This window comes from Tursiops truncatus, chromosome 16 (assembly GCF_011762595.2).
Source record: "Tursiops truncatus isolate mTurTru1 chromosome 16, mTurTru1.mat.Y, whole genome shotgun sequence".
NCBI lineage: Eukaryota > Metazoa > Chordata > Mammalia > Artiodactyla > Delphinidae > Tursiops > Tursiops truncatus.
In genome coordinates, this window is record NC_047049.1 from 57,427,729 (window position 1) to 57,491,739 (window position 64,011).

At 48.2% G+C, this 64,011-nt stretch overlaps 2 protein-coding genes and 1 long non-coding RNA gene across 7 annotated transcripts in view; all 3 read left to right on the forward strand.

Moving 5' to 3' along the window:
• Positions 1–8,249, forward strand: part of DUSP13B (dual specificity phosphatase 13B) — a 17,912-nt gene extending 9,663 nt beyond the window's left edge. For 3 of the 5 annotated variants that reach the window (XM_073793418.1, XM_073793416.1, XM_033842435.2), the window contains 3 exons: positions 1,798–1,971; positions 3,379–3,599; positions 4,255–8,249. In XM_073793418.1, the coding sequence (XP_073649519.1) occupies positions 1,799–1,971; positions 3,379–3,599; positions 4,255–4,457 (597 nt within the window). In that variant the 5' untranslated portion in view covers position 1,798 and the 3' untranslated portion in view covers positions 4,458–8,249. Of the gene's footprint in view, positions 926–1,797; positions 1,972–3,378; positions 3,600–4,254 lie in introns of all 5 variants that reach the window. The other 2 variants (XM_073793417.1, XM_033842437.2) reach the window with 2 other exon arrangements.
• Positions 8,250–24,633: 16,384 nt separating this feature from the next.
• LOC141276672 (uncharacterized) lies at positions 24,634–27,767 on the forward strand. The gene is made up of 3 exons (XR_012326587.1): positions 24,634–24,672; positions 26,163–26,336; positions 27,662–27,767. It is a non-coding gene; the product is annotated as an uncharacterized lncRNA (long non-coding RNA).
• A 6,513-nt stretch (positions 27,768–34,280) lies between these two features.
• On the forward strand, positions 34,281–59,759 carry DUSP29 (dual specificity phosphatase 29). Its single transcript, XM_073793419.1, has 3 exons — positions 34,281–36,037; positions 49,842–50,062; positions 59,052–59,759. Exons 1-3 carry the CDS (start codon positions 35,796–35,798, stop codon positions 59,279–59,281), a joined length of 693 nt encoding a protein of 230 aa, XP_073649520.1. The 5' UTR covers positions 34,281–35,795; the 3' UTR covers positions 59,282–59,759.
• Positions 59,760–64,011: the final 4,252 nt, after the last annotated feature.

The following is a 64,011-nucleotide window of genomic DNA, read 5'->3' on the forward strand; positions in this document are numbered from 1 at the left end:
TCCCCACTCCAACACAATACATTGTGCTGTACCCTGTAGTTTTTGCAAACCCAGGCTCTCCTCTCTCATTCTCAGGTCAGACCCTCCAGAGATTCCTTAAAGTCAGGCAAGGCCAGCATCTTTAAGTTGAGAAAGAGAAACCGCGGCCCAGACAGGAGCAAAGACTTGCTCTTGACCTCGGAATTAGCTGTGGCCAGGCTCTCCCCGCTCCCTCTAAAGTTCTCTTCCCACCAGTTCACATAGCCTCCCATCTCCATGGGGAGTCCCAGGGCCAAGAGCCTTTAATCGCAAAGAGACACCAAGCAGAGAGGGGTCTGGGCGTTTGGAAGGTCTGCACTTCAGTCAGCAGTGGCCTAGGTCTGCTCTCAGGCCCCACCCCCATGGGCTCCAAGGGGAGGACCTGGAATTCTAGCTGCTTCATAGCGTTTGTGTTCCGGGCGGAACCTGCCCCGGCCCCGTTCCGCTCTTGTGCTGAGTCCTGTCCCTGCACCCACACCCCGACTCCCAGGCCCAGACCATGCCCTAGGTAGGTGGCAGGCAGTTCAGCCTGCCCTGAGAGGTCACAGTGGGGGATGGAAGGGAAAGCCGGGCCTTCGCTTCCGCCCTGCCCTCCCACTGCTCACTGGGTGAGCTTGGCCAAACCGGTGGCCTTCCGGGTTCCTGTTTCTCTTCCTGGCCCTGGCACTGCCTACCAAAGAGCAAAGAAGTTCTTCCCAGTTTGTACCTTCCCTAGTTACTGGTTGAGGGGACCAGGGACAGTTAGCCAAGAGAGGCACTCCTTCCAAGCCCAGCACCAGACCCAGGTTCTGGTGCCACTGACATTCCAGCTCTGCAGGGTCTCGGACCCCCTCAGCCAGCTGACTCCTGACACAAGCCACCCCACCTGGGTGAGGCCTGACCTGCAGCACTGGCCTGAGTCATGCGGGTAAGGAAGGAAATCCCAGGGCCTATAGGCAGATATGGAACAGCTGCACTAGGCTCCCCTGTAGAGCCAGATGAGTTAGCGACCATTCTCTGGAGTCCCTGAAGGTGGTAACTCGAACGCTTGGGGACGGAACTGAAGGAGAACAGAACTGGACTGAAACCCCGGCCTTGCTCCTTAACAGCCGTAAGACTGAGCATTACTTAAAAATTATTCTCTGTAACCTTCACGTTCCTGCTTCAGCTTCCTCCTATGTATGATAGGGACCTACCATGCGTGAGGCACCAGGCCCCTAAGAGGCATTAGCTCATTCAGTACGGAAGTGTTAACAAATGTCAGTTCATAGCCCAGGTCCCTCCCTCCAGAGATGGGCTCTGACCTTCAAGCTACCTGTTACAGGGATGGGAGTCTGAGGACCAGCCCTGGAAGTAGCGGAGAAGGGGGCTTGAGATGAGCTGCCCAGTTGGCAGGGGTCTTCCTAGGTGCCCTCTGAGGGCCACAGCCATCTGGAGTCCCCACCCCTACGAAGTCCCAAGTAACCACAGACTTAAGGGGTGGGGTCTGCACTGACTAGTTGTTACAAACAGGGAACTCCAAGAACCCCTTGAAAAAAGCTTCCAACATCAGGGGCCTCTGGAGAGGGCAGGAGAGGGCTTCCCAGCTCCACAGCGGTGACGAGGGGTTGATTCCCTTGTTCCCTGGGGAAAGGCCTCAGCCCCAGCTGAGCTGGTTAATAACCTCATGTGAAATAACTGAGGCCCTTCTGAAGCATCCTAGTGGCACCTGGGCACTGCACCATGCCTGGGCCTCCCTGTCAGCTGGACCCACCTGCGGGGAGCCTGCCCCTCGCCACCACAGTTTCCACTCTGTTCCAGGATGGACTCGCTGAAGAAACAGGACCTCCGGAGGCCCAAGATCCACGGGGCAGTCCGGGTGCCCCCCTATCAGCCACCCACGCTGGCCTCACTGCAGCGCTTGCTGTGGGTCCGTCGGGCTGCCGTGCTGAGCCACATTAACGAAGTCTGGCCCAACCTCTTCCTGGGAGATGCGTAAGTACGATCCACAGTGGGTGTTGGGGAGAACAGAAGGGGAGCCTCTTCCAGAGCCAAGGGGCAGAGTTGGCACCCTCTTTGCCTCCAACCATCTCTTTCCACATGTTTATTTCCTTTTACACTATTATTACTTTGTGGAAATAGAACACACCTAAGAAAAGTACACAGAGCATAAACGAACAGTTTCACCCCCCAGGTCAAGAAATAGGACATTAGTTGTGCCTCAGAAGCCCCTGTGGAACCCTTCTCATCATAACCCTTTTCCCTGTAGATAATCATTGAGTATTGAAACAATAATTTCCTTGCTCTTCCTTTTAGTTTCGCCATTTGTGTTAGTTTTGCCTATGTTTTAAAGTGATAGGAATAGAATCATATTGTGTATTTTGTGCCTGGCGTCATTTGCTCAAAATTGCGAGATTCGCCGACATTACGTGTAGCTATAGTTCATTCATTTTTGGTTGCTATATATTATTCGTTTGTATGAATACACCATAGTTTATTTATTCTATTTGAGTTGTTTCCACTTTGGGGCTATTATAAACGGTGATTCTAGAAGCTAGTACATGTGCCTTGGGAACACACACGTTTCTCTAGGATGTATATATAGAGTGGAATGTGAGTCATTTTCCCCAAAAGTTTTCTTAAAATTTAGAACATATGGATGAATATATGTGGATTTTATGTTTTCCTTAATATTTAGAAAATATAGATCAATATCCTATTAACAATAGGGCAAATATGTATCCCCCCTACACACACAGATAACCAGTAATAAAATCCTTGTTGACTTTTTAAAAATGCATACAAAAATGGTATCGCTTTATAATCCCATCTTGTAATCTGCTTTATATAGAAAACTTTTTAAATGGAATTGCACAGCATACTTTTAAAACACTTTAAAACAATGTTCTGTTTTGTTATCCTCCGTTTTTCTCAATATAGCACCAACACCTTTCTTGGTTCACCAGCATCTATCTACCACATTTTAGTGGTTGTGTAGTATTTCATTTAGCTATACCATAGTCAATCTTCTTTTATAGGCTATTTAGTGATTTTTTCCCCACTTTTTCTCTATCTTAAACATTAGATCCAGTTTACATTTGTCTGTGAGCACACTTGGGATTCTTTAAGTTCCTAGGAGACCTGCTGGGGCAAAGTAAGTGTACATTTTCGAGGCTTCTGATGCCATGTGGCCGACCTGCCTTCCAGAAAAGTTGGGCTGAGTGAAAGGGAGTCTTGAACTCCTACTAGAGGAGCCCCTTCACCCAAGCCAGTTCACTGGTTCCAGTCTACCCTTGGAGGAGGATGGCAGAGGAGGCAAGGGGGCAAGTTCCAGGCCAGCCAGAGCTGACCCAGTGAGCTCTACCCCACCTCCCAACTCCCCCCGTGCCCCTCCCCCCCCAGGTACGCAGCCCGGGACAAGAACAAGCTGACCCAGCTGGGCATCACCCACATCGTGAATGTTGCCGCAGGAAAGTTTCAGGTGGACACAGGTGCCAACTTCTACCGTGGAATGCCCTTGGAGTACTATGGCATTGAGGCTGATGACAACCCCTTCTTCGACCTCAGTGTCTACTTTCTGCCCGTTGCTCGATACATACAAAGTGCCCTCATCATTCCCCAAGGTCAGCTGCTGGGGAAGGCACTGGGGTGGAGGTGGGGTGCAGGCAGGGTCTGGGGCTATCTACTTTTCCAGGAGCATGGATGGTGGGGTCCTTCAGCAACCTCCCACCTCATGGGGCTCACTACTACCATTTAGTGAGCATCCCCTTCAGGGACACCCTGGAAACCAACAATCATAGATATAACTAAGGTCCAGTGTGGTCGTCGCTTGGTAAGAGGCCAGGTGCTGGGCAAAAGGTACAGGACCTAGAGAAAACTGCTCAAGAGCGTTTGCTAAGATGAGGCCTCAGTGTAGAGCTGCAGGGGCTGGGGAGAGGGCAGAACTGGGGGGAAAGGGAGGGAGGTGGACACCCCCTGCAAACCCAGGGGACTCCAGGAGTACTGACTCCCCACCGTGCTAGAGTGGCAAGGGATGCCAGAGGAGGCACCTTGCACCAGGAGAAGGGAGTCCCGCTGCTAACCTTCGCCCTGCCACTAACTTGCTTTGTGACCTTGAGCGAGTCCCTTTCCTCTCTGGGCCTCAGTTGCCCCATATGACAATGAGGACAGTGTCAGTACTCCAGGATGCTGTGATAGGTGGGCAGAAGCATCCCTGATTCCCTAAGGGGCAAGCGGTGTGAGAACAGGTAGCTGATGCTAGGTTGGGTCTCCCCGCAGGCCGCGTGCTGGTACACTGTGCCATGGGGGTGAGCCGCTCTGCCACGGTTGTCCTGGCCTTCCTCATGATCTGCGAGAACATGACGCTGGTGGAGGCCATCCAGACAGTGCAGGCGCACCGGGATATCTGCCCCAACTCAGGCTTCCTCCGGCAGCTCCAGGTTCTGGACAACCGACTGGGGCAGGAGACGGGGCGGCTGTGACCTGGTGGGCAACCAGGAACCCTGACCCTCCAGCCAGCATGGCCCACCCAACCAGCCTGACCCTGGGGACCTTGCTTCCAGTCACCTTGAGATGTAAATAGCAAGTGGGGGCTTAGCTGAGGCAGAGGCAGGGAGAGCTGGGTGGTGACCTTTAGCAGGTGGATCTCCCTGACCCAATGCAAAGATTCTTTATGCAGAAAAGAGTTCAGTCTGTCTCTATAATAAAAGGTTCATCATAATAAAGACAGGAGACCTTCTGGTGGTTTGTGGGGCAGTGGTCATGAGGCTCCAGAAGGCTTGCCAGCCCATGATGGCAGCCTAGAGGTGGAGTCTGAGTCAACTGTCTGAGTAAAGACCAAAGTTCAATGCATCACCATCCTTTCCATGCCCGCCCTGTATCAAACACCGACTATCAAAACTCGCTGTGCACAAACAGCATCTCCTGAATCCGGTCAGTTTTTTCACTTTCGTTCTTCTTTCAAAAAGGACTGACTAAAGTCACAGAAACCTAACAGAAGCATTAAACTAGAGCACAGGGGTTTGGGAGGAGACATGCCAGAATTCCTGGTGAGGGACGGTTATATGATGGGGCAACATTTGGCTTGAGTTTCTTACTGTTTGTACCCTAATAAAATAAAACAATGTAAAAAGCCCATAGGTTCCTCACCTGTACGTGAGGTATTTATGAGGATTAGATGGGCTGGCATTCTTCCTCCCTCTCTGGCTGTTTCCATGCAGCCCTGGCCTCCTCCAGCTGACCTTTAAACATCAAGGTGTCCGAGGACGCTGGCCTCTGCCTCTTCTCTCCTTCAGTGTTCTCGCTCTCCTGGGGGTCCTCTTGTCCCCACAGCCTCAGTTCACATCTCTAGGCTGATGACTCTCAGACCCCTATGGCGGCCCAATTCTCTCTTCTGAGTTCAGAACCTCTGTATCCTACTGGCCACCTTCATTTGAATATTGAACCTGAGCTTCAAACTGAACTTTTCATCACCTCCCACCCAGACCCACTCCTTTTCCTAGTTCCCATTTTAGTGAAGGGCTCTGATAGGCCTTGTCATCCAAGTCAGTGGTGGACTTCTGCCACTCTTCCAATTGGCCTACCAACTCCACCTCTTAAACAGGGCTCAGACCTGCTCACTTAGCTTCATCTTTGCTGACTACCCAAGTTCAAGCCACCTTACCTCTCACCTGGATTCTTGCTCAGGCCCCTGATGGTCTCTCTGCTTCTAGCCTTGCCCCCTCCAATCTCCATGCGGGCCCCAGACAGCTTACTAAAAGGAAAATCGCATCACATCACCCCAACACTTACAACCCCTGAAGGACAAACACCTTGACAAAGCATAAAGATTCTTCATTTTCTGAGACCGTCTCATGTCTCCAGACATCTCTCTTCTAATTCTGTTCCCATACATGCCATGTAATTAAGAAATGCTAAATACACTTGCAGTTTCCAGAATGTACCACCTGCTCACCTCTTGGTGCTTTGCACATGCTTCAGGTTGCAGCACCTGAATGCACATCCTCACTCATTTTTGTTGGGGTCTCTTTGAGGTCTCAGTTTAGGTGTCACTTCTGGGGATGCCCCTGGACCCAGCAAACCTGAGTGGAGTATTTTTCCTCATGCTACCAAAATGTCCATCCACCCCTTGTGGGACCACCTGTCACACTGAACTATGATTGCCTGGTGCCTTGTCATTCTCTTCCAGCTGGCTGTCTCTCACCAGGCTTTCCCTGGGCTCAAGGTCCCCATGACTCCCGCACTCTCTGGCTATGACCCTGCCATCAGGTAGAGTTCCGTGTTACTGGGCCCTCTCTACAGGGGCCACCAGGGGGAGTGGACTTGCCCCTGGGACTGGGCCAGCCTCCGGAAGGCACCTCCTCTCCCCCCAGCTCCACGTGCACACAGCATCTCACCATTTGGTCACCCTGACACCCTCTTCCCAGCTCATCTTGTCCCCTTGGGTCACCTTTGACTTCCCTCTTTGCTCCCCTGCCAAGGCTCTCGGGGAACAGCCCTGCCTTCTCCTGGGAACTTAAGGGCCCTTTGCCCTTCTCCACCATCTGCTCTATTTCCAGAGGGCAAGTGCTTTTCCTTCGTGCAAATCCAAAAAGGGGCACCCTCTGACCAAACCAGCCTTTTAGGCAGGAGCACTCCTGGGCAAACAGTTTGGTCAAGAAAAAGGTGTCCCTTCCTCCCAAGTAGACGTAGTTCCAAGTCATGGTGCCCAACTCAGTGAGCTGAGCATAGGCTGGGTTTTAGGCCCCATTTACTCCTCCTTCAATTTATAAACTGCACAAATGTAGACAGCCCTCTCTGGGCCATAGGGATTAATATCCCCATTTTACAGATGAACAAACTGATGCTCAGAGAAGCTAAAATGAGGCTGGATGTTGCCTCCTGGATCCAGGATCTCCAGGCTCTGGCCTCAAAGGGCAGGTACTGCCCAGCAGATCCCCTGCTCTGCTGCCTGCAGTGCTTGGTCCTAATCCCAGCTGGCTGTTGGCTACCTAAGGTGCTCTCTGGGCCTTTTCCAAAGGGTAAACACATGTCCTAGCTGGAGTTTGGCAGGAGGGCTGGTGCTGCTGTGCCCAACCAGGCAGGATGGAAAACTTCTCAGTTCATCCTCAGGTTGGTGGGGCCTATAATTTTCCAGAGCAGACAAAGCTAGTCCCGTCAGTAGTCTGCGCACCCCCAATTCCCTTGGGTCCCCCCACTCAGCCTGACAACTCAGCCCTTGTTGCTATCTCTTGCTTATGCATGGTCAGCAGGATCCAAAATAGTGGCTCCAGAAGCCAGTCTCTAAATCAACATCCGGGTCTATGATTGTGGGCAGCCTGCCCTTGCTGGCTGGGGTAGAGTGCCCTGAACCTGGGACAGAGCCACACCCTGGGCCTGCGGCTTGAGTTTCAGCAGGTTACCTTCTTCGGGCTCCGAGGGTTGGGCTCAGATTCTGGGGCTATGGGGAGAAGAGGCAGGGAAAGCCACACATTCCCCAGAGCACACAAGGAAACAGAGGTTGAGCTCCAGACTGACACCTCCACCGGGAACCCTTCCTGCCTGCCACACTTGGCCCAGGAAGTCTGCGATGGTGCATCTACTCTTCCTGTTCTATAGAGCAGCCTCGTGAAAGGAGTGAGGTATTGTTAAGACTGTGAATTTGGAGCCAGATTGCCTAGGTTCAACTTCTACCTCTGCCCTTTACCAGGTGTGTAAACTCAGTTGACCTCTCCATACCTCAGTTTCCCCCATCTGTAACATGGGAGTAATAATAGCCAACATACAGGATTGTTGTAAGGATAAAGTGGGGCATATAGAAAATGTGTTGTACAACATGTGGCAAGCTCTCAAAAATGAGAGCTCTGACTATTGTCATGGTACGTAGTACGGGGGCCCCTGGCATCACCTGCTGCACAGGAACTCCCAGTCTTGGACTAAAAGCTGGCAGCACTCTCAGTGAATTGAATGAATAAATGATTAAAAATCAGCTGACCTAAATGCAACATGGTACCCCGGATTGGATTTGAGCACAGCAAAAGACTTAAGCAGAAAAACTGGTGAAATCTGAAAAAATTCTGTGGTTTAGTTAATAGTGTTACACCAATTTTAATGTCTTTGATAAATGGACCATGGTTATATAAGAAGTTAACATTAAAGGAAGCTGGGTGAAGAGCATCTAAGAAATGTCTCTGCTATCTTTATAACTCTTCTGTAAATCTAAAATTAGTTCAAAGTAAAACGTTTTAAAAATTTGTTGACAATTACTGACTGCTTTGCATATGCCAGGTACTATGCTAAATGGTTTAGATACGTCATATATATATATATATATATATATATATATATATATATATATTTATTTTGAGTTTCATTCGTGATGTTTTATTTCTTTAGAAAAAACACAAATCAAATACAGCAAAATGTTAAGATTTGACCATATTGAGCTTTGGGAATATAGGTGTCTGTTATTTTTTTTTGTATTCTTAAAATATTTCCTAATTTAAAAAGTCAAAAATAAATTGACTGACTTTTAAAATTAGAAACATTCTATTCTCTATATTTAGGTTTTGAAAGCCATCAGCAAATGGGTTTTAGGAACTATTCTGAATTAAAATGGTGCCATTATTATTGGCTTTAGGCCTAAAATACTGCAAATTCATGTTATCCTTTTAAAACCTTCAAGAGGCTTGATTATGGATAATCTTGCTTCAAGAAAAAGGTAATGATGACCAGTTTATAGAGTTTAGATGAAATAACTGTGATCAAAGGGAAGCTAGGCCAGTAAGTCAAACTATACAGTTGACCCTTGAACAATGAAGGTTCAAGGTTCAGTTAAACCTGTGCAGGTCTATTTATACACAGATTGTTTGCAATAGTAAATATTGTAGGGCTTCCCTGGTGGCGCCATGGTTGAGAGTCCGCCTGCCGATGCAGGGGACACAGGTTTGTGCCCCAGTCCGGGAAGATCCCACATGCCGCGGAGCGGCTGGGCCCATGAGCCATGGCCGCTGAGCCTGCGCATCCGGAGCCTGTGCTCTGCAACGGGAGAGGCCACAACAGTGAGAGGCCCGCGTACCGCAAAAAAAAAAAAAAAAAAAAAAAAAAAAGGAAATATTGTTGTACTACACGATATATAGTTGGTTGAATCCACCAATGTGAATCACTGATACAATCCAGAGGCACCGTGGATATGGAGGAACCATGTGTAAGGAGAGCCAACTATAAGTTATACACATGAATTTTCAACTCTGTAGAAGGGTCTGTGCCCCGAACCCCCTCGTTGTTCAAAGGTCAACTGTACATTTCATTTAATCCTCACAACCCTATGGGATAGGTCCCATTATCACCCCATTTTACAGACAAGAACACAGGTGGAGAGAGGTTAAGCCAGATAGCAGCTAACTTTGAGAGCTTATGTACCTGAGGGTTAGTCAGGCTTGTGGCTCTGACAAAGCTTTATTTCTCTTTCACAACACAAGTTGATGGGTGCAAGGGGGAGCAAGCATGGAGGATGTAGAGGCCAGATATATTACTTCGCCTCTAGTTTCCAGGGCGAGAACTCAGTCACATGGTCATACCTAACTGCAGAGGCAGCTGGGAAATGTTGTATAGCAGGGCGCCCGGGAAGAAGAGGAAACTGCAGATATTGGTGATCTTGAGCTCTTGAGCAGGTGTTTCCAGAGCAGGCATTGTTAAGATATATATATATATATATATATATATATATAATCGTTTAATTCTCATAAGCCATAGCAGTAGATACTATTATTAATATTCCCATCTTATAGATGTGAAAACTGAGGTTCAAAGAGAGCTTAAGTAAACTTTCTCAAGGTCACTTAGCTAGCACTTGTAGAACCATATTACAAACTCAGTCAACAAGCCTATTTTCTTAAACACTTCCTGAGCCTTCATTCTGGGTTGGCCTTTAGTAACTTGCTTGCCAATAGAATTTGGGGAAGGAGTAACATTCTGGGACGGGTCATAAAATGCCTTGCAAACTTCTGCCTGGGGCAGAACACACTCTCTGGGAGCCCTGAGCCACCTTGCAAGAAGTCTGACTCCCCGAAGGCCACCAGGTTGGAGAAGCCCTGTGTAGGTGAACTGGTGTAGGCCCTGCTGAGTCCAGCCTTCTAGCCTCCCTGCCAAGACCCTAGACATTACAGTGACCTCAGCACACCTGCCAGCTGAATACCACTTGCAATAGGTGTCAATGCCACGTAGAACAGAAGAACAGTCCACTTGAACCTGCCTGAATTAAGGGCCCACAAAATCACGAGCTAAAACAAAATGCTCTTGTTCTAAGTCACTAATATTTGGGGTAGTTTGTTATGTATCAGTAGATAACAACAGTGGAGCCGGGTCTGAACTAAAGTCCCAGTTTTTAATCACTGAATCAGCCTCTGGAGGAATATGTGAATGAGAAAAGGACAGAGCAGCCACATCAATCCACCCCCATGCCAAGTGCATGAAGATGATGTCACAGCTACAGAGGAGTACAGATGACAATAGAGCCCTGGCTTTTATCTGCCCAGAGCCCCAATGGAAACCAAAGATGGTTAGAGGCCCAAGGGGAATGGTGGTGGCACAGGCTGTGGGGTGGGCAAGGTGGGGAGGTTGCCAGGAATGGAACATCGCCCTGCTCTCCCAAGCTCTGTCGTAAGCTCTGGCCGCCCTACCTTCCAGGCCAACAGACTCCTGCTGAGTGGTCCAAGACTCCTGGTCCCCAGGAGGCCCCTGTGGGTCTGCTGACCTCTAGCTCACAGTCTGGCCTTGACACCTGCCTCCTCCATTTCTTCTCCCACTGGGGTTGGGGAAGGCAGCTGCAGTATGAACTCTGCAGCCACTGGGGCCTTGGGGAAACCTGGCTGGAGGAAAACTCAAATACCCCACCCCACCCCTACCTACCCAGGTCCCGCCTTCCTTAGTAAGCAGGAGGAATGGGCTACCGGTGTTCTCCCTTTCCCCGATCACTCAGCTCTTTTTAGGTTACGCTCCCAGGTTTCTGCACTAATCTCTTCATCTGTGCTTCCTGAGCCATTTGATGTCTGGTCAGCCTGGCCTTCTCTCCTTGGGACCTGCTAGAATTTCCCCTCCTCTGAGATTTCCTGCACCCCAGCTCCTACTTCAGAGCCTTCCATAAGCCCATCCCTCGAAACACTTTCCCTTTCACAGTCCTGCACAGGTATTCAGACTTGGTCTCCTGTACCCTCCGGGCCCACAATGGGACTCCTGGGACCCCATCAGACTAGTTTTCAAGCCTCTCAGGGCTTAGTGCTGTTGACTGCTCAGGCCCTCCTGGTCCTGGTAGCAACTGGGGCGGAGGTTTACTCATTAAGCAGACACGAGAAAATATACATGCAAGTATAAAGAATTGAGGACAGGTTAATTTCCCCAGGATCACATGCACACTTTAAAAGGGGTGCCGGAAAGACGACATGCAGATGGCCAGTAGGCACATGAAAAGATGCACAACATCGCTAATTATTAGAGAAACGCAAATCGAAACTACAGTGAGGTACCACCTCATACCAGTCAGAATGGCCGTCATTAAAAAGTCTACAAATAGCAAATGCCGGAGAGGATGTGGAGAAAAGGGAACCCTCTTACACTGTTGATGGGAATGTAAGTTGGGACAGCCACTACGGAAAACAGTATGGAGGTTCCTCAGAAAACTAAAAATAGAATTACCATATGATCCAGCAATTCCACTCCTGCGCATATATACCCAGACAAAACTATAATTCAAAAGGATACATGCACCCCCTATGTTCATAGGAGCACTGTTCACAATAGCCAAAACATGGAAACAATCTAAATGTCCATCCGCAGATGAATGGATAAAGAAGATGTGGCACATATATACAATGGAATACGACTCAGCCATTAAAAAGAATGAAATAATGCCATTTGCAGCAACATGGATGCAACTAGAGATTATCATACTAAGTGAAGTAAGTCAGAAAGAGAAAGACAAATACCATATGATATCACTTATATGTGGAATCTAAAATATGGCACAAATGAACCTATCTACAAACAGAAACAGACTCATAGACAAAGATAACAGAGTTGTGGTTTCCAAGGGTGGGGGAGGGGGAGGGATGGACCGGAAATTTGGGGTTGGTAGATGCAAACTATTGTGTTTAGAATGGATAAACAACAAGGTCCTAATATATAGCACAGGGAACTATATTCAATATCCTGTGATAAACCGTAATGGAAAAGAATACAAAAAAAGAATGTCTCTATGTGTATAACTGAGTCACCTTGCTGTACAGCAGAGATGGGCACAACACTGTAAATCCACTGTACTTCAGTAAAAAACAAAAAATAAAAAATAAAAAGGGTGCAGGTAAGGCACTGCTTCACTTGAATGTTGAACTTGCCGGCAGGACTACAACGGGGAAACTTGCGAGTGGGTGAAGGGGCTCTCATGGTCCCTTAGAGACCATACCACACAGATAGCACTCTGTACAGCCCATGCAAGGCCCCCATCATGCCAGCACCCCTTTCTGAGGGATTCCTGGTGTCACACACTCTGTCATATGACTCTGCTGCTCTACTGTCCTAGCCATAGATGGCTGCCTCAGGATGGGTCCCAGGGCATGGACTTCTATTTGCTCTCCATATCCATCCTCCCCTTTTACTTTGGTGAAGAACCTCAATTGTTAGCTGGGTGGCAATGCAACCAGCCAAAGTAGAACCTCTCTCAACCTCCCTTGTAGGTAAGTTTGGCCAAGTGACTATGTTCCAGCCAATTGGATGTAGTGGAATTATTGTGTGGAACTTCTGATAAGTCTCCTTAAAGGGCAAAGTGTGTGTCCTTTGACCCCCACCCCCACCCCCCTCCATGGTGCCACTTAGAGTGTGAATGGCATTGGCCGGGCTCCCTGCTAGCCCTGGACTGCTCTGCCTCCACACTTCTTTTACATGAGAGGGAAAAAAATGTCTGTCTTGTTTAAACCATTGTTTTCCAAGTCTCTGTTACTTGCAGCCAAACTGGTCTGATGTAAGAGGCTGTCACTGATGGGTGTTCTGTCCTGGGCAAGGCTACAGACCCAATGAGGTCCTCTCTCCTGCGGAGTCTAAGTGGGAGGCAATTAGAGATAGCAGGATGGGTGGTGGGTACCTGAAATCAGGAAGCAGGAGCCATGGGCAGCAGAAATCACAAAGTGGAGAAGCAGAAGGAGTCAGCTGGTGGTGACAGCAATACTAGAAGCCTAACAGAGGGGCCAGGTCCCCGTAAAGCCAGAGCCCTGGAGTGAGGAGCAGCCCACACCTGATGAGACCCCACCTGAACCTGGTCACTGGAGCCGTGCTGTATCCTGGGAGATATTCCCATCCTCCAGGAGATTCATTGCTTTCCAGTGTGTTCTTACAATGAATCCCTGGGGTCACTGGAGAGTGAGTTTATCTTTGGGCACCCGAAAGAAGCTCATCTATTCACTTCCTGAACTTCTGTAAGACTACAGGCATCCCCTGACGAGAAAGTGTCCCTTGGGCAGGACAATGGGTCAGTGGAGGCAGTCCTGTCTCAGAAACGGCCACCACACAGAAGGGGCTGGCCTGAGACCCCTCTCACTCTCAGTCTGGCTTTGTGGCTCCTGAGAAGCGGCACTATGTCTCTAGGCAAGGAGATCACAACAGACACCGCCACCGCTGAGCTGAGTGGCCTGGGGTGGGAAAGGGGAGGTAGGAAGGACAGGAGCCCTGGACACACATGGACTCCAGTTTTCTTTCAGACTCCATCCTTTAACCAGCTATGTGAGCCTGGGCAGGTTAGCTCCTCTGAGCCTCACATCCCTCAAGTGTAAAAATGAGATGGATCCCAGCATTGCACAGGGCTGTTGTAAGCATGGAAACAAGAGAAGCAGCCCCAGTGCCTGGCTCATAGCAGGCCCTCGAAAAAAGCTTGCGCTTCTTTCCTTCCTGCTGAGAAAGCCAGGGACTTGGGAAGGAAGGTCTGGATCTCCATCCTTCCTGGGTGAGGGAGGGGAGGGCTGGTCACACAGACCCCAAGAAAGACGCAATTTTTTTCTGCAGCTTCTCAGATCAGCAATGGGGCACAATGGGGTGGCCACGATCAGCCTGTTTCTCAAAGGCCGTCATCTGGATTTACTTTCACATTCTTTTAAATAGATGTATATGATTTATAAACTTTTGCCAAGCAGTTTTACACATATAAGAGGCTCTGCATTCTATCACAGGTTTCTTAGATATGGTTGTAAACTTACATTAGGATATTAGACTGTAATGACAAATGTAGCCCTCTTACATAAAGCCCTGGTTCTCCAAACACTAGAATATTTGCTTAATGAAAAGAGTTTTACAGGCTCTCCAGACTGCCAGTTCATCTTTATTCTGGTCCTTAACTTAGGGAAGAAGAGAGAAAAGTTAAATGTCACACACACACACACACAGACACACACACACACACACACACACACACACACACATGCCTGAAGCAGGCTTATGAGAAAAATCTGGAATGTCTTGGAGTTTTTTTTTTTTTTCTTTTCAATTACAGTTCAATAAAAATGCCCTCATAAAAGTTCTAGGTAAGCAATAGCTTTGCCAGCAGGATGGGTCTACCCACATCGCAGGGAGGCCTGCCTGGTGTGATGGGTGGGGCGTGGGGGGGAGGGCAGGAAGCCAAAGCTGGCTCCTTTACCATCTGCCCCTCTCCATACAACACACACACAATGGACTCCTCGGAGGAACTGGGAACAGCCCATGCTAGGGAGGGGGTGGCGGGGGGCAGCCTCCTTCTTTCGGAAAGCCTCTAAATCTGTCCAGCCAAGAGGCCAGCAGGAGCGAAGCCTTATATTAGGCATAACATTTTGAAAATACTAAATGGCTGTGTTTTTCATCCCTCTCCCCCATAATCAAGTTCCCTAGAAGCAGGATTGCCAGACAAAATACAGGATACCAGTTAAATTTGAATTTCAGATAAGCAACAAATAATTTTTTAGTATAAATATGCCCCAAATATGGCAGAGGACATACTTATACTAAAAATGTATTTGTAAATCAGTCAACCCTACCTGAAAGTCACTTCACTATTATAGCCCCTGACAAATGGGAAAAAGAGGCCAAATCCAGAGGATGTTCAGGTAAGAAAGTAAAAGAAAGTGAATGACTGAAGAGAACAAGGCATAGAGGAGGGGGCAGGTGGCAGTGAGGCCTAGAGGTGGTGACCTCTGTTCTCTAAGACAGCGTCCCAGGGACAGAGTGAAACGTGCAGGGAGTGCTTTGCTCTTTACCTATTTAGTCTTCTGGAAGGAGACCATTTTGCCCAAGGCGAGCAGCAGCCAGGCTCAAGGGGTCCCCCAGCATCAAGGCTCCCTCCCCACCTTGGTTCTTGCAATAAACCCTGATGTACATCCACAATCCATCTTGTGCAACAGAAGAGGATTCTGAGAGTTTGAGCTTTTAAATGGGAAGAGGCTGGGATATTATTACTTAGCAAATTTAAGTGTCTGCCATTCCCAGCAGATAGGGAGGGGCTTGTGGGAAAGATTAGAAGAGCTAAAGAAAAATAAAGACACCTCACTTTCTTTGTACATCCCAGTGAAAAGAATCACAGCAACATGAGGGCAGTGACATAGCATAGCTTGTTGTTGTCTTTCCCTCCGTTTCTAGAACACTGCCCAGCACATGACAGGTGCTCTACTGGGAAATGGGCAGAATGAGTGAATTTTCCACCCATTCCAAGCCAGACTGACTGCAGCAGTGAGGGTCTCCCCGGGTCCTGGGCACACCTGACCTCCCTCCCTGAGAAGTGACCTCAGGGACAGTCTGAGACCATGTGCACAGACACCAAAGTGGTGAGTCACTTAATAAAACATGAGTTTCTTCCCTAAGATCCATCAGCATCTTGTGCAGGAAAAAGTTACCTCATCAGAGTCATAGAACCTTTATTAAAACAACAATAATACTGTGTGCTAAGGTCTGTGTTAAGCACTTTATTTCATTTATACCTGAACATACAACAAATACCTCAAAGTCACCAGCTAATTCTTTATAATCTGCCATCAAAACATATCTGGAACGTGACTCCCTTCTCACAAATTCTGTTGCTGCCATCCTTGACCAAGGCCCCAGCATCTCTTCCCTGGACAACCAGAGCAGTCCCCTCCTTAGTTCACTTTTTGTTCACCACATTCCATTCCCCACATACCAGTCAAGATGTTCTTCTTAAAATGCAAATCAAATCATGTAAGCATCCTCCCTAGAAGAAAATCCAAACTCCTTACCATGGCCACAAGGCCCCACGATTACAGGCCCTCACCTGCCAACATTTTCTCCCTCCTTCACCCTGTTGCAACCACACTAGCCTTTGACTGCATTAGGGTCCAGGCTAGGTTACTGTAACCGAGACTCCAAAACACAGTGGCTTAAACAGACAGCTGCTTATTTCTCTCTCATGTCACTGTACAGAGGTAGGAGGGCAGTCCAGACGGGTGAGGGGACTCAGCTCCAGGAGGTCATGCAGGGACCCAGGTGCCTTCCACCTCACTGCTCTACCATCCCCTAGAGTGTTGACCTCGTCTGCCTGGTCGAAGCTGGGTCACAGCCACATCGGTAGCCCCTGGCTTTCCACTGTTGCTACTTCCTGGGTGCTTCGGTATCCCGGGTTTGTTCCCTTAACCCTGCTCACACTCTGTACGTAGGCCATCAATATCTTTTCATTTAAACCATCCCTGGTGAATTCTGTCCCTTTTTGACCCTGACTGATAAAGGGTTCACTGCACACAATGTCAAAGTCAACCCCTTCCTAAAATTGAGCTCAGTCCAGCCCATATATATATGTGTGTGTATATATATTTCTATATATATGGGTGTATCTATACATATGGGTATGTGTATATATATTTGTATATATGTGGGTGTGTGTATATACATGGGTGTGTGGGGTGTGTGTATGGGTGTGTGTATATATGCGTGTGAGTGTATATGTGTATATGTGTGTGTTTTTCCCCATCCCAGACGATGCCCCCAGATCTAACTAGAATTGGCTCAAGGTACCTGTCATGACTAAACTATCATGGGTTGGCTAATGCCAATGATTGAACTAAAAATGTCCATGACAGTTTGTGGAGTGCCTACTGGGTTCATGGATGACCAGCACATTACCACGGGATACTCCCATCAAGCCTTCTTCCCACTTTGCTAAAGTTAGCCTTCTCAGACTTTTTTTTTTTTTTTTTTTTTTTTGCGGTTCGCGGGCCTCTCACTGCTGTGGCCTCTCCCGTTGCAGAGCACAGGCTCCGGAAGTATAGCCTCAGCGGCCATGGCTCACGGGCCCAGCCGCTCCGCGGCATGTGGGATCTTCCCGGACCGGGGCATGAACCCGCATCCCCTGCATCAGCAGGCGGACTCTCAACCACTGCGCCACCAGGGAAGCCCCTTCTCAGACATTTTTGAGTTTCCGGGCTCTTCTGGGCAACCCTGGCCCCTTATGCACCCCCAACACAGCCCTTGCTCACTGAGCTGCCGGTGGGTGCTTAGACGTCTGTTTCCCCACTGCACGGTGAGTTCACCCAACGCAGGCCCTGACTTCCTGCCTCTGGTACCACCACCTGCTTCTACAACAGGGCCTGGACACAGAGTAGGACATCACTTCAATAAACATCTGCTGTGCTTCCCTGGTGGCGCAGTGGTTGAGAATCTGCCTGCCAATGCAGGGGACACGGGTTCGAGCCCTGGTCTGGGAAGATCCCACATGCCGCGGAGCAACTAGGCCCGTGAGCCACAACTACTGAGCCTGCGCATCTGGAGCTTGTGCTCCACAACAAGAGAGGCCGCGATAGTGAGAGGCCCGCGCACCGCGATGAAGAGTGGCCCCCGCTTGCCACAACTAGAGAAAGCCCTCGCACAGAAACGAAGACCCAACACAGCCAAAAATAAATAAATAAAATAAAAATAGATCTCCTTAAAGTGGAAAGAATCACCCTATGAATAATGTTATCATGAATATCATGCTAACAATTGAATAATTATTCCAATAAAATATTTAAAAAAATAAAAAAATAAACATCTGCTGAAACCACAGGGGGATTTCAGCTCCTAACCTAATGGTTTATTAATTTAATCCTCTTTAGGGATTTCTTAATCCGTCCAATGGGAGATAAAACAATTAACCAGAGTTGAGGGAGAATGAGAAGAACATCAATGCTTCTTCCAAGCCAAGAGCTTCACGTGCATGATATTGTTTAATCTGCATGGTAACCCCATAGGTAGATCCTGTTATTAGTCCCAATGTACAGGCTCAGGGAAGGTAAGGGACTTGTACCAGCCCAGAGCTAAGTGGCAGGGGCAGAATTTGAACCCAAGTCTTGATGTTTTGAAAGCACATGCCCGTCCCTCCCCTGCTCTCCTGCCTCCCACACACGAATAATCACACTGTCAAGCCTCATCAATGTCACTTTGATGCACTAACAGGCCGTGAAAAGGAAACAGCCATCTATCTGTAAAATAAATAAGTCCTGGCGTGCAGAGAGAGGTGCTAATAGAGATGCAATTTACCCATTTGCTGAGATCACTGACAGACTTGAGCAGGGCTCAAACGGCAATCTCCTGGGAAAGGGGGGAGTTTGGGAGGACCACGACGCACAGCCCATGCCCTGGGTCCTAAGGGCTCCGGAGCCCTCCAGCAGGAGGTTGGCAGGAGGCACTCCAGTGTTTTGACAGCCAGGGAGATAAACAGAGGTACTGATTTCAGAGAAACATCCTCGGCCCTAGGCTTTCTTTCCAAACATGAAGTCCTGACATCGCTAGGCCATCAAAATCAAGAGTGACAGCTCCACAACAGACGTGCCCCTGCCGGCTGCCAGCAAACTCCCTGGAGAGCCACAGAAACCTCCAAGGCACCCACATGGTGGGCTTCAGGAACGGGGGACAACCCAGGCTGGAAGGAGGTAGGTCAGGTCTGGGCAAGAGGACAAACAGAAATCCCCATCCTGACGCCCATTAGCACAATGACTTGTCTCACTCTCAGCGATCTAGACCTTGGCTGTCCAGTATGGGAGCCCCCAGCCCCGTGGGGCTATTGAGCACTTCAGATGTGGCTGGTCCAAGTTGAGATGTGCTTCAAGTGTAGGATACTCGGATTTCACATGGAAAAAAGAACATCAAGTATCTCAATAATTTTCATATTGAGTATTGAGTACATGTTGACATGATAATATTTGGGGCATAGTTAAATAAAATATATTATTAACATTAATTTCAGCTGGGGGACTCCCCTGGTGGTCCAGTGGTTATGCGCTTCCACTGCAGGGAAAGGGGTTCAATCCCTGGTTGGGGAACTAAGATCCCACATGCAGTGAGGCACGACCAAAAATAAATAAATAAATAGATAGATAAATAAATAAAATTCTGCCTAGAAAATTAATTTCACCTGTTTTTCACTATGTGGCTACTAGAAAACTTTAAATTGCATACATGGCTTGCATTATCTATTGGACAGTGCTGATCTGAAGGATCAAAAATTAAATGTAATTGAGGTCTTTCCTGGTGGCACAGTCGTTAAGAATCCGGCTGCCAATGCAGGAGACACAGGTTCGATCCCTGGTCCAGGAAGATCCCACATGCCGTGAAGCAACTAAGCCCGTGCACCACAACTACTGAGCCTGCACTCTAGAGCCCATGAGCCACAACTACTGAGCCCACGTGCCTAGAGCCCGTGCTCCGCAACAAGAGAAGCCACCTCAATGAGAAGCCCATGCACTGCAACAAAGAGTAGCCCCTGCTCGCTGCAACTAAAGAAAGCCCGCACGCAGCAACGAAGACCCAATGCAGCCAAAAATAAAATTAAAAAATGTAATTGAATTCAAAGTGAACAAAGGTAAATTTTTTATCAAAATGTAAGTTAAATGAAAACAATAAAACATGAAAAACATTTCCATGTACATTTTCAAAAGTTCTTTTTCTAAAATATTCAAAGTTTCTATTAAAGGTAAAAAGGAATATGTAATTATTGAATATCAAAGTTTTAAATCAAAATGATCTAAGTAAACCTCAAAATCTTAACTCACGTCTTTGAAACCTTTGTTAAATCTTATAAACGACTGTTACAAAAATAAAATGATTGACAATTCTAGTAGTCAATGTAAAGAACTGGCATTTTGCTTCACAGTTATTACATCTAGACCTACATATATATGCTTTAGAGAAGCCTATGAGTTGTTTAATGCACCAAAATATCCCTCAGCTGTTGTGTGACTGTTGTGAATACCACAATAACGCCAGGTCACCTTCAGAGCCCTGGAGCAGAACACAGACGCACAGTGGATGCTTGGCGCTACCAGGTTCGGCCGGATAAGCTGTCTGTTCTATCAGCCATGGGCTTCCACAGCTCCAATCCTCCCTGGACCCCAGATTAGCAGCAACACAACCCACCGACCTTCACCTTCAAGGAATTCAGACCGGTCACCTTTTGTTTTGAGGACACAGAGTAAGGGAAGGGGAAACACACTCTCTGCGGCCTACGTGGTGTTCGTCACCAAAGTGGATAGAGTTACAGGTCACTCTTTGCCTGTGCCGAAAGCCAAATCGCAGGTGAATGAGGCACCCATATCCTTTTTATTTTTAAATTTAACACAGCAAAGTTCACTCTTCTTAGTTTTACTGACAAACGCGTATAGTTGTGTGACCACCGCTATGACCAAGATACAGAACATTTCCCCACCCCCAAAAAATCTTACCCAGGTTTGGTATTGCTGAGTTCTTGTTTGGTTTTAGCTATTCTAATGAGTGCTTAGCAGCATCTCAGTATGTGTGTGTGTGCGAGAGAGAGAGAGAGAGAGACAGACAGACAGACAGACAGACAGACAGACAGATGCATGGACCTCTAAAGGGCTCCTGTTTCCAGGGTCTGTGGATGATATTGTCTAAGGGAGTCAAAAAATTCCCCTCTTGGATTGGTGATGGTAACTCTTCTAGGAAAATGCCATGGTGGGCTTTTTGATGAGAAAGGGAGGCCCCTAGCTTAGCCTGCTTGGGAGGTTGAGACTAAAGGAGCTGACGTGTTCGGCATAGTCATCAGAGAGGAGGAATCGAGCCTTTTGAAGGAGCTCTAGAGAAGAGGGGAAGAGGCCCAGAATGGAGAAAAAGGAAAGCTGCGACAATTGTATACACGGAGGGGAGCCTCGTGAACATGACAGGTACAAGGACGGTCGTCTCTAGAGGGAGAAATCCCCTGGGGAGGGGGCCCAGACAACAATTTTCTAAGAATAAGGAGCTCAGACATTGAATTTGGAGTTGTCTCCTGTTCTGGGCTGTGGTCCCCTCTGCCGCATACAATGGCGCTGAGTGGGTGGTGCTTTGGAGGAAGAACAGAAGAGGGTGGTGTCGCACTTGGGGTGAGGTTGAAGGAGGGCGAGGCTGGCGGATGCCAGTGAGGTGGAGAGGCAAGAAGGCTACAGGGAAACTGACTCAGGAGAAATGAGAGCCATCCTACCTGTACTTCTCCCAGAGGAAAGCAGTCCTTCAAGATGCTGTGGAGGGTCCTGGGTGGCCTGCGGAACATGGGCCTCAGTCTGTTTGCTTTTCTTCCTAATATGAAAGAAGAAAGACACTTCTTGGAGGGCAGAGGACGTATAGCCATCAGACTACACACACCTGCAGCCGAGGTGGGAGGGCACCCTCGCCCCGGGGCTCTAGCTAGATTCAGCCTCCACATAAAGTCAGGTGTCCACAGCGCACTAGAAGCCTCTGGAATTTTTAAACCCAGAAAAGTCATGTATTATTAAATCTCACGTATTCGTTTCCTGCTGCAGCTGTAACAAACCACCTCAAACTTTGTGGCTTAAAGCAGCACTTATCTTCTTACAGTTATGTAGGTCAGAAGCCTGACGTGGGTCTCACTGGGCTAAATCAAGGTGTTGGCAGGACTGTAGTCCTTCTGCAGGTTCTGGGGGAGAATCCGTTTCCTTGCCTTCTCGAGGCTTTTCTTTGGCTTAGGGCCCCTTCCTCCATCTTCAAAGCCGGCAACAGGGAGTTCAGTCCTTCTCATGTGGCATCGCTCCACCCTCTTCTTCGGTCTCTCTCTTTCACTTTTAAGAGCCTTTCTAATCGCATTGGGCCCACCTGGGTGATCCAGGCTACTCTCCGTATTTTAAGGTCAGATGATTAGCAATCTTAATTCCACCTGCAACCTTCATTCCCCTTTGCCTTGTACCATAACCTATTCACAGGTCCCAGGCATTAGGATGTGGACATCTTTGGGGGTGGGGTGGGGGTGGCTGTATTCTGCCTATCACACCTTGCCACTGGGCCTAAGTGGGATTCTGATCCAGAGAAGCTGGGACAAAGAGCAATGTCTACCTACACGTGAAAATGGAGAAAGTAGAGGGAGATTCTGGGGGAAGGGCGTTTGTTAATGAAAATCAATGGGTCAGAGAAAGCGGTGGTGTTGGGGAGAAACCTATGTCAAATGTTGCCGTATGTAAGTTCCTAAGAAGCTACCATGAAAATAACAGCTGTTTCTACAGATCACAGTTTATCTGCACTAGGGCAGCTTGCTGTTGCACAGAATCCTGGTGGACTATGCCTGGAGTCCTGAACAGTTGGAGACATCTCTGAGTCCAGTTGATGGTTACCTGGCTTGCTCCCATCCTTGCATAATGGTGTGTTTGCTGCGTCCACACAAGGCAGCTCTTGGGGTATCTACCCACGGCCTGAGCTCTGCCCTGAGAGCTGCGCAGAGAAGGCTGTTGTTTCTCACAGGTCAGCCCTTCAGCTGCTAGAAGACGGACCAGGTGTCTGTTGCTGCTAGCACCACTCTTTTCTAAAAACCTCTTCCCAGGGCTTCCTATAGTTCCTCATAAATAATGATGTTTCCACCCTTCCCCACCCTGGTCACTCTCTTTTGGGCATCCTTTAATGTGTGAAGGATTGGGGGCATGCGGGGTATGGGGAGAGGGGCACCAGTCTTCTGGTCACAGCATTTAGGGGCTACTCTAATGGAGGTGATAATCCAGCAACCCACCTCATTCGTTTCTTGGCCTTATTTACTTGGCCACCCTTCTAGACAGTGTGGAGTATTATCCCCCTCTCTTACAGGTTATCTATCAACCTATCTATCTGTCTATCTCAGATGTCTTTAGATATTTGATTTTTTGCCCCCTCTCAACTTATATCTTCAGCAGCTCCTCTTGCCTCCTGAGCCCTTACCTTGGGCTGGGGTTGGGGCTAGGGCTGGGACCGGCCCCCCAGGCTCCCAGCTAGATGGAAATCTTTCTTCAGTCTTTGTCAGATCCAGCATCTCTGGCTCCTCTCGTTCTTGGGGATTGCAGAAGGGCCTTTGACCCTGCTGCTCTCACTCCAGCACTTGACAGCAAGGACATTTGGACCCTGACATTTTGACCTCCTTGTACACTTAGATCCTGAGAACTCTGCCTTGTGAATATTCTCTGCACCAAGAAATCAATAGAAGCAGAGTCTTTTCAGAAGTTTCGCAATGAAAAATACCAGAAGAAATAATCACCCTAAATAAAACCGCCAGTAGCTAAACATGCAACTTGTGAGGAAGATCTTTGGTTTGCTGAATACAAAGTTGCAGAGGCCAATATAATGACTCCAACATAAAAAGACCCTATTAAGTGAAGGATGTGGAGAGACTGGGGACCCCCTTCCCACTCCCCCTAATCCTTCACACATTGAAGGATGCCCAAAGAGAGTGAAAGGATGGGGAAGGATGGAAAACCACGTCATTCATTAACAGGACCTATAGGAAGCGCTGGAAAGATTTTACTAGAAAAATAGAGAGGCCTGGACAGGACCACCCCCCTTCAGCCCTAAAACGGAGGACCACAGTGGTAGGGGTGGTGGTGGGGATTCTGGAGCAAAGAAGGCTAGAGCCAAAGAGGAAGGAGGTTGAGAGAAGGAACCGCCAAGAAGAGAGACCTGGGAATGTCTGTTGAATTGGGAATATTTTTGGCACCCTAATACCATCCAGCATTTTTTAAATGTTTAGCATGTGCCAGGCATTGTGCTAAGTACTTTCCAAACTTTATCTCATTTAACCCTCATAACAACATAAGAGGGCAACATTATGATTATTTTCCCCACTGAAGTCCAGACAGATTGGACACTTGCTGGAGGTCCCACAGGAAGTGACACAATGCAAATGAACCCAAGCTTCCAGAGTTTCTCTGGAAGGCGGAGGTGTTTCACTGATCGCCCTGCACGATGTGGCATTCATTCCAACCACTCTCCAGAGACGGCTCCACAAACTCCCAGAAAAGACTGGAGTGGAGATTTCTCCAGGCTGGGTGCCCCCCGACCCTCCCACAGGCTCTGTGCCAGTGGGCAAACCTCCCCCGTTCCAGCTGTTCCAGGACAGAGCCCTGGGCAGGGCTGAGCAGCCACCTGGCCTCGTCCATCCCAAGAAAGCAAAGCTGGGAAATTCCCCCTGCCTGTCCCCGCCCTGGTGCCTGCATGTCCTGCCTCTGTAGCCGGGCCGGGGACAAGCGTGTGGGCTCCAGGTACAGAACTCCCGAAGTCAAGGGTTTCAGGTCACACTGGCAAATCATTTTGCGAGCAGATGCCACGGGTCTCTTCTCGGACTGGGCAGCACACAAGGTCAGCGTCAGCAGATCTGACCCTAAAAATAGGCTCTTGGATGCCAGTCGGGGTGGCTGGGTGCGCTGCTGCCACACGCCCCACGGACCAGCACCTACCGACCTGGCCAGGACCTGGTGCGCAAAGGTGAGCCCCTTCGGTGGGAGGCCGGCACCTGTTGGGTCCAATCAAATGTTCTTTGGGGGCCTGGGTGTGGGGATTAGAAGACCCCTTTCCACCCTGTTTCTGGAGCGGCAGAGAACAGCTGACATCTTTTCTGTTTGACAGGCTTCTTCTTGCCCCGTCTTTCCCTAGAGACTCCAAGAAATTTTCTCCACTTCCCTTCCTCTAAATCTAGGCTTCCAGTTCAATGACCATTTCTAAAGGATAATAGGGCAGGTTAAAGCTCATTGGGCCCTTCTGAGGCCCTGGATGCATTGTATCGCATATCATATTCCAGCAAGGTTCTCCATTTATCCATTTAGCCAGTAGAGGGGAAAAAAATCTCAGCGGGAGGTGGGGGCGGAATGGAGACACCCGTAGTGACTCACATCAAGCATAGGGCAGCACAAATTACAACTAAGTACTCCAAACCCCGGGGATGAGAACTCTTCCTGTGTCCTGGGTAACGCTGAGCATCCTTTGGACAGAGTGACTATTTTTGAAGCTTTTCCCAGTCCTGGTGGGAGGATGGGGTTGGGGATGACTGCTCTGGTAGAGACGGGGAGACTGGGTCACTGAGGGACTTGGCCTCTGGACCAAGACAGCAGCGCGTGTAAGCAGGATGGTGGGAAGATGTCTTGTGTCTCAGACCAGGGCTCTCCCATTAGATCCTGGGCCCTTGTCCTGAGGCCCCAGTGGCCCCTCACGGGCCTGGAACCCAAGGAGTGGGGGGCTCTGACTGTTCAGAAAAGCTGAAAACATTCCAAAGGGAAAAACTGCTGAGTAAGATGGGACAGGGCATGGGGTGTATGTGGGGTGGGGTCTCCTCGCTTCCGATCCCAGCATCTGAGGGGCTCTGGTACTCAGTGTTTGTTCTGTTGCCCTTCCTTGTTCTCTTCATGGCACAAGCAGATTGTTCCCACCAAATGACATTTGCAAACAACACCTGAAGGGCTTCTGACTGAGTCCCGTACAAGGGAAGAGCCTTGGGTATTGTCGGGGCGGGGGGGCAGTGGGACGTGGGAGAGGGTCTGAGGAGTGACGGGGAGGTCGGAGGCTCTTCGGGGGCAAAAGCAGATCTGGGCTGAGGGTGAGGGGGGGACATTGGTCCTCTACCATCTGATAAGCTGAAGCCCTCACGGTGGACCTTTCGGTCCTGGGGTGGCACTGGGTTGGAGGGAACTGAGTCCTGACGGAGGGTGGAGTTCCTGTGGCTGTTGACAAACTCGAGGGGTACAAGGACCAGAGAAGGGCCCTGAGGCCGGGGGCTTGGCTGTTAGTGTTCCCTGCAACCCTGGTGATGCCCAGCTGGGTCCACTTGGGGAGGGGGCAGCCTGACCTCCACGGAGCCAGGGTTGGCCTTCCCCCGACGCCGTGCAACCCCATGAATCGTTAAGGGGCCCTGGCTGACCGTGTGCCAGGCATGGTTCCGAGAGCTTCCCTTCTGAGTAGCAGCTCATGTACTTACTCCTCAGAACTGCGGCAGCCCTGGGCGGGGTGTACCTTGTCGACGTCGCTTCAGATGAGGAAACTGAGACACAAGGCCGTGGAGTGCTTTGCCCGACATCACACAGCCCAGACCGCAGTGAGGCCAGTGCGCCTCAGGGCCTGACGGCAGAGCCACTGAGCTTGGGTGTCCCTCCCGTGGGGTGAGCTGGGAGCGGGGGCACGCCTCTCTCTCTCGCTTCCCCCCGCTGCCTGAACTCCCACCTGGGCCTGGGGGCGGCCTCTCCAGGTCCCGGTGCCTGGGAAGCCGGGCTGGGGCCGCGCGGGGGGTAGCTGCGTTAGTCCTCTTCAGCCTGACTCCAGGGCACGCACGTGGTGCTTGACTTTTCGCTTCAGGTGAGCCTTGATGGTTCTGGGCCTACCACTTGCGCAGTAAACAGGGGATCAAGTCTCATCACAGCCTGGCATGGCCACCAGGTATCAACAGGCTGGAGAGAGACCGTACTCCCCCTCCCAAAAGCCTTGCCTGTACTTCACCCATGAGCAAAGGCGCCCCATCACTCAGAGGAGGATGCTCAGACTCATTAGCGCCCTGACCCATTTGCCACAAGTACAAAAACCCTTGGTCCCTGCCAAACTGCTTTACCCCGCTCCCTTACTCTCCCTTAGCTAAGTGCTAAGCTCAGCACTTAGCTCCCAACACAGCTGGGAATTCCCCACCCGCCCCCGCCGCTCCTGTCCCCCTACATGACATGCTCTCCGAGTCCACGTCCATGTGTTAAGGACTCATGTTATCCCCTTTAACCAACAAGCAGGGAGGCGCCGATGTTATCCCCATTCTGCAGATGAGGAAGCTGAAGCCTGGGTACGTGAGCCCCCAAGGCCGGTGAGGGCTCTTCCACAACTTCCCACTGCTCTGGGGTTCACGTGGGGAGGGAGGTCTAGGCCCAGGCCCGCCCTCAGGAACGTATACCTTGTGACTAAGATACAATGACCTATCTAGTGGCCTGGGTGCGGATGCTTGGCTGCCTGGGTTGAGGCCCAGTCATACCACTTACTAGCTTGGTATCATGTGACTAAACTCTCTGACCCTCATTTTTCTCATCTGTAAAGTGGGGGCAGCTATTCCCTATCGAGGATGTTTTGAGAGTAGATAATCACCAGGCACACGTTAAGAGTCACCGAGTATACTGGTCATTTCGCTGGGTCCTGCCAGGGCCTGGGTTTCTCAGTGAGCTTTTGTGGCATCTTTAAGAGGTGGGAGCATGGCCTACAGCCTTCCCAAGGTCCAGAGCCTGCCCCGTGCAGCACTGAGACACCGGCCTAGTGAGTAACAGTGGTGGGGACAGGAAGTGAGAGGTGGTGAGACCATGGTGAGGGCTGCACCCCGCCAGTCTACTCCCCCATCTTTCTCCCACACAAGGAAGCCTAATGTTCTGAGGTGACACAGAGTGGGCAGTGATTCTCAAAAGAGCGGGGCTAAAAGGCCATCTGTTCCTGAATTCATGAGCTGTGTAATCGCCTGCAGTGTTTCCACCACAGCTGGCCTGGTCAGACATCATGGCCTCTTGTCTCCTGACCCAGAGCTTCCTCAGCCCCACTGGGCCGACCACAGAGATCAAGTCCATCCCGGCCGGCCGCCTTGTCTAAGAAGGAAGCCACATATGAGCATTCAGCCCCCTCACAGTTTCCAGGAGGCCCAACTCTGCCAGACTGAGATTGGAAAAATCAATTAGGAGTTCATAAATTACCACCCCGAAGCATTTTGAAACCATCTGAAGAGTTAATCAAACAAGTTAATGACATCAACACCATCTTAGAAGAAATATTAAATTACCTCTTTAAATGAAGTCATTTCTGTTTTTTAAATAAAAGGGTTTTCTATTAATTCACATAATTGCCTCCTATTAACATACTTGCCAGAATCCAAAAGAAAAAAGTATCTGTTAAACTTGGATTGTGTCTGATACATTAGGAATTAAACTATAGCAACAAAAAATTCCTAGGGTTTTTACGGCCAGGTTTTAACTTTTTAAAAATCCCACAACTTTTATTTCCTAGTTGGGATCGTTTTTGTAGATTTAAGATGAGTAAGGACAAGCATGACTTGCAGTAAATTAAAAATATGTATATGTATATATGTATACTGCTGCCAAATTCTGCCCCTCCACGTACCCTGGCAGTAGGTATTACTCTCCTAATAGAGTAATTTTCCCAACCACAATAACATTTGTACCCTCCCTCTTCTTTCAAGGCACATTCCAAACCCAACTTGGGTGGTGTCATGGAAAAAATGTGGTATGCATGCAACACACACTAACTTTCCCCCATGAGCCCAACGCATTAAGGAACGTAAATATGTGATATCCACAGATACAGAATACCTTCAAAGGAAGAGGACACATTTTTAAAAGATTAGATTATAACTGCTCTACTAGACCAAAAACTTGAAGAAGCCAGAGACCTTTCTGGCCCAGCCCATCCCTGGTGCTGAACAGAGGGATGTGAAGGCATGTGGGGGCAGGCAGGGCCAGGCCGAACATCTGAGGTGAAGTAAAAAACAACAAGGGAATTTCCTGGGTCCAGTGGTTAGGACTCTGAGCTTTCACTGCGGACAACTCGGGTTCAATCCCTGGTTGGGGAACTAAGATCCCACAGGCTGCACACGTGGCACGGTCAAACAAACAAAACAAGGCCACTTCCCATGCCCACTCATGACCCACCAGAGCACCCCTGATGCTGGCTGACTTAGCCTAAACCAAGACCAAGGTCAGGAAAGTCAAAGAGCCCCAAGGGATGGGGAGGGATGCTGCCCTCTTCATCTGAGGTCTGCCTCCAGTCAAAGGGGAAGGAATCTTCTTTCAGAGGTAGATTTACCCCAAAGCTTCAGAACCCCTTGCACCAGCCTCTTCTAAGGCCCTGCACCTGTTTGTTTTTCTTTTTCTTAAAGAAATGGTATACATTTCAGGAGCCATAAAACTTGACTTCCTTCTGGTTTCCCGGGAAGCACTGAGGGATTAGAACGACTTTGTGACACGACCTAGGCCTGGTTCTGCCACCAGAGGGCTCAAGGAGGACACAGGCCCGCCTTTGGGGAGCTCACACTGACTGGGAGGGCGCTCAGTGCCACATGTGATGTAAACAACACCTGGTTAGGCCTTGTCCTGAAGGCCTCCTTCCCGTGCCTCAGCCCGTAGGTTTAGGGTGGGCATCTGCTACATCCAGAACGGTTCTCAAATACAACTTTCACAGGCTCTTTTTCCCCCTCCATATACTCAAGTAATATATGTTCAGCACAGAGATTTATAGAGAAGATGGTTCCTTAAAAAAAGAGAATCGCATATAATTTTTCATCATTCTAAAATAAACATAGAGCCAGTGTTAATATTTTGGTGACATGTATTTTTCTATAAGAACGGAATCAGACTGTCCACGCTGCTGCATAAACTTCTGGTCTCTTCTCTCTACCAGCACAAGCCTCTTCCCCTTTGATTTCTCAAACCCACCACGAACACAGCTGTCTGTCCTAACAATTTCACTGAAGGTTTGGGGTGACAAAGAGAGGGCTGACGCTGCCGGGGGCGCCGCAAAGTTAGGCATTAGGGTCACTTTTCTCAGGAGTCCCGTGGCTGTGTGCCCTGGATGCTTCTCACCTGGCTGTCTCTGGTCCCAAGCCCTCCCTTCGCCACTCCGCAGCAGGGTCCCTCACACCCCTTCTGGGGATGTTCTAGAGGCTTGGAACGCCCCTTGGTTTCTTGCACAGAACAATTTAGCTCTCTTTGTTCACTCCATCACTTTCTGAATCACGCTTTAGGACTTACCTTTTCCCCAAGAAAAGGATCCTTAAATTGTGTTTTTTTGTTGAGCAGGAGGCCTGTTCTGTGGCTCACACTCCTGGGCATGGCTACCCGGCCAGTCTCTGCAGGCTCAAGGGGTCCACTTAGGGGTTTAAGTTGCCCACTCAAATGAATGATGCATCTCTCCACTGGGCTTCTCCCATCTTCCACCTTAGAAAGCAAAAGAATTCAGGTTGGGTTTTTGTTTGTTTGTTTTTAAAATCGCCTTTACCTCTCTTGTTACAGCTCCATTTTATTAAAGAAGAAAGCGAAGCTCAGGGAGGATAAGACGTGTAGATCTGAGTCCTCAGTGACTGCTGGGGCTCTGAGAGCAGAGAAGAGCCACAAGCCAGTGAATGTGGGGAGAGAGGGACAGAGAGGTAGAGGAGCCCCAGGAAAGAGCCAGGTCCTGGGAACACGTAAGATGGAGTGAGAAGTCACAAGCAGCTTCCAGCCCAGACTGTTCTATTTGGCCAGCATAGTTAAAAAAATATAGACATGGTTATTTATTATAAAATAGGATTATTTATTAAAAGAATCCCAAAACAGAAGACAGAAAAAAAATCTCCCTGAGTCCTGCCACTGTCCACAGTATTGATCTTTTGCTGGGTTTTTTTTTTTTTTTCTAGTTAAAAACAAGAACAAAAATATACAAGTTAGTTTTTTTCTTAATTGAAGTATAGTTGATTTAGAATGTTGTGTTAGTTTCAGGGGTACAGCACAGTGATTCAGTTATATACTATATATATATATATATATATATATATATATATATATATATATATATTTGTTTTTTTCTTTTTCAGATTCTTTTCCTTTATAGATTATTACAAAATATTGAGTACAGTTCCCTGTGCTATACAGTAGGTCCTTGTTGGTTATCTATTTTATATATAGTAGTGTGTATGTGTTAATCCTAAATTCTATAAGGGTTTTTTTTTAATATATAAAGTCAAATCATGGTGTCAAAACTATATTTTTGAATTCAGATTAAAGCCTTTCCTCACTGGGCAAGGGAAACCTTTAACCAAACACGAGCTGTACCACTGAAAAGTCTGAAATGGAGTCAGGATAGGGATCCCTATTTTGATTATTCCTGGATATATCTCCTCAAAGGCAAGGGCACTGTTTCACAGAGGAAGATGGCACTCCAGATCTTATGGGTCAAGTAACACTTGGCCCTGCATTCTCTGTTATCACAGTGTCTTTAAATGCTTTAAAATTAGCAGTATCTTAGTTTGGGTTCCCTCAAAGGTGGACGCTGAGACCAGAGTTTGGGAACAAATTGTTTGTGAGGTGTTCCAGGAAGCAGGTAACTCCATGACCAGCACAAAGACCAGAAAACAGCCTCAATCAGGGAAATACAGGGGCTTGTGTGAGGAAGCCTTTTGTGTAAGGGAGCTGTCCACTTATACCGCAGTGATCTCAGCTGAGGAATGTGACACGACAAGGATAGCCTGTTACAGCTGCCTGCTGACTTAAAATTTTAAAATCAGCAGATTTCCCACAAAACTCTGGCTTTCTGACTTTTCATAAAACCATCCGACCATCTGGGCTTGCATTCCCACATGGAATGGCAAGCTGCCACCCCCTTCCGTGGGGGCATTTGCTCTCTACTCTGCCACAGTCCCCACCACTCCCTGATGCCTCCTACCTGAGGCCAATAGTTAGGTTCTTGCTTGTTTGTTTTATTCTTTAACACCCAATGCACTTAACTCCTCTGTGTTACCTGCCTGGCCCGTCCAGGAAGGAGCCTGAGTCTGCTATCCTTTGAGGAAGAGGCAGGCTGCTGCTGCACATATAGGCCATATAGCCTTCAAGTTGGCATGTGGTTTCCTGGGACCAAACCTTTAAATATGAAGCTGTAACAGGAACCTGGAGGCCTCTCTTGACAACCTGCCCAGCTCTCATTATGACATTTAGCCTGTGATTGATATTGTATGTGTCATCAAGACCTTGGCAGTTAATCTCTAGGTCGAATCTATGGAAACCAAACAGAACAGATTTGTCTTCCCCTTCCATTTTGGCTGTGATCTGGGAAACAGACACTCCCGGCCTTTCTGAGATCCAAAGATCTGGGAGCCATGCAGAGAGGGATGCACACAAGCCGCCTTCAGGATTTGGAAAGATTACAGGTCTGTGGTTTCTGGACGGCTCTGTGCTTTGTTCTCGTACCCCATCCAATCTGCATGCTGGAGGATAATAGATCCCAGAGCTCCCTCTGCGTGCCAAGCCGCTCTGGGTAGACCACACCACTTCCTCTTCTGTCTGGAAATCCAGCCGAGGCTTTCAGCACGGAGATGGGGATGGGGATGGCTCCTTCCACAGTATAATGAAGGAGGACCAGCCTCCGCAAGGGTGAGGTCAGCTTCAGTAATACAAGGAGGCGGGCAGAAGGTTCAGCATGCAGTTACTCCAGTGTCTCCCTAAAATCCCTTCTTCTGAAGCCTCCTTTGGTGGCAGGCAGGGTTCAAAATGGCCCAAACCTCTAAATTTAGGTAAATGGTGCCCAGCTTTGACTCCCTTGGAAACAAGAAGAGCTGGTGCCACAGACGGGCAGAACTCCAGACTTCTCAAAGTCAAGGCGCCTCAGGCCTGCAGCGGGGAGGGCGTGGCCACTCTCAGGAGACTGAGGTGTCTGGACTGGCTCTGCTGTAGAAGTTTCAGACCATCCCTTAAAATAACACCTCCTTTGGTGACTGGATATGCCAGCCGCCAGGCCCCAGAGTGAAGTTCGGGTCTGAGCAAGTCCCTGCTGCAGAGGGCTGTCCATCCTGTACTCTGTTCCTCGCTCACCTTCCCCCGCCTCCAAATTAGCCCAAGGCTCCATCCTGCCTCATCAGCTCCAACTGAGCCCCTAGCACAGGCCCCCCAGTCTTACTCGTTCACCCCGAGTCACTCCTTCCATTCATTCACTAGGCCATCCCCTCATTCACCTTCTGAGCACCTCTTATGTGTCAGACACCGAGGCTGAAAACAACATGAAAGAGCATCTTCAAGGAGCCTTGGAATAAGGCTGTCCAGCCCTTCCCTCGTCCCAGTCCCACACCCTTACTCTGGGCTAAATACCTGGGTCTGCACGTCAATGAGAAGATGGAAAGCATATTGAGCACCCTTCCTACCCTTCTCTTGACTCAACAGCTCCTTGACTCTTTTTTTTCTTTTTTTTTGGCTGCGTTGGGTCTTAGTTGTGGCACGCAGGATCTTCATTGAGGTATGCGGGCTCTTGGTTAAGGCGCGTGGGCTTCTCTCTAGGTGTGTCTCGCAGGCTCCAGGGCGCGTGGGCTCTGTAGTTTGCGGCACGCGGGCTCTCTAGTTGAGGTGCACGAGCTTGGTAGTCATGGCGTGTGGGCTTAGTTGCCCCGCGGTATGTGGGATCTTAGTTCCCTGACCAGGGATTGAACCCGCGTCCCCCGCATTGAAAGGCAGATTCTTTACCACTGGACCACCAGGGTTATCCCAGCTCCTTGACTCTTGAACCACATTCTTGGGCAATTATTATCAAACTTTAGTGAGCAACAGACTCACTTGGGAGCTTGTTAAAATACAGACTCCTAGGCCCCACTCTGGCCTAGGGTGCAACCCAGGAGTCTGTATTTTTAGCAAGTGCCAGATGATTCTGTGGGAGGTGGTCTTTAGATCATGCTTTGGCAGACTCCAAAGAAGGGTGGCCTCTGTAGCCCATGGCCCCCCCACACCTCAACTCAGGATTCTGCAGGAGAAAGTCACAGATCCAGGCTTCCCCCCAAACACTGCTAGCCAGTGATTCTTTAATTCATCTCCTGTGAACTTGGGAGAATCAAATTTCCCAGAGCGGTGGTTTCAGCATTTTCCTGTTCTTTTTTTAAAAATTTAATGGACAATTTCAAACACAAAGAGGAACAGTATGACCTTGCAGCCATCATCCTTGGCAAATCCTGCCTCATCATACCTCCACCTATACCCTTCTCTCCGACACAATATATTATTGTATTTTCCAATAGTATTATTTTTGAAGCAAATCCCAGACATTATATCATTTCATCTGTGAACATTTTACTACGTATTTCCAAAAGATAAGGCCCTGAGGTATAATTTAACTGTCTTCTGAATCTCCTGCAAATTGGTTGCTAGATCTAGACTCTGAGGACTCTGTTCAAAGACCCAGGTCTTCCTTTGGCGAGGCTCCTTTCGTGGTAGCGGTGATGTGTTCCTCCATCAGAAGGCCCGTAACGTCTGACGTCTTTTATGCTGCCAGCAGTCAGTGCTCAGTGCCTACATCCATTAGCTCATCGGGTGTTGTAAAATGGTGCTTCCTTCCTTCTTTATTGAAGTTCTTCTATAAAAGAAAATCTCCCTCATCTATCCAGTAGTACAGTTTGCATCCAAAAGGAATGACAAATGCTAGATTCCTTCCTTTCACTGGCCTGTCTTCATAATGAGCTGACTCTCTAGCATCTTCCAAAAGTGAATAATTGTTTTCAGTATCATTATGATTTAAATGTTTGATGTGTTTCTACTAACTGCAGTTATTTTTATTATTCATGCTCAAATTGTCCCATTTTTGATAAGTGGGAGCCTCTTCAAGATGTGTTCTGGGTCTTTTCGATAGGATCCTAATGGTCTTTGAAGCTACTGGGGCTTTATTACATTCTTCAAGTCCCTGGCCTGCCCCTCCCCACCCTGCATCCTCCACCCCAACCCCTACCCTCTGGGCAATTTTTTTTTTTTCTCTCAGAAGACTTAGACCATGTGTTATAAGCATCCTCAATTTACAGTTTTCCTCATCTCCAAAATGGAGATAATCATGGTGCCTGTTTCTTAGGGTTGTTAAGAAGATTAAATGAGTTAATAATTGCAAAGCACTTGGAGCAGTGCCTAGCACACAGTAAGTGCTACATATTTGTTACATAAATGAGTAACGTTCCCTCCCCATCACTCACCTGCACTCACATTTCTCAGTCACTCCACCCTTTCCCCCTTCCCTCCAGTCTCCCAGCAGGACGAGTATAACCTCCCTTCCCAGGCTGCCTGAGTGTATCCGTCACTCAGCTCACGGAACACATGGTGCCCAATTCCTCAATGAATTCATTTCTTCGGGGACAATGGAAACTCTTCACCCATATTCCACCCGCAGAGCCTGACAAGCTCTGCAAATACACGTTCCAATCTGCAGACACAGCTTTCTAGCTTGGAATGTCTCTTCCAAACCCCTGGTAAGCTAGCACAACTGCCAGCCTCCTAGTGTGAGAGCAGCCAGCGTTGACTTCAACTTCCTAACAAGTTGACAAACCCTCACACAGCCAAGTTTCCTTCCACCCCAAGACTTCCGAAGCCCCGGAATGTGTGTGGCTGCCCAGACCACACAGGCTCTGGATTTCCAGGTGTGCCCTTTCCACTGGATGACAGCTCTCTGCAGACGCTGAATACCACAGGCCTGGAATGGCAGGGACCTCCTGGGCCTTCTTATTCAGGTTTTAAATGGCCTGAGCCAGCAGACTCCGGTCACATAAAGGAAAGAACAGGCACCAAGAAAGGGGTTAAATCTAAAAGAAAGGTGGCAGAGGACAAGCAGCCTGCAGGGATTTCTTAGACCTGAAGCCTGTTTGTGTCTGCAGCAAATGCCCACTTCAGAGGGTGCCCAGCATGCTTGCTTTGCAGGAGAATGGAATCTTGGGGAAGTGCTGTTTAACTGCTATCATGGCCTTCCCTATTGACCTCTGTGGCCTGGGAAGAGGAAGCAGGAGCATAACAGGCTGGGGAAATGCCAGCTTATATACCCTCCTCTTTTTTGTAAAGCCCATTCCCTACCTCTGTCCCTGCTAACCGCAATCCTGACCCTCTTTCATGACCAGCTGCAGAAAGGAAAGAAAATCCCTTGGCTCCAAAATGACATCCAGAGAACCGAAGACAAGCCTCAAGAATGCTTACCCGTCTGCCAAGAAGCTGCTGCCAAAGGTGGAGGAGGAGGGGGAGGCTGAGGATTACTGTACCCCCGGAGCCTTTGAGCTGGAGCGTCTCTTCTGGAAGGGCAGTCCCCAGTACACGCATGTCAACGAGGTCTGGCCCAAGCTCTACATCGGCGATGAGTAAGTGGCGAGGCCCAGCCTCACCTTTGGTAGCCAGCCCTCCCCAGGGCACAGCCCTCGCCACCTTCCTGCCATGAGCTCTTGCTTTTTAGGTTGGTTCTGAGAGAACTCTATTAGCTAGGGCTGGGTTTATTTTCCTATCACAGAAAACTCAGAAAACGGGCTTGGGCTTCCCTGGTGGCGCAGTGGTTGAGAGTCCGATGCAGGGGACGCGGGTTCGTGCTCGGTCCGGGAAGATCCCACATGACGCGGAGAGGCTGGGCCCGTGGGCCATGGCCGCTGAGCCTGCGCATCCGGAGCCTGAGCTCCGCAACGGGAGAGGCCACAGCGGTGAGAGGCCCGCATACCGCCAAAAAAAAAAAAAAAAAAAGGGGGCTTAAGCAAGATAGAGATTGGTTTCTCTCTCACATAAAAGAAGTGCAGAGGAAGGCGAGCTGGGGCTGGCATAGTGACTCCAGGGTCACCAGGGGCTCAGGCTCCCAGGCTCGGCCTCCACCATCCCCAGGGTGTGGTTTCTTCCTCCAGGGTTGCTTCAAGGTCTGACACTGCTAACAGGGACCCTGCCATCAACTGTAGGATCCAGACCACCGGAAGGCTGAAGGCAAGGAAGAGGAAAAGGACATCTTCCCGAAGGGAAGTCCCACCCAAGACTTCCCCTGCCCTTAGCTGCAAGGGAAGCTGGGAAATGTAGTCTTTTATTTTAGATGGGTATAAAACCAGCAAGAATAAAGTCAGTTCTCAGGTGGGTGGCATAAGAGCACATCACCATATGTGTCAGGAAGCACGGTAGACCTAGCAAAGTTGAGGTCACTGTCCCCTCTAGATTTTTATAGTCACCATTCCCCACTCTTCAAACAATTAGGAAGTGCCTACTGTAAATAATAATAATAATTGTACTTATTCTTTATTGAATACTATGTGCCAGGCACTGTGCTAAGCATCTTGCATGCATGACCTCACTTTATTTTCACTACAGCCCAATGAGAGGTCATCTAATTACTCCCATTTTAAAGACAAGGAAACTGAGGCACAGAGCAGTTAAGTAACTGGCCCAAGGTCCACAGCTCAGTAAATGGCTGAGAGCTGGGATTCAAATGCCGTTTGGCCTAACCCAGAAGCTTTCATCCTGACCAGCACTCCTGCTCCTCCCGCCATCCCCCAGGATTCCAGCTCATGGCTCATCTCTCTGAGATGGTGCAGGACCACTGCATGTGTGATTTTTAATAAACACCTTGCTGCTTAAAAACCTAGAGATAACTGTCTAGTCATGGGAAATCAGGGGCAGAACCCCTTTTCTTTTTTTTTCTTAATATTTTTAAATGGAAAAAGTTACAAAAATTATATGCCCTTTTACACTAAATTAAACTAAATAGAGGGTTATAAAAAACTGCATAATCTCCCTTTGTCCTCTCTTAACTCTGCCCTGAGTAAACAGCATTAAGCTCACTTTATGTATGTTATTGCAAACATAAGGAAATATATGCATACATTTAAAGGATTTTTGTGTGTGTGTGTGTGTGTGGTACGCAGGCCTCTCACTGTTGTGGCCTCTCCCGTTGCGGAGCACAGGCTCCGGACGCGCAGGCTCAGCGGCCATGGCTCACGGGCTCAGCCGCTCCGCGGCATGTGGGATCTTCCCGGACTGGGGCACGAACCCGTGTCCCCTGCATCGGCAGGTGGACTCTCAACCACTGCGCCACCAGGGAAGCCCAAGATTTTTATTTCTTTTACATAATTTTTAGCAGAAAAAAGGAATTATACTCTTCTGTACTTTCAATATTCCTTAGTATAGCTGTACCATAATCTATCCAATCATTTCTCAGTTATGAACATTGGAGAATGTGGGTTCCCCTAAATAGGGACTCTATTGTTTACTTTTTAAAAAACAATAGCTTTATTGAGATATAACTTGCATTCCATAAAATTCACCCTTTTAGAGTGTACAATTCAGTGGTTTTATTATATTTACAGAGCTGTACAACCACCAGCTAATTTCAAAGCATTTCCATCACCTCAAAAGGAAACCCTGAACCCGTTAAGTAATCACTCTCAATTCCCCATATTCCCCCAGCCTTAGGCAGCCAACAATCTGCTGTTTCTATGTATTTACCTATCCTGGACATTTCATATAAATGGAATAATAATAAATGGCCAATTGTGACTGGCTTCTTACACTTAGCATACTGTTTTCAAGGTTCATCCACGCTGTAGTGTGTATCAGTGTTTTATTCTTCTTTATTGCCAAATAATCTCTGTACTATTTTTGCAACTTTTCTGTAAGTCTAAAATTAGTTCAAAATAAAAAAGGCATGCATACACTTTGACCTCAAATATCGCTTTCAGAAATGTGACTTACAGAAATAAGAGTACCAATACACAAGGAAATATGTACAATGTTTATCATTATTTGAAGTAGCAAAAAAGGGGGGGAAATCTGAATCTCTTATCTTTTAATAATAAAATATTACATAAACGTAGTAACTATATTGTTTTCCTATTTTAAAAGTAATGTAAACTCATTGTATAAATATAGACCTCTTAGCTTCCCTATTTGTAACAGGTTAACAAGAGAACCTTCCTCATAGGATTGTATGGATTGAGATAATATATGTCAAATATTAGTGCAGTGCTTAGTACAGAGTAAGCACTGAAAAAGTTTAGCTATAATAATACAATAGTGATTAATGTAAGGAATAAAACTTTTAAATATCTCAAAACAATCACCCAAGTCCATCATGCCAAGCCTACTAAGATTGCAGTACATTTCCTCCTACACTTTCTACATGATACATTTGGTTTTAAATTCTTTTTATATAGTTGTGACAATATTGATTATTCATTTTATCTTGTCTCTTTTCCACATAGCGTCATTCATAAACTTTTCCCTTACTATATACTTCTCATATATTTCATTATAATAGTAACTATAATTATATATGTATTATATCAAATGGATAGAAGATCATTTATTTAACCACCTTCCCTACTATTGGACATATCGGTCACTTTCACGTTCTCACTTTTATAAATAATGCTGCAGTGGACATCTTTACTCATAAACTTATTTTTATATTTAGGATTATTTCCTGAGATCTGACCCTACAAATGGTATAAATAGGGGAAGGAGGATTAAGATTTAAAGACTTACACTGTCTCTGTGTCTTTCTCTGTGCTGTTCCCTTTGCCTAAAATGCCCTTCCCTTCACCTCATCTCCGTGTCCAGATTCTATGCATTCTTCAAAGTCCACTCAAATCACTTCTGCCATGAAGTTAGCTTTCCCAATCCCCATGGTGAGAAGTAAGTTTTTTCTCTCTGTATATTACATACTACATTTACCTTCCCTACAGCTTATAATAGTAACAATAGCCAAATTATATTGGATTCTTACCATGTGCCGTGCCCTGTGCTAGGCATCATTGAACCCCCCTAACAACTCTATGAAGGAGGTACCATTATCTCTCCCATTTAACAAATGAGCAAACCAAGGCTCATGGAGTTCATCCATTTAGTCAGTCAGTATTTACTGGGCACCTTGCTAGGAGCTTTGGGGGATACAAAGAGGAAACTGAGGTTCAGAGAAATTAAGTGACCAGCCCAAGGGTACACCACCAGGCAGTGGCAGGATATATTCTCAAACCAGGATCAAGAAAATGTGGTCAGTCAGATAAAGAAGCTGTTTTCCAGTTGAGGAGAAGAGATGTGTAGACATGTAACAGGGAATAGAAAGAGAAATAGGTAGTGGGTTGGAAGGAGCATGGGGTTGAGTCTTGGCTCTGCCATTTACCAGTGTGTGATTTTGGACAAGTTATTTTACCTCTCTTCCTCTTCTATGGCAACAGTAACAAGGCTTATCTCACAGGTGAAGATTAAATGAATTAAAACAAGTGAAGTGCTAGAGTAGTAGCTGCCACATAGTAAATGCTCAGTAAGTGCTTGGTATTATGGAGCTGAGAAAGCATCATAGGAGTGGTGAGTTCTAAGCTTGGCTTTGGAAGATGGATAGGATTTCAACAGAATTCTAGGCAGAGGGAACAGGGTGAGAAAAGGCATGGAGGTGCGAACAAACAGGGCGATTCATCTGGAACATTGGGGATGAATGCAGTAGAGAATGTGCTTCCAGAGGGTCTGAGATTAAGCCAAGTTTTACTACTGTGTGATCAGCTTAGACTTAGCTATGCTGTGATGACGGGTATCCCCAACATCTTGTTGGCCTACCAGAACAGTGGTTTACTTCTCCCTCATGTGACATGTCCATGGTCTCTCCACTCGACTCCAGGACTCAGGACTCAGCCCCTCTCTGGGATATTGTCAGGCTCCCGGCAGAGGGAAAAGAGAGACATGGCAAACCACAGACTGACTTGGAAGTGACACAAGACACTGATGCCCACATTTCACTGGCCAAAGCAAGTCCATGCCAAAGCCTCATGACAATGGGGCAGGAAAGTGTAACACACCCCTCCGGATGGGCAGCAAACATTCCAAAGCGTAACACACAAGGTACCACAGCCACAGTCGTCTCCAGGTGCAGAGGCTTTGGGTAGGTCCTTTCACCTTTCTGGGCCTCAAAAGATGGTTAGTGAGAGGATTCAAAGAAATAATGGAATGTGAAAGCATTTTGTAAATTATGAAGTAGCAGACAAATGCAAATGTTGTTATTATTGCTACTTAGTGAGAAAGAAACCTGGGAAGGTAGGTCAGGGCCAAGGGACTTTATTCAGGAAGCCACTGAGTGTCTGAGCAGGATACAAATGGCCTAGTGTAATAGAGTGACAGACAATAGGGTTTGACGCAATAAGATATGCTTACTTCCTTGACATCTGACCATAAGTTTGCTTCCTTCAAGCAAGGGAATGTCACTGCCCTTTTGATTCAATCCAGCTCTGCCTAACTGAGCCCCCAAACAAACACACACGCACAGTCTAGGCAGGCTCCACAGTCAGCGTGTGTGACCTGCGTGCACAGCCCAGGAGAGGACCAAGGTCAGCACCCACCTGACCTTGCCCCCATCTCTGCTCAGGGTCCCTCCTTGACACCCACTTAACAAGGTTAATGATACTCACAGATGCTTACTGAGAAAGAAGTTAATTCCACCGTCAACGCAACCACACCAAGGTTACAGCCTGGCTGAAAGCAGGCACAGCTGCCCGTGTCTCTCCGTCTCTTTGTAGGTATTGCCAGAGCAGTGAAATGCTCATAGCTGGCTCCTCATGCACGAAGCCTCAGTTTTAATTTGATATTTGCACTTAGGTTGAGTGTTTCCGTTCCCTAAAAGCGCCTAAGATCCTTAAAAGCCAAGGATCTGAAAGTTAAGGTGGTTAGGATCCAGGAGTGAGAATGGGCGTCCTGAGGCAGCTAGAGCCACCGGCTGCTCCTGAAGTCTAGACCAACGATGCCTGGGACCTGCTGGGCACCAGACTGACCCCCAAGAAGCAGCTCACTCTTTCCCCACTCCTCTCTCCTCAAGCACAGAATGGCTGGGCATCTGCTCTGGAGCCACAACGTCTGGGTCAAAGTACTGGTTCCCACGTGGCCTTGGGCAAGTCACTCAAGCTTTCGGAGCTTCAATTTCTTCACCTAGAAGATGTGGATTCAATGGGTTAATACATCTGATTCTCAGCACAGTTCCTGGCACACCCACTGTGTGTGAACTATTAGAGATCAGGCAGCTTCTGGAAATCCAACTCACAGTGTGAGACGGAGGTAAAGAACAGTCACTACACTTTGCCACTCAGCGTCCCTCTGCTAAGGGCAGCCTTGGGACAGAAAACACCCCTGGTCAAATTTCTCCCAGGAGATGCTATCATGAACCCAAGTCCAGGTTGGAAGGAAGGAAGTCCCTCTGAATGGGCCTTCTCCAGCCTACTCCCTCCATAGATGCTGTCCCGGCCTTCCAGGGACCCGGGTGCCCTAAGGCCTGAAGGGGCAGTACCACGTCAAAGCCTTACATGCTTGTGGGTTTCAGAACGTCTAAAGCATTTTCTCAATCTCAGCTTATTCCAAGGGGATCACCAAATGGGATGCCTGGTGACTCCAAGTGTCTGTTGCTTACCAGCCTGAGGAGAGCAGAGATGTTCCCCCCATCCTCCCACCCACTCCACCATCACCACAGCCTGGCGAGAAGAGGCCACCGACAGAGGGATGTGGCTGGTGTGAAATGTGCTGGGTCAGCGGCGGGGGTCAGTGCAGGCCAGGCAGCTACCTTTTGGTGGCCTCGTGGGGAAGTCTTCCTCGCTCAAGGGCTCAAAGCACAGCCACCCTCTCCCACCCGTTTCCTACAACTTGGTAGGGGGTCTGAATCTGCAAGTGGGAACGTTGGGGACAGTGTGGAGTAGAGCGAAAGCCCTCCAGCAGGATTCGGGGCAGAGAGTTCAAGCCTCCAGTGTGGGCGGCCATTCCGTGTGGCCTTTGGCAAAACATCTTAATGTTCTGGGACTCAGTTTCTTTATTTGTAAAATAAAGGGATGATTTCCAACATCCCTTCCAGCTCTAAAGTAAAATTCTTTAAGAAATGTCTTATTAAATAAATTAGGCTTTATTAGGTTCAAGCACGTACTTGTTTTACTACTTTTAAGTCATACAAATTAGATTCAAATTAGGTTAACCAAGGGTTGCCCTCCAGAGAGCCAGGGACCGGCATTGATGATGAGATAAGAATAATTCATCACCTCTTATCAATCAGCAGTCCCTAAATGGGTGCTTCAGAAGTGCTTGAGGATGCTTGAAAGCACTAAATTTCTGTAATTTAAATATTCTCACTTTAATCTCATTCACAACTTCCATTTTCTGAGCAAATTCTTTTTTCTTTCTGTCTTGCTTCTCCCCAGTAGTCAGCAGGAGGGGAAATATCCTGGCTACCATCAAAGAGATTGTAAAGTCCCAGGCAGGACAGGCTCCCCATAGTAAGGCTTGGTTGCAACAGGATAATTGAGAAATCTCTCTTCCCTCTCACGATAGAGGCAGCCCTATAAGCCAACACCAAGGCTCTGCGAAGCTGCTCTGCCTCTGCCTGAATGGTGGGAGCCCTATTTTTATTATAACTACAGTCGCCCTCAAGGTCTGGCTTTTGGGGTCATTGACAGCCAGCAGCCCCTCCCTATAAAGCCTGACTCTTCAAATGCCTGGGCCAGCTCCACCCAGCCTGAGCTCACTTGCCAGGGGCCTCTCCAGCTCACCCTTTCTGCTTTTCTGCTCCCAACCAGACTGACAGCCTCTGAAGCCAGTGGCAGCTCTGGGGCTGGCCTGTAGTCGAAGAGGCTGGAGAGTGAGATGAAGGCAAATCAATGGCTGAAACGGTGCTCAGCTCAAGAGAGGACCTCTCACTGGTGCACCTGGACAGCTGCAATCTCTCCCCCCAAAAAAGAAAGAACTAATTCAGCCTTGAGGCACCAAGTAGAGCTAAAACTTGACCTGCTTGTCCAGGGTGGGCAGCAAAAACACAGCCAAGGTTGACAATTTAACATGCTGAATGTCACCTGAAAGAACTAGAAAACCTGGACTCTGAGCCTCCAGGTACCGAAGGCGACTAAGGTACAACTGGGCACCAGTCGTGGGCAAGGTGCCCAGGGTGAGACGCGGTGGCCCTGGCCTGGCTGGGCCTTCTCATGCTGGGTGACAGCTTTTCACCCAGCGATGTCAACCATTTCCTTTCGTGGTTAGCCAAATGCCTAGTCTAGTGATTAATACAACACCATTTCTTGAAACCAGGCTTCCCATGCATTGTCTTTCCCCTCTTAGCCTCCATCCTTGGAGGTCTAGAGTCTAGTGGGGTGGGGAAGATGATGAAGAGATTTCTAAGGAGTTAAAAACACTGAGACCACCTTATGTCTTTGCAACAGTCTCTCCTGAGAACTAAGGATAGAACATCAATAAAAATCATGGTATAGATTTACCCACTAAGTGAATATACGTTATGTTCATTACTGAAAATTTACAAAGCACAGACAAAAAGAATATTAAAATTCCCTATAATTCTGTTACCCAGAGATAACCACTGATAACATTTTGTCGTGCATCTTCCTATTGTTTGCCCCCCACCCTGGAATTTATCTTTTAACCTTTTAAAGAAACTTGACTATTGCATCACTCAACTTTACAAGAATCTTGTAAGGAAAGTACTGCCAATGTAATTGGTTCTATTTAACAAATAAAGAAAACTGAGGGTCCCAGAGGGTCATTGTTTTGGTTCATGCAGCAGTTTAAGCTTACAAACTACACCTGTGAGCCCTGTGTTTTCTGCAGCGCCTCACAGCCAAACAGCTTCATCATCAGCAAGTAACAAGAACACGCAAAAAACCAGACAGCTAGTGAATTTTGCCTTCATATCAGGTGAATTGAGGGAGATCAAAAGCTAGAAATGTGCCTGCTGTTTTAAAATTCACTTGCAAGGAGTAGGTGTGGTCAAGACTCCAGAGAAGGAGAAGGTCACCATCAGGGTCATGCCCACAAACTGATGTGCCACCACAAGTGTCACACGCATCAGAATAAATAAGGTGCCAGATTACAGGATATGGGCCGTGGACGAACAGGAGTCCATGATTAGGTGCGGGAACTCAGTGGGTCCTCACAGACGTGAGGGTACGGAGAACTGCCCAAGCTTTAGTGGACTTTCGTCAATGCCCAGTGCAGAATCCTGGCAACATGGAAGCAGCTGGTTCCCCACTGCAAGACAGCTGGTGGATGGCTTGTACAGATGCGTACTTGCATGTCCCTCCTCCTCTCTGTGACAGCACACATCTGTGGGAAATAGACTTCCGGGCAGGGGCTGAGGTATGTAGGCTAGGAATCAGGAGGGCCCCCAAGAGGTCCGAAAAAGTGGAATGCCAAGAGCTCTGCCCAGGGAGACTGCTCTTACTTGCCACTCCTCAACGCTGGTTAAAGCAAGTTTCCTGGAGGAACTCTGAGGGGCTGAAAGGAGGCTGGTCCAGGCCGGAGAAGGGGGAAGGGAGGGAAGGTCTCTGAGGAAGAAAGTCCCTTTCTCGGCCCTCCAACCCAGATTCAGAATCCAGAGCGAGGCCAGAGGTTCACAGGCAGGAAGAAGAGCTAAAGAGATCTGGGTCAGAAACAGGGATGTGACAATGTTCTGCAAAAGTAAAACCGTACAAGTCCAACAAATGTGGGAGAAAATGTTCAGCCTCATTGCTAAAATTAATGAAAATGAGATTTTTTTGGTCTATGAAATTAGAAATGAACAAAAATCGGAATGTTAATTTGAGCAAACTTTCTGGAAGACAATTTAGTAACGAGTATCAACTGTGTTTAAAATGCTCATATCTGTTGACCAGCAATTCCACTTCAAAAAAATCTCTCCTAAGGACACAGAGATGTGCCCAAAGAAACACAGCAAGTTGTTTGTTTACAGTGTTTCTCATTGTAACACCCATCACTCTGTCTCCAGGAGAGAGACAGACGAGAGAGACAGACGAGAGAGAGAGAACACAAATGTCCAAAGCTAGGGGCTTGGTGAGATAAAATTGAGATTTACCTATGGAATGGAATAGTATGCAGCTATTGAAGGCTGTATGTTGACCTAACAAGATGTTTACAGGGACTTCCCTGGTTGCGCAGTGGTTAAGAATCCACCTGCCAATGCAGGGGTCATGGGTTTGAGCCCTGGTCCGGGAAGATCTCACATACTGTGGAGCAACTAAGCCTGTGCACCACAGCTACTGAGCCTGAGCTCTAGAGCCCGCGAGCCACAACTACTGAGCTTGTGTGCCACAACTACTGAAGCCCGTGCGCCTAGAGCCCGTGCTCTGCAACAAAAGAAGTCTCTGCTCACCGCAACTAGAGAAAGCCCGTGCGCACAACGAAGACCCAACGCAGCCAAAAATAAATAAATAAAATAAACTTTAAAAAATGCTTCCAAAAAAAGAGTTTACAATATATCACCATGCAAAGTTTTGGAAACTGTATATATAGTATTGTATATAGTATTGTAACCCCCACCCCAACCTTTATATAAAATATACAAATCTATTCATGGAAAAACAACTGGAAGATCTTTTTTTTTTTTTAACGTCTTTATTGGAGTATAATTGCTTTACAATGGTGTGTTAGTTTCTGCTTACAACTGGAAGATCTTATATCAAAAGGCAAATAGTCTTTATCTCTAGGGAGTAGAAATACAGGTGTTTCGTGTGTGTGTGGGAGGGAATATGTTTTCCACATTCTGCATAGAACATGTGTTATTTTTGTAATTAAATGACATATTTTAATTCTTTAATATCTTTATTGGAGTGTAATTGCTTTACATTGTTGTGTTAGTTTCTGCTGTATCACAAAGTGAATCAGCTATGTGTATACTTATATCCCCATATCTCCTCCCTCTTGCGTCTCCCTCCCACCCTCCCTATCCCACCCCTCTAGGTGGTCACAAAGCACCGATCTGATCTCCCTGTGCTATGTGGCTGCTTCCCACTAGCTATCTGTTTTACATTTGGTAGTGTATATATGTCCATGCCACTCTCTCACATCGTCCCAGCTTACCCTCTCCCGCCCCCATGTCCTCAATAGATTACTTACACCTAAGATTTTTCTTAAACAACCAGAAACTGATGTTTAGGCTCCTGAATCACCTAAATCCTTGAAGTAATTTCTTAACCCTGTTTTTCTTCTAAGCTTTTCTCCTTTAGCAGAGGCACATTTCTTAGTCTTTCCCACATATCTGAGCAGGTGGCCCTGAAAGTTAAGAAAATTAAACAACGCAGCACCAGGCAGCACCCTTCGACCCTACCCCACTCCCAGTGATAGATGAGCTAGGTGTCTGGGCCAACTGGGGATCTGCCTCCCAAACAGCCACTGTCTACTGAGAGTCACTCTGTGTATTTGCAAATCCCCATCCTGCCGTGGATACCACCCAGAGCCCTCAACTGGACTCTAAGTAAGCCAAGCTGGGGGAAATCTCCCGAGGGGTGTGTGAGGACGCCACCTCCCCTTCCGGGCCCAGGTAGCCACAGAGCCCGAAAACCTGCAATGGGCTTCAGGATACCCACCAGGTCTAATCCTCCGCATGAGCCCCTTTCTCTCCCTCAGACACAGTCAAAACCAGCTCTGGTGGGGCGGCGCGGTGAATGTAGAGGTGTCATGCAATGAGTCTTGTTGCATATCTACCCTGATCCTTGATCCCCAAAGCAGCAAAGTGCAAACTGTTACTGCCAGTTGATTATGTTGAAACCCAGCTGCAGAACCCAGCGAGACCAGTCTTTATGGTGGGTAGGAACTTCCTGTCAAGGACAGTTAATTTTAATTTTTCCACTGAGCTCAACCTCAAAGTAAGGTTGATTGCTACTCAGCAAGATGGACTGCATTAGTGGAGGCTTTAATTGAGCGCAGATCTATGTCCCCAAAGCATAATGTTTGTTGTATACATACTTTGGGATGAGGAGAAAAATGAAAAACAGACCTTTCTGAGGAAAAATTGAAAGCAGAATGGGTTTCGTAGTCAGGATGGCAGCCCTAAAAGCCAGCTGCAGGGCTTGGTGGAACTCCCCATCTCCCCACGCCTCAGTTCCCATGGGCTGTTTGCACATGTTTCTAAAAGCTCAAGGCCTGTGTTCAGGTCTTCCAAACACTGGACTCCACTGTGGTTCCTCTCATGACCAATAAAAAGCCCCAGGAAAGCAGCGATACCCAAGGGGCCCTTGGCCGAGGGACCATGGCTTGTGTTTCTACTGCATGAAGCCTCCCCGCTCAGGGTGTGGATCCACATTGGCATCCAATATGCTCACTTCTGTCCACGTCCTTTTACCAGTGGCCTTGAGATGAGTCCTCAGCTGGAGCGCATTGCCACTTTTAGCCTCCTACTGTTACAGTTCCAGACCCTTGTCACCTCTTCCCTGAGCTGTAGAACTGGGCTTTGTGCTGTTGAGGGAGACGTCATCTCGAAGCTCAGATGGGATCACCCTCCTCAAACACCATCAAAAGCTCTCCCTGACGCCCAAATGCAGATCCTGACATCCAAGCACGCCATGGTCAAATCCCACACTCCCTCTCCAGACCTTTCTCATCTCTCCTCTCATATGCTATGCTCTGGCCAAACCAGTCCCCTCCTCCCTGCCCCCATTCCCCATCCATCAGCAAGTCTGCTGTGACTTACTCCAGCCACCTTCCTCTCTTGGCTGTATAACCGCGACAGCCTCCAACAGAGCTCCCGCTTCTATTTTATGTTCCTCTCCAACCCATCTCCATGCATCAGCCAGACTGATCTTTAAAAAAGCAAACAATGCTCAGCCCTTCCTTAAACTCCTCTGTGGCACGTGGCACACCACATTACTCAGAGCAAAATCCAAACTCTTCCCTATGGTCTACAGGGCCCACCGTGAACCAGCCCCCCTTTTCAGCTTCCCCTTGTACCACTACCACCCTTGCTATCACAGCCACACTAGTCTCCCTTCTGTTCTTAGCATCTGCTGTTGCCTCTGCCTGGAGGAAACACTTTCCCTCCAAATCTTCCCCTGCCTAGGCCCTTATCACCCCTCAGTCTTAGCTTAAATGCCACCTCCCCGCAGGGGCCTTCCCTGACTACCTTACCAAAAACAGGACCACGGTCACTCTACACAGCTCTTACTGCTATCTGAAATTATTTATCCACTTATTTGCTTTCCCCATCAGAATCTAAGCTTCCCAAGGGACCTTGACTAACCTGCTTATTGCTGCATCATCAGTACCCAGGACAGTGCTCGGCACGCAATAGATTCTAAATCATTAAATTGGGGATAAATGATTGGTTACAGGAAATAATAAACATTTCCTGGAAGCCCTTCATTATCTCCAGCCTCCATCCCTTAGGTTGTGCTATTTCTTTGGCTTGGGCATGCCCTTGCCTCCCTCTTCCCCTCCATCACCAAGTGTTGACACTTGTAGTAAGGCAGGCTCAAAGCCCTCTCTCCAATAAAGTATCCCCTGGCCCTTCTAGGCCGAAATAACTCCTGCTTCCTTTGCCCCATGTTCCAAAGCCACCTACTTTAACATGACTTTTACTCTTTGTTCCTGGAAATTCTTGGCTTCAAGAACTTCCTAAAATCAATTCCAGTAACAGACTGCTCAAACAGCTCTCCTCTTCAGAACAGTGCTTTGCCCAAGTAGACAATGATTCACTTATCAAAGCAAAGGTTTTGCACTGTGTTCACCAATCTCTTGAACATCAAGATTAAGAATTTTGCCAGATCCCAATCAAACCGTCACACTGAATGACCCATCTTATTTTTTTTTTCAAGTTTTTGTTTTTTTTTGGGGAGGGTACAACACACTGGCTTGTGGGATCTTAGTTCCTCTGCACAGGGATCGAACCAGTGGCCCCTGCAGTGGAAGGGTGGAGTCCTAACTACTGGACCGTCAGGGAATTCCCTGAATGACCCATCTGAAACCATTCATTCGAGCCCCAACCTCCAAACACTGTCAACATCCAGAGGGTTCAGAGGAGGGGCCGGCTTTAAAGGGTCTCCCCGAGGCTCTATGAAGGTGGCCCTCTCCCTTACATTCAGCTTTGCCTGATGAACAGGTTATTCTGATGGCCTTAGAGGGGATCTGGCAGCTGACAGTCCACTCCCGCGGACCACTGGGGTCTCCAGCACCAAGCTCTTCTGTATTTGGTGAATGAAAGAATGAATGGACAAAAGAATAGGGCACAGTGGTCAAGGGGTCAGTAAGAGCAGGGCTTGGAGTAGGCAAGTCCTTCATTTCAACGGCTAGGCCTTATTTTGGAAGCCGGAATCGAGAGTGGAAACCCATGGGCTGCACCCGACTTTCCCCCAGATCCAAGCCAAGGCTCCGCGCAGCCGACCAGTCTCTTTCCCTCGCACCCAGGGCGACGGCGCTGGACCGCTACAGCCTGCAGAAGGCAGGCTTCACGCACGTGCTGAACGCGGCCCACGGCCGCTGGAACGTAGACACCGGGCCCGACTACTACCGCGACATGGCCATCGAGTACCACGGCGTCGAGGCCGATGACCTGCCCACCTTCGACCTCAGCGTCTTCTTCTACCCAGCGGCCGCTTTCATTGATGCTGCACTCCGCTACGATCACAGTAAGAGACATTCGGCCTGCGCACGGCCCCGCCCCCAGCCCTTGGCCACCTCAAGGCCCTGCCCCAGCCCGAGGCCCCACCCCCAGCCTGAGGCCCCGCCCCTCCGCCTGGTGGGAACAGGCATCTGCACACTTTAAGTAAGCTCCCCTTGCAAATCCCGCCCTGCCAGGGTTGCTGGAAATGTCTGCTCCCCTGGAGGCTGTGAGCACCACTGAGCTTGCTGCTGCTGGGGTCTGGCCCTTGGTTGCCGCTATGGGAAATCAGAATCAGGAGGGCTCAGAGGAGAGGACTTTGGCCTGAATCTGTCTTCCCTGAGGCACAGCAGCCATCTTTTGAACGCCAGGGGTGGTTGGGAGCCCTCAACGGTGGGATGCTGCCAAGGTGCTAATTGTACCTGGGTCCAGACCAGACTAATAGCCAAGGGCCTCGATGCTTGAAAACCCTCCGGGAGCTGACTTGAGTGGGAATCTAGGGGAGACTCCAGATTCTCCTGCCAGCCAACCAAGTTCATACCTGCCTCCCTCATCCTCCCACCCTAGTCATATTCAGTCTAGTGAACCCTCCTGTAGAAAGCTGACAACCTATTCTTTCTAAGTGGCAAACTATATTTGAGAATCTGAGTTTTACACTTATGATGTCCAAGTTTCCCAAAGTTAATTAACCGTCTTTTAAATCACAGTACTAGTCCTCGTAGCCAAAATGCAGTCTTAGCGGCCCTAATCCAGGTAAAGTCTACAAGCCTACTCTGGAGAGAAGGGCACAGTGTAGGTATGCATCTGACTGAGCCAATATGCCGTGATTACTGCAGGATGTACCTCAGTGACATTCCACAGAGGCCAGAGGGACTTCAACTCCCTGATCTGTGCTCTGACTTCAGCCCCACGTGTCACACCCTTTTATGGGGCCATCACATAATTCAGGGTATACAGTTACTAAAGGCCTTTCTTACCACAAGTGGTTGGGATTACAAGACTCAGTGACTGACCAACGGGCCTGTTTCAGGAACTGCAACCTGCAGCTGGGCCTAGGCCACGTCTGCTGGACAGTCCCAGAGTTTGTCTTTATTTTGGCTCAGAAGGCTGTGACAGAGGGAAGGAAAAAAAAAAAAAAAAAACCCACAGAGCTGAAGTTCTTGTCTTAGGGGATACCTCATTTCAAAGTCATCCTTTTTATGAGTCTATTTATGGGCCATCTTTTGAGTTAGGCACATTCTGGGTTTCCAAGCAGGATCAAAAACGCAACTGGACTCTGACTCATCACCATAAGGTGAAATTCGCCTCACAGTATTTGAAGTTAACTGAAAACATATTTGACATGAAAAAACAAAAAGCTACCACCACACGATCCTTCCGATTCTGTTTAATGTGCTCAACTTGCCGTTACTATATCTTCAACCATCCCCTTAATGCAAGGGGCCTGGAAGGCTTTGGAGAAGACGAGGCTGCATTCAAATTCACGCTGCACAACAATGTGATTTCTAAGCCTTGATTTCTCCATCCGGTGATGAAAATATTTACCTTGAAAGGTTATAATGAGGATCAGCAGTAACCCACAAAAAGCACTTAGCCTAGAACCTGGTGCACAGCAGGCTGTCAGATGTGTTTGATAAAGAGAGGTCTCGCACCACGAAGCACATAACCACACCAGCACGTGCACATCATCATAATAAAGTTTCCAACCCCCAGAGGGGGTAAAAAAAAAAATGAAAAAAAGACATTCCAACTTTGAACTACAGTGGTATGATACACGCAGAGGACAGCCTGCCGGGGTCCTGGCATGCCATTTTAGAGTCTGCCCCCACTGCCGGATTAGGAAAGAATGGGCTTTGGGGTCATATGTTTAGGCCTGGACAGATCTCAGAGCATCGATGTGGAGATGTCAGGCTGGCGTGGGTCGTGACGGGTAGACCGGGTGGTCGCAAGCACCTAGCCGAGAAACAGTCAAGAGGGAAAAGCACATCCACAGGTCAGAGGACATGCAGGGAGTGTGGGCCTCGCCCAGCTGGCTAGGGATGGGAAGCAGGACAGGACCCTGTTGCCAGTGGGAGGCCAGACTCCCTTCTCTGTGCCCTTTGTATTTGCATATCTAAAGAATTCCTCAAGCTGAGGGCTCAAACCCCAACCCTTCAGGACCAGGCAGAGGCCATAAATGGATGACGCTGGCTGCGTGTGGCCGCGGGGTGAGGGGAGAGGGTGATTGTGGCTGAGCTGAGAGCCCCATATCCCCTCCAAAGGGGACAGCTGCTACTCAGTCCCAACCAATGATTGTCTTGTGAGAATCAGTGCCAATGTGGTAGATCTGACTTTTCATGAAAAGTCTCCAATCTGGATTTTAACGTAAAATTGCTCAAATTTTAAGTGTTGGCAACAAATTGAAAATCTCTTAAAACGCGGCACAGCCCAGACAAAAGAAACCCAGTGGCCATCAGTTTGTAACCTGTGCCCTGAGTAGTCAGAGTAACAAAATAAAAAGCTCGTCAGCATTGTCAGAGACTCCATACATGGAGATGGCGTGTGCTCAGCATGTATGGCACAGGCAGTAGGCAGCCTGGACAGGTCTAGTCACTCCCTGGAAAACCACGGGACACTCCTGTAGCATTTTAGGAGCCAGACGCACTCGTATATTCCTTATTATCCTCTCGATGTAAGAGGTGTTGATGGACAGTCTGGCCAAAAGGCAAAGACATGTCCTTTTCCTCGCTCTGTCTTTCCTGTTCTTCCTTGGCTAGCTTCAGCTTAGTGTATAGCGTTTCCCACCACGGCTCCTCACAGCCAGTCTCGTTCCCTCTTTTTGAAAAGCATCCCTTGTGGTGCTGCAGAGCTGTACCTGTGGTCTGTAATCTGCCACATAGGGCCCACCCCTGTGTCTGCCCTACCCTGATCTGACCCTTCCGAAAGAACTCCCCAGGCAACCTCAGACACTCTTGAGAAATCTTAGAGATGATCTAGTCCAGTGTTCTGCTCTGAGAGCTGGGGAAACAGAGACCCAGAGAAGCCAGCTGATGTGCTGAGGGTCACAAAGTTAATCAGGGGCCAACGGGCATCGCTTCTGTCACTCAGGCCTCACGGAAGAGTCCTTTGTCCTTATTTTGAGCATCTGGTGACTTTGCTGTATAAGAGGTCACCCAATATCATGGAAGGTGAGACGTTCCAGCTGGTTATAGGATCTAAAACAACTGAACTTGTCCTTCTTCATCAGAAAAAGAAGTACAGACAACATACTGCCTCGGGAGCCCCATTTGGATTGCCTTCACTGCTCCTGGCACAGCATCCTCAGAGCTGAGTTACTGTGGTTTTAATTTAATGAAATCTTCTAAGAAATCCCAGGGCGATACCATGCGGCTCTAAAGATCAGATTGTAGTATCACCACTCTCCTTTTATTCTTTCTTTTACTTGAACAAACAGTCCACAGGCTGCTTCGGAAGCCATCTTATAATCTATTATGGATACGGTAGGTTTGAAGAAATAAATGAAGTCTGTGTTTGAGCAAGAGGCTGTTTCTCCGGCGCTTCTGAGCTTTAATCAGACCAGATTTTCAGGGTATTTTAAGGGTATCCTGACCCACTGCAGCACATACAAGCCTGCCCCCTGGCAGTTCTAAAACATGCCATGCATCCTTTTTCTGAGGACTTCCATGTGTGCAGAACTATTTTGGGAGAAGTAGGAACTCTGCTTTTGCAGGTTCCAAGGTAGTGAGTGGGAGACAAAGGGCATCCCACACAAACCAAGGAAGTCAGGGGGGTGGTTGGTGATAACAGGCTTAGCCTATACGTCTGATTTGAGTGACAGAGGCCCACCTTCTGGTTGCCAGTGAAAACGTGCCATTAGGTAAACAGTAGAGGTTCTGGATTTGGCTTTTCTTCATAAGATTGTGGGAATTCACCTTTTGGTGAAGGCCAAAGGAGAAATATTTAATTGAAACCATCATTTTTCAAACATAAATTGTGGCCTATCAGTGGGTTATAAAATCAATTTCGTGGCTTTGACTAGGATTTCTTTAAAAAAAAAATTGAAAAGATTAGGAAAGAATAGAAGACCTCAGCGTACACTGCATGTAAAAAAAGCACAAATTGTTTGTGAAAGTCTTGTCTGATACACACGTACCTGTGAAGCCCCCTTAACATCTAAGTCCTCTGGCTTCAGTGGCCTGGGCTTGAATCATAGTCCTGCCACTTCCCAGCTGTGTGACTCAGACACACTGCTTCTCTGCACTTTAGCTACCTCCTCGATAAAACAGGGATACTAATTTCTTCTACCTCATCAGGTTGTTCTGAGGACCGACTACAACGAACATATAAAGTGCTTGGACGATATGGGGTAGGCTGAACCCATGTACTTGTTAGCTGTGAATTTTATGATTGGCGGGGGGCGGGAGGCGGTTGTCACACAAAAAAGTGTGAAAGCCACTGACCTAGAAAATGCCAAGCCTGACAATGCTCCCTTCGGCTTCCTCTGGTATGGACCATGCTGTGAACAGGCTGAATGCAGCCTTCCTTGCATGTCTCCCGAACTCTCCTGAGAGCAGTTTCTCACCATCCAACGCTGGGCCCCAAAGGGTGGTGCTTAGCAGAGCCACACAGCAAAGAGGGAGCAGTGCCCTGAGAGTCTGGGGACGGGTCCTCTACCCTAGGAGGCCCACCAAGCTCACACGGCTGACAGCATTAGTGCTGCTGTCGTGAAAGCAAAGTTCAGCCGGGAGGACCTTCTGCTGGAGCGGAGGACCCCCATCCCCTTCCCCCCCCCTCCCCTCCCCCCTCCCACTTAACAGACTTCAGGCTCCCTAAAGACTTAATGAACTACAGCTTTCGTCTGTTTCAAGTCTTTAGTCATGACAGAAAGAATTACCCTTTTTGCCAGGGGAGGAAGAAACGCTTTAGTTATCAGCAGAGCTGGCAAGGGGCCAGGCAGCCTCTGGAACAGTCTGTGGGGATTAGAATGCCAGAGGTAGACGTTCCAGTCCAGGAGGACAGTCATGTCCATGAGCTGGGCCAGCCGCCCCAAACCCCACCCAGCACTGAAGAAGCCGCCCTGCTTCTCGCCCTCTGGCCTTTCTGGCCCAGGTGCACGGGGGGAAAAGGCAGCCACACTCTTGCAGCTCAGCGATGGGGATTGGAGGCCTGCATGGTTAGCCTGTGGAGATGCGTGGAAACGAATCGTGATAAAATTAACAGTTCTTTATGGGCGCCTTCTGTGTCAGCACTGTGTGTGCGGGAAGGCCACCAGCAGGGTCCTTACCATAGGGCAGGGTGTGCAGGCCTCTCCAGCTGGGGTGGGTGGGGAAAGAGAATCCTGGTGCCTGGTATCGGGCCCATCTGCACGGCTCATGCTGCCACGGTTGCTGACCATCACCGCTGTCCTGGGCTTGGTCCCATGAGGCAGGTGGGGAGTGGAGGTGAGAGGGACACGGGGAGCCACGTCCATTCAGAAGTGTTCTTTGCCAAGCTCATCTCCTGCTGGTGCTCCATAAACCCGGTGATGTCCGTGAGTGTCTCCTTGGTCATCCTTCCAGGCCTCAGGCATAAGAATCAGGAACAGGGACAGCACTGGGGTCACACAGCTCAAGGTGCCCCAGCCAGCTTGACCCCAGCAAAGGGATCCCAGAACCACAGGAGAGGGCCGCCACTGGGATGGCAGTGGTGGCAGTGCTGGGGACAGCCAGAGACGCTAATCTCATTACTTTTTCTGTCCCCAGAGCACAGCAGCAAGTAGCCACCACACAGTAGGGTCTCAATAACAAGTTGCTTTGAACTGTTTCTGGAGATGGCACCATCTTTCTGGGTGACCTCTAGCAGTCATTTCGCCTCGACTCTTTCCCCATCTGTAAAGCAGGGATGCGGATGATGAAATCTTGATGGTTGTATTAAGGATGAAATGAGATAAAACATGTTGAGGTGCTTTGTGAGCTCGAGTGCCACCAAATGGAGGCCTCAAGGATGGAAAGCTGCTTCTCATGGTGATTTCTCATTCGGCCCAGCTGTTTCCATGATAGTGGCGGAAGGGAGCTTTTTTCTTGTGGAGGGCTTTCTCTAGTTGTGTAGTCGTGGCGAGCGGGAGCTACTCTTCGTTGTGGTGCATGGGCTTCTCACTGCGATGGCTTCTCTTGTTGCGGAGCACGGGCTCTAGGCGCACGGGCTTCAGTAGTTGTGGCTCACGGGCTCTAGAGCATGGGCTCAGTAGTTGTGGTGCACCGGCTTAGTTGCCCTGTGGTATGTGGGATCTTCCCAGCCAGGGCTCGAACCCATGTCTCCTGCACTGGCAGGGGGATTCTTAACCACTGGACCACCAGGGAAGTCCAGTGTGGAGATGCTTCTAGATCTTCCAGTTCTCAAACTTTATGGTCTCAGATCCCTTTCACACTCCTAAAAATTATTGAAGGCCTCAAAGAGCATTTATGTAGGGTAGATCTATCAATATCTACTCTATTAGAAATAAGAACTGAAAATTGTAAAAATATTTATTTAAAACTAATAAAGTTAACCCACTGCATATTAACATATTTGTATGAAAAAAATTATATTTTCCAAAATAAAGTATGGAGAAGCACGGCATTATTTTACATTTTTGCAAATCTCTTTGATGTTAGGCTTATGAGAATCCAGGTGGGTTTTTATATCTGCTTCTGCATTCAGTCTGTTGTGATATGGTGTTTTGGTGGAAGTATATGGAGAAAATCCAGCCTTACTCAGATATATAGCTGGAGAAGGAAGGGCTATGTTAACAGCCTTTTCAGAAAACTGTGGATATTCCTCTTTGATACTACACCAAAACTTGACAAGTGATAGCGTCTTAAAGGTGAGTTGTGATGTGGAATCTGAAACCATACCTATAAACTTCATACTCTGTTACATGAAAATCCATTGGTCTCTCTTGCATTTTGAATGGATTTTTTACCCACACATGATTTTGTAATATCTCACATTGGTTATGTGGAAAATCTTGTTCACTAAGTTATGCAGATCTTCCAAATGTTGACACTTTCACTGTACATTGTCAGAAGACACATTTGTTAATATGACTGCCGATCTTAACAGAAAAATCTTAAGAGTATTGTGAAACTGTCAATCTCACAGTAGATACAAGTTTTCCAAAATTCTAATTTTTGCTTGAAAGCTTGCATTTTATCACTGGCAACGGACACTCTCAATTGTTTTCTTTGATGTGACAGGCTCACTTTGTTCACCTTCGAGAAAAAGTCTGCCAAATACCCGTTTGAATTACCATGGTTTTTCTGTCATTTACTCTTTTAAGTAAAAATGGTGTTTCATGAAACAGTGGCTAATTCAGCTTGCAACTCAATCTCCCATAAGCTTTTCCTTGAGATAACAATCGTACGTCGGTATGCAGCCAGAGTGCTTTATGTACACGTCCCATTTCATCACACAGAATATTAAGAAGTGTAACCAAGGGCTGAAATTCGATAAAATTAATTTTTACTGCTTCATCAAAGATATTCTTAAAGGAAATTGGCTTGTTTTTTCCCCAAGAGTGCTTGGTGGTGAATGCAACGATTACTACTACAGTTCAGTGTCCCTGCCATAATTCACGCTAAGGCACCAGCAGTTCTTCCCACCACTGCCTTTGTACCATCAGTGCAAATGTCAAAACAGTGGAAGAGACAAACATCGCCGCAGTACTATTTTGAAAATAATGTTAACTCCACAGATCTCCTCAGAGTACCTTGGGAACCCCCAGGGTCTTGGCTCATGCTTAGAGAACCGCTGATCTAGATGACAATTTGGTCACCTAAGCTGTAAGACTATTCATCCCCTGGTTACACCACATGACACAATAAAACTATTTTAATTTTTAAAAAATCTGACCGTGTGATTTTTACTGAATTGGCTTTGCTCACAGCTGATCTGAGGTTGCTGCCCCTTTTGACAGCTGAGGAAGTAGAGGCGCCACAGGCTGAGTGGCTTACCCCACACCCAGGTGGTTAGTAGCAGAACCGATCTCGAACCCAGGACTGCAAGAGAGAAGGCCAGGGCTCTGCAGGCTCCTGAGGCCACGTGAATGCTCACAGACTCCACGGCAAGCAGACTGCACCCTCTGTCTCGGCCCCTCAAAGGGCCCTTTGGGACTGTGGGTGCTCTCTCCTTATCCGAGGTCAAATGCAGCAGCACTGCAAATGGTGCAGAAAGCCTGCACTCCTCCACAATCCACCTGCAGCCGTGGACGGGATGGAATGCATCCTGTTCAAAGTGGATTATGGTTCATCCATACAGAGGAACTCTGTGCAGCCACAAGAAAAAAATAACAAAGAGAGAACTCTTCAGAGACTGATATACAAAGGTCTCCAAGATATATTGTTAAATGGAAGAAGCAAGGGATAGAAAAGTTTGTAAAGCTTGCTACCTTTTGGGCAAGAAAAGAAGAGAAAAAATATGTTCTTGCTATGTATATGCACAGATAATTCTCCGTTAGAAGAAACTGGTAATACTTGTTGCTTTGGGGAACTGAGGAGGTGGGTGCGAGGGAGGCTTTTCAATGCCATCATTTTATACCTTTTGAAATCCGAACCCTAGTGGCTGCCCTATTCAAACTAAGTAAGCATTAAGTAAATAAATAATATGAATATATTATAAATATAATAAATTAAAAGTGAGCGTTAAAAAAAACTCATAAGGCTCTCCCTTGGAGGTGCTTTGGCAGGTGGGAAGCATCAGTTTCAATCCCGCCTCCTCCTCACCGAGGCAACAATTATAACATCTGTGACTTATTGAACCTTTAATATGCACCAAGCAGTGTACCAAGTTGCTTTGCACCAATTGCCTTCACACCGACCCTAATGAAGAGGATACTGACAGTATCCCCATTGTACAAATGGGGAAGCTGGGCCTCCCAGCCACTCAGTAACCTGCCCAGGGTCCTACAGTAGTGGGAGAGTCAGGATCTGAGCTGGCTCTGCGTGAGCCTCACACCTATGCCCCACCCTCCAGGCCACCCTGCCCCTACAACGCAGGTGTTTCTTCTCCCCACTCCACTGCAGATAAGATCCTGGTTCACTGCGCCATGGGCCGCAGCCGGTCGGCGACTCTCGTCCTGGCCTACCTGATGATCCACAGGAACATGACCCTGGTGGACGCCATCCAACAAGTGGCCAAGAACCGCTGTGTCCTACCCAACCGGGGCTTTCTGAAGCAGCTCCGGGAACTGGACAAGCAACTGGTGCAGCAGAGGCGACAGGCCCGGCGCGGCGCGGACGGTGCGGAGCTGTAAGGCCCCCTCACGGGGTGAGCAGGATACTCGGGAATGAAGGGGCAAGGTTGAAAATAGCTCTGGCCTGTGACTTCCTTTGTCACAGAGATGGGACGTGAAACCAAAGCTTGACTCCTTCCCAACAATCTTAAACTTCCCAGGGGCCGGTGAACAGAGCGGGTAATTCATAGCGGCCTCCGGTAGGAGGCCAGCACTTGGCTTCACAGCAAAATGGGGCAGACGGGCTTCCCAGAGGCACTGGCTACAAGTGAGCACGCATGCGCCGTTTTTCTGTTTTTTTTTGTTGTTGTTGTTGTTGTTGTTGGTAAGACGGATGCGGAAAAGGATTTAAAGATGCGTAGACATTGTGCTGATTAAATATTTGGCTTTGTCTGAAAGTCACATTCTTTAAAAATAATTTAAAAATATAACTTTATTTTCTAACCACAGAAAAGTGCCTGCGAGAGCTGTTACAGGAGAGTTTGCACCGCTTGTTAGTCAGTCGGCTGTCTGGGGTAGGGGGTGGGCATGGGGAGGACGCGCATTTCCTTACCGGCGGCTCCTGCATCTTCCTTTCGATGGAATCCCCAGGCTCAGGTCACCATCCATAGATGCTGCTCTGTGGAAGAGGCAGAGAGCAATTCATCTGGTAGGGGTAGGGAGTGTCGGTCCCCTACACAGAGGCCGCCCGCTTTGGGCTCCCCTACCTTCCTCAGGGAGCCAGGGCTGTTCAGAATCTTAGCCAGAGGCGCCACTACCCAGAAAAATTCAACAAATTCTGGTAAATTTGAACAAGAGTTTGACTTTATAATTTTGGAAGGAGACAATCTTTGGGGGACCGGAACTTGGGGAAGCTTCTTTTGCTTTGATTCTAGTCAAAGCAACATGAGCTTGTTTTCAGTCCCCGAAGAAAGTATTTGCAAATGTGTTTGCCCTGGAATGAGAGAACCAGGCAGCCGGGTGAGCTCAGGTGTGGAGATGCCCCCGCCCCTGAGAGCTAAGCCATTCACCATGATGGCGTGATTCTCATTCTCGAGGAGAAAACAGCAGCTGGCACCAAGTGGGGAGAGCTGGCTTCTAGAACCAGGAGCTGGAAACCAGACAGAACCCAGAGAGAGATGCTGATGGAGATGCCAGCAGTCCAGGACCAGAAATCACAACTGCCTGATAAAGGCCTACAGGGAAAACAGGAAAAGGGGCCCACTAGGGGCTCAGCAGCTTTGTAAAGCCACCCGAGGTTCACCCTGTAACCTTAGGGCGGCTGCCCTGCTTTTGTGCCAGAGAGGAGGACCTGTGGCCTGGGCCCCTGTGGCTGGTAGGGCTTCCTGGGACTGCCTAGTATCTGCTCTGGGGTGGTCACCTTGGCCCATAATGGGTCCTTATAATGACTCAGATTTGGGTGTAAGGGGAACCATATACACAGGCTTTTGGGAAAGAGATGTAGACCAAAAGGGATTCTACTGGCCCCTACCTAGACCTTCCCATCGTAGGATCCCAATAGCCCCCTCTAAACTCAGTTATCTCCTAGGTCTGATCTATTACTTATCCAGAAAGAAAGATTTCCATTTTAATAAAATGTTAACTTTTATCCATCATAATGAAGTATTTACATTTAAATGAATCCGTATGTGGGAAGGACAGGTCCAGTGCTGGTGTTCCTGGAGTGCTCTTTCGGTGTTCTCTCTCCAACCTTCCCACACGTTCCCACCTCTTTGTGGGGCTGTAAGTCCTGCTGAGGAAAGCAGAAGTTGGAGGTCTGGTCTCTTTAAGATGGGAGCCAGGGGTAGGGGAAAGGAGGAACAGAAGTTTTTTGTTTTTTTAATAAATGTATTTATTTTTGGCTGTGTTGGGTCTTCGTTGCTGCACATGGGCTTTCTCTAGTTGCGGCAAGTGGGGGCTACTCTTCGTTGTGGCGCATGGCCTTCTCATTTCAGTTGCTTCTCTTGTTGTGGAGCACAGGCTCTAGGTGCATGGGCTTCAGTAGTTGTGGCTTGCGGGCTCTAGAGCGTAGGCTCAGTAGTTGTGGTGCACGGGCTTAGTTGCTCCGCGGCATGTGGGATCTTCCCAGACCAGGGCTCGAACCCGTGTCCCCTGCATTGGCAGGCAGATTCTTAACCACTGAACCACCAGGGAAATCCAAGGAACAGTTTTTGCAAAAGCATTTAAATTCTTCAGAAATAAACTATTCCTTTGGTCAACAAGTATTTGAGAACCTACCACATGCTAAAATTTGGGTTAGGAGGCCAATGCAAAAATGTATGCTGTGATAAAGTGGAATGAGGGAAGCAGGTACTGAGGTGGAGAAGCATGGGGATGGGATGGGGAAAAACCCACTTTAGACGAGGTGGTTGAAGAAGACCTGAGCGGATGGGATGAGTGAGACTTGAAGGAGAGCACCTGCAAAATGGGGAGGGAACATTCTAGGCTGAGGAACAGCACAGGTGAAGTGGCACCAAAGTGGCAAAGAGATGTGTTTCTAACCCGAGGTGGTGTGTTTCAGGAGCTGCCCATCCGTGAAGCTGGAGCTTGTGGGTGAGAGGGCAGGTGGACGCAGAAGGGTAGAGAGATTGGACTTTATTCCAAGTACAAATAAGAACCACCGATGAATTTTAAGCAGCAGAATGGTCTGATCTATGTTTTAAGAAGATCACTCTGGAAAGAAAAAAATATCACCCTGACTGAAGTAGAGAGAATGGACTGCAGGGAGGAGGCAACCAGTAAGGAGGTTGTGGAGCTGTTGACAGGAAGGAGGAAGATGGTCTGGACTAAGCTAGTGCCAGGGGACTAGTATTCAAGATTATTTTGGAATTATCTTGGGGAATACACAGAACCTGCTGGGAGGGGGCGAGAGAATTAGAAGATAGTGATTCGGTTTCTTGGTGGTGCCTTAATACTGAGATGGGGTTGACAGGGCCAGAAATGGGGGTAGGGGGTTGGACATCACCAGTTATATCATGTCTAAGGCATACAAAAGGCGTCCCATGTCATTTCACCTTGAATCTAGAGAGAGCTCAAAGGAAGGTCCACTACTAGAGACATAATCCTGGGCATTATCTGCATAGAGGTGGTGTTGGAAGTCATTGTACTGGGTGAGATAATGAGAGAAAACAGAGAGGGAGCCCCAGGCCTGAGTGTTTGTTTGTTGGGAGGCAGATCCAGGAAAGAAGATGGAGGAGGGGGAAGGAAGACCAGGAGTGTGGGTACCGAGAAATTGAAGGTCCTGCTTCAGAATATAACAGTACTTGTACTGTAAACCGGGACTGCTTGTAACAACAAAGTAACCTATATATGTAGAGCACCTAACAGTTTTAAAAGCATCATGTATTTGTTACCTATGCCTTTAAATCAGAGAGATGACAAGTTAGGGCTTTTTCCCAGAGGGAAGTGTTCTAGGACAAAGGGCTGCGATTTGGAGAGAACCAAGTTTGTTTCTGCTCACAGATTTCAGCTGAGTGTGTTTGGGCAATTAGGTTAGCTTGTTTGAGCCTCAATCCCCTCATGTGTAAATTGGAGAAACTGCCCCATTTCCTACATAGGGTGGATGTTTGTGAGTCATTATTTTTGTGATACTATTTGTGAGCCATTGTTTCTAACACGTAATGTTGGCGAGGAAAGCCGATGCCTTCACACCTGGGTAGGCACGACTTGTGCCGGTAAAAAATAAAGGCTGCAACTGACAACCACTTGTTAAGCCTCCTATAAATGAAAGAACACGTTACTGGGTTTACAAGATGGGGCCTGCTGATGAATCTCACCTAATGGTGACTCTGTTTCAGTCCTGATGAATCCAAGCTCCTGTTCTCCCAGATCGTTGGTGTCACATTTAAGGCCGAGCTGATTTCTCTGAGAGTAAGGAAGTGCAGAGCAGCGGGCAGGGTGATCTGAGGCCACCTCAGATCAGCAGTTTCCCTCCTACACCAAGCCTTTCCCTTCTGTCAATGAACGTTAGGACTTTGGGCCAGCAGAGGGGCTCCCCTTTCTGGCTATGCCGCCATCCCTAGGGAGCCTGTGAAACACAAGGAGTCCCCAGTACTGTTCTTAAATTATGGTGCGGCAGGTCTGGGGCAGTGACTGGGACTTGTCCTCAAGTTCCCGGGAGGACTATGAGGCAGGCAGAGTGGGGGGAGCCCAGATGCCCCACACAGACCACAAGTGTGTGGTTACAAGCCATTGCAACACATGGAACAGAGGACCATCTCAGTTCCCAAAGAACCTTACTTAACCCAAGAGGAGACCAACCATGAGAAGGTTTCAAGGTGGGCCCTGTGGGAGGTTCTGCGTGGTTTCTCTTCAGCTGGTTACCAGGTTCACCCCCGCCCTGCCCCCACCCCCACGTCCAGGCTGGGGCAGCCTCTTGCCTGAGGTGTGGATCCACTGGGCTGCTAAGATCCTCAGCAGCTCCCACACAGATGCCAGCAGTTGATTCCAACAGGCAGCACACCATCGCTTCCCGCTCTGGAGGGGGATGAGAGGTTTCCTTTCCTACCAGCAAAGCACCTTAAAGCTTCTCTTCTCCTCGTGGTGATGACAGCCCTTGCAGACGCGTCTTCTTGGAAGCCCTCCTCAGCCACTACAGATACTCCCCCCACTGGCTATGCAGTTGTGGGGAGAAGGGACCAAAAGATAAAATCTTGACACTAAGCCCAGACTGCTTCGTAACTGTGGGAAAAGATAATAAGGGTGAGTGCAGAAGGCAAAACCCTGCCGGGCATCCTCCCTCCATTGGGACCTATGATTCGGGGCTGTATGTA

What these genes read in the sequence shown, in the direction of transcription:
- DUSP29 (XM_073793419.1), top strand. Translation starts at nt 35,796, where the DNA reads ATGACCAGCTGCAGAAAGGAAAGAAAATCCCTTGGCTCCAAAATGACA. An exon ending in AAGCTCTACATCGGCGATGA is followed by an intron (nt 36,038 to 49,841) that starts GTAAGTGGCGAG and finishes CCTCGCACCCAG; the next exon opens with GGCGACGGCGCTGGACCGCT. An exon ending in TGCACTCCGCTACGATCACA is followed by an intron (nt 50,063 to 59,051) that starts GTAAGAGACATT and finishes ACTCCACTGCAG; the next exon opens with ATAAGATCCTGGTTCACTGC.